Below are 71,782 nucleotides of genomic sequence, written 5' to 3'. Positions count from 1 at the left end.
ATGGGAGAAAGAGGGTGACTGAGAGAGGCAGTAGAGCGTTCTCTCTCTCTCTCCTGTGGAGGACGGAGGGATGGGAGGAAGAGGGTGACTGAGAGAGGCAGTAGAGCGTTCTCTCTCTCTCTCCTGTGGAGGACGGAGGGATGGGAGGAAGAGGGTGACTGAGAGAGGCAGTAGAGCGTTCCCTCTGTCTCTCCTGGGGAGGACGGAGGGATGGGAGGAAGAGGGTGACTGAGAGAGGCAGTAGAGCGTTCTCTCTCTCTCCTGTGGAGGACGGAGGGATGGGAGGAAGAGGGTGACTGAGAGAGGCAGTAGAGCGTTCTCTCTCTCTCTCCTGGGGAGGACGGAGGGATGGGAGGAAGAGGGTGACTGAGAGAGGCAGTAGAGCGTTCTCTCTCTCTCCTGTGGAGGACGGAGGGATGGGAGGAAGAGGGTGACTGAGAGAGGCAGTAGAGCGTTCTCTCTCTCTCTCCTGTGGAGGACGGAGGGATGGGAGGAAGAGGGTGACTGAGAGAGGCAGTAGAGCGTTCTCTCTCTCTCCTGTGGAGGACGGAGGGATGGGAGGAAGAGGGTGACTGAGAGAGGCAGTAGAGCGTTCTCTCTCTCTCCTGTGGAGGACGGAGGGATGGGAGGAAGAGGGTGACTGAGAGAGGCAGTAGAGCGTTCTCTCTCTCTCCTGTGGAGGACGGAGGGATGGGAGAAAGAGGGTGACTGAGAGAGGCAGTAGAGCGTTCTCTCTCTCTCTCCTGGGGAGGACGGAGGGATGGGAGGAAGAGGGTGACTGAGAGAGGCAGTAGAGCGTTCTCTCTCTCTCTCCTGTGGAGGACGGAGGGATGGGAGGAAGAGGGTGACTGAGAGAGGCAGTAGAGCGTTCTCTCTCTCTCTCCTGTGGAGGACGGAGGGATGGGAGGAAGAGGGTGACTGAGAGAGGCAGTAGAGCGCTCTCTCTCTCTCTCCTGTGGAGGACGGAGGGATGGGAGGAAGAGGGTGACTGAGAGAGGCAGTAGAGCGTTCTCTCTCTCTCTCCTGTGGAGGACGGAGGGATGGGAGGAAGAGGGTGACTGAGAGAGGCAGTAGAGCGTTCTCTCTCTCTCTCCTGTGGAGGACGGAGGGATGGGAGGAAGAGGGTGACTGAGAGAGGCAGTAGAGCGTTCTCTCTCTCTCTCCTGTGGAGGACGGAGGGATGGGAGGAAGAGGGTGACTGAGAGAGGCAGTAGAGCGTTCCCTCTCTCTCTCCTGTGGAGGACGGAGGGATGGGAGAAAGAGGGTGACTGAGAGAGGCAGTAGAGCGTTCTCTCTCTCTCTCCTGTGGAGGACGGAGGGATGGGAGGAAGAGGGTGACTGAGAGAGGCAGTAGAGCGTTCTCTCTCTCTCTCCTGTGGAGGACGGAGGGATGGGAGGAAGAGGGTGACTGAGAGAGGCAGTAGAGCGTTCTCTCTCTCTCTCCTGTGGAGGACGGAGGGATGGGAGAAAGAGGGTGACTGAGAGAGGCAGTAGAGCGTTCTCTCTCTCTCTCCTGGGGAGGACGGAGGGATGGGAGGAAGAGGGTGACTGAGAGAGGCAGTAGAGCGTTCCCTCTGTCTCTCCTGGGGAGGACGGAGGGATGGGAGGAAGAGGGTGACTGAGAGAGGCAGTAGAGCGTTCTCTCTCTCTCTCCTGGGGAGGACGGAGGGATGGGAGGAAGAGGGTGACTGAGAGAGGCAGTAGAGCGTTCTCTCTCTCTCTCCTGTGGAGGACGGAGGGATGGGAGGAAGAGGGTGACTGAGAGAGGCAGTAGAGCGTTCTCTCTCTCTCTCCTGTGGAGGACGGAGGGATGGGAGGAAGAGGGTGACTGAGAGAGGCAGTAGAGCGTTCTCTCTCTCTCTCCTGTGGAGGACGGAGGGATGGGAGGAAGAGGGTGACTGAGAGAGGCAGTAGAGCGTTCTCTCTCTCTCTCCTGTGGAGGACGGAGGGATGGGAGGAAGAGGGTGACTGAGAGAGGCAGTAGAGCGTTCCCTCTCTCTCTCCTGGGGAGGACGGAGGGATGGGAGAAAGAGGGTGACTGAGAGAGGCAGTAGAGCGTTCTCTCTCTCTCTCCTGTGGAGGACGGAGGGATGGGAGAAAGAGGGTGACTGAGAGAGGCAGTAGAGCGTTCTCTCTCTCCTGGGGAGGACGGAGGGATGGGAGGAAGAGGGTGACTGAGAGAGGCAGTAGAGCGTTCCCTCTGTCTCTCCTGGGGAGGACGGAGGGATGGGAGGAAGAGGGTGACTGAGAGAGGCAGTAGAGCGTTCTCTCTCTCTCTCCTGGGGAGGACAGAGGGATGGGAGGAAGAGGGTGACTGAGAGAGGCAGTAGAGCGTTCTCTCTCTCTCTCCTGTGGAGGACGGAGGGATGGGAGGAAGAGGGTGACTGAGAGAGGCAGTAGAGCGTTCTCTCTCTCTCTCCTGTGGAGGACGGAGGGATGGGAGGAAGAGGGTGACTGAGAGAGGCAGTAGAGCGTTCTCTCTCTCTCTCCTGTGGAGGACGGAGGGATGGGAGGAAGAGGGTGACTGAGAGAGGCAGTAGAGCGTTCTCTCTCTCTCTCCTGTGGAGGACGGAGGGATGGGAGGAAGAGGGTGACTGAGAGAGGCAGTAGAGCGTTCTCTCTCTCTCTCCTGTGGAGGACGGAGGGATGGGAGGAAGAGGGTGACTGAGAGAGGCAGTAGAGCGTTCCCTCTCTCTCTCCTGTGGAGGACGGAGGGATGGGAGAAAGAGGGTGACTGAGAGAGGCAGTAGAGCGTTCTCTCTCTCTCTCCTGTGGAGGACGGAGGGATGGGAGAAAGAGGGTGACTGAGAGAGGCAGTAGAGCGTTCTCTCTCTCTCTCCTGTGGAGGACGGAGGGATGGGAGGAAGAGGGTGACTGAGAGAGGCAGTAGAGCGTTCTCTCTCTCTCCTGTGGAGGACGGAGGGATGGGAGGAAGAGGGTGACTGAGAGAGGCAGTAGAGCGTTCTCTCTCTCTCTCCTGTGGAGGACGGAGGGATGGGAGGAAGAGGGTGACTGAGAGAGGCAGTAGAGCGTTCTCTCTCTCTCCTGTGGAGGACGGAGGGATGGGAGGAAGAGGGTGACTGAGAGAGGCAGTAGAGCGTTCTCTCTCTCTCCTGTGGAGGACGGAGGGATGGGAGGAAGAGGGTGACTGAGAGAGGCAGTAGAGCGTTCTCTCTCTCTCTCCTGTGGAGGACGGAGGGATGGGAGGAAGAGGGTGACTGAGAGAGGCAGTAGAGCGTTCCCTCTCTCTCTCCTGTGGAGGACGGAGGGATGGGAGAAAGAGGGTGACTGAGAGAGGCAGTAGAGCGTTCTCTCTCTCTCTCCTGTGGAGGACGGAGGGATGGGAGAAAGAGGGAGACTGAGAGAGGCAGTAGAGCGTTCTCTCTCTCTCTCCTGTGGAGGACGGAGGGATGGGAGGAAGAGGGTGACTGAGAGAGGCAGTAGAGCGTTCTCTCTCTCTCTCCTGTGGAGGACGGAGGGATGGGAGGAAGAGGGTGACTGAGAGAGGCAGTAGAGCGTTCCCTCTGTCTCTCCTGGGGAGGACGGAGGGATGGGAGGAAGAGGGTGACTGAGAGAGGCAGTAGAGCGTTCTCTCTCTCTCCTGTGGAGGACGGAGGGATGGGAGGAAGAGGGTGACTGAGAGAGGCAGTAGAGCGTTCTCTCTCTCTCTCCTGGGGAGGACGGAGGGATGGGAGGAAGAGGGTGACTGAGAGAGGCAGTAGAGCGTTCTCTCTCTCTCCTGTGGAGGACGGAGGGATGGGAGGAAGAGGGTGACTGAGAGAGGCAGTAGAGCGTTCTCTCTCTCTCTCCTGTGGAGGACGGAGGGATGGGAGGAAGAGGGTGACTGAGAGAGGCAGTAGAGCGTTCTCTCTCTCTCTCCTGTGGAGGACGGAGGGATGGGAGGAAGAGGGTGACAGAGAGGCAGTAGAGCGTTCTCTCTCTCTCCTGTGGAGGACGGAGGGATGGGAGGAAGAGGGTGACTGAGAGAGGCAGTAGAGCGTTCTCTCTCTCTCCTGTGGAGGACGGAGGGATGGGAGGAAGAGGGTGACTGAGAGAGGCAGTAGAGCGTTCTCTCTCTCTCTCCTGTGGAGGACGGAGGGATGGGAGGAAGAGGGTGACTGAGAGAGGCAGTAGAGCGTTCTCTCTCTCTCCTGTGGAGGACGGAGGGATGGGAGGAAGAGGGTGACTGAGAGAGGCAGTAGAGCGTTCTCTCTCTCTCCTGTGGAGGACGGAGGGATGGGAGAAAGAGGGTGACTGAGAGAGGCAGTAGAGCGTTCTCTCTCTCTCTCCTGGGGAGGACGGAGGGATGGGAGGAAGAGGGTGACTGAGAGAGGCAGTAGAGCGTTCCCTCTGTCTCTCCTGGGGAGGACGGAGGGATGGGAGGAAGAGGGTGACTGAGAGAGGCAGTAGAGCGTTCTCTCTCTCTCTCCTGGGGAGGACAGAGGGATGGGAGGAAGAGGGTGACTGAGAGAGGCAGTAGAGCGTTCTCTCTCTCTCTCCTGGGGAGGACAGAGGGATGGGAGGAAGAGGGTGACTGAGAGAGGCAGTGAGCTAATTGGGTCCTTATCTCCCCCTACGACTCCCCCTGTCTAATCCTGGTGGGCTGTGCGGTGCGCTGCAGTTGTATGTGTGAGTACGGCTGGTTAGTCAAACACAACCAGGACATAATTGGGAAGAGGAGGAAGACTTCACACCAAACTTATCAGTGGCCTGTAGAAACACTCTGTCTGCCATATTCTTTTGTGTTTCTCTCCATCGCTCCCTCCCTCGTTCCCACCGGTACACTCAGCCTTTCCTCTGTCACAAGAGAATATCCCCCCTTTCATTCAGTGGCAAGCATTCCAGTCCTCTCCCTCAATTTCACCAATCCCCCCTTCTCTCCCTTCCAACTAACATTTTGGGGATTTTCTCTATTTCCATAACCATTGTTTCTGCTCTGCCCATGCAGGGTCTCTTTCTGCTGTCTCTCTCTCGCTTTCACTTTCTCTTTCTCTCTCTCTCGCTCTCTCGCTCTCTCTCTCCTTTCTTCTCTCTGACTGTGCTGTGGGCTGTTTGCAGATGGACGTGGTCTATACGTTCCAGACGGGTCAGGCTCCGGTCCCGGGGGCATTGAGACGCCAGCCCTCAGTGGTCAGCCAGCACAACGATGCCAAAACAGTCTCTAGCCCCACCCACGTAGGGCTTTCCTCTTCCTCCCTGTCTGCCAACTCTACCGGGGCCCCGCCCCTTCCTACTCCTGCCGTCGCTGCTTCCTCCTCTACTGCAGGCAGTGAGTGAGTGGTCGCCATGGCGTCCCGTTAACAACAAGCTGTCTTTTCTGCCGCCTCCTCCTTCTCCAATCCGAATGCTGAAGGATGCATGACTGACTGACTGTTTGTTTGAATGATTGGCCATCATTACCCCAACCACAGCCTGCCGATGCCTGCTGACCACCTTCTCTTAACTAAGTCTCTCGCTTTTTCTCTACCTCTCTATCTCATATTCTTGATTTCTCTCTCTCTTCTACTCTTTCACTCATTAACCCTCTCTCTCTCCCTCTATTGCACTCGTTTACTCACCCCTTGCTACTACACAGAAAAAACATCCTGCTTCCTCGGTTCACTTTGCATCTCTCCTACGGCTTCTCCCATTGCATTGTGGGGTTGGAGTTCTCCAAACTCCTAATATGATCTGCATGTATTAACCATGGTGAGACATCTCAGTGAGGCCAGATCAACCTAAAGGAATAGGCAGGAAATAAACAGCCAAATCCATGTGATTCCTGACTCCAGGCGAGGCTAATCTCACAGGGTATAATCTAAAATAGTTAAATCCATGTGATTCCTGACTCCAGGCGAGGCCAATCTCACAGGGTATAATCTAAAATAGTTAAATCCATGTGATTCCTGACTCCAGGCGAGGCTAATCTCACAGGGTATAATCTAAAATAGTTAAATCCATGTGATTACTGACTCCAGGCGAGGCTAATCTCACAGGGTATAATCTAAAATAGTTAAATCCATGTGATTCCTGACTCCAGGCGAGGCTAATCTCACAGGGTATAATCTAAAATAGTTAAATCCATGTGATTACTGACTCCAGGCGAGGCTAATCTCACAGGGTATAATCTAAAATAGTTAAATCCATGTGATTCCTGACTCCAGGCGAGGCCAATCTCACAGGGTATAATCTAAAATAGTTAAATCCATGTGATTACTGACTCCAGGCGAGGCTAATCTCACAGGGTATAATCTAAAATAGTTAAATCCATGTGATTACTGACTCCAGGCGAGGCTAATCTCACAGGGTATAATCTAAAATAGTTAAATCCATGTGATTACTGACTCCAGGCGAGGCTAATCTCACAGGGTATAATCTAAAATAGTTAAATCCATGTGATTCCTGACTCCAGGCGAGGCTAATCTCACAGGGTATAATCTAAAATAGTTAAATCCATGTGATTACTGACTCCAGGCGAGGCTAATCTCACAGGGTATAATCTAAAATAGTTAAATCCATGTGATTCCTGACTCCAGGCGAGGCTAATCTCACAGGGTATAATCTAAAATAGTTAAATCCATGTGATTCCTGACTCCAGGCGAGGCTAATCTCACAGGGTATAATCTAAAATAGTTAAATCCATGTGATTACTGACTCCAGGCGAGGCTAATCTCACAGGGTATAATCTAAAATAGTTAAATCCATGTGATTCCTGACTCCAGGCGAGGCTAATCTCACAGGGTATAATCTAAAATAGTTAAATCCATGTGATTCCTGACTCCAGGCGAGGCTAATCTCACAGGGTATAATCTAAAATAGTTAAATCCATGTGATTCCTGACTCCAGGCGAGGCTAATCTCACAGGGTATAATCTAAAATAGTTAAATCCATGTGATTACTGACTCCAGGCGAGGCTAATCTCACAGGGTATAATCTAAAATAGTTAAATCCATGTGATTCCTGACTCCAGGCGAGGCTAATCTCACAGGGTATAATCTAAAATAGTTAAATCCATGTGATTCCTGACTCCAGGCGAGGCTAATCTCACAGGGTATAATCTAAAATAGTTAAATCCATGTGATTCCTGACTCCAGGCGAGGCTAATCTCACAGGGTATAATCTAAAATAGTTAAATCCATGTGATTCCTGACTCCAGGCGAGGCCAATCTCACTGGGTATAATCTAAAATAGTTAAATCCATGTGATTCCTGACTCCAGGCGAGGCTAATCTCACAGGGTATAATCTAAAATAGTTAAATCCATATGATTCCTGACTCCAGGCGAGGCTAATCTCACAGGGTATAATCTAAAATAGTTAAATCCATGTGATTCCTGACTCCAGGCGAGGCTAATCTCACACGGTGTCATATCTAAAATAGTTAAATCCATGTGATTACTGACTCCAGGTAAGGCTAATCTCACAGGGTATAATCTAAAATAGTTAAATCCATGTGATTCCTGACTCCAGGCGAGGCTAATCTCACACGGTGTCATATCTAAAATAGTTAAATCCATGTGATTCCTGACTCCAGGCGAGGCTAATCTGTCACACCCTGACCATAGAGAGCCATTGTTTCTCTGGTATAGTAGATCAGGGCGTGAATAGGGGGTGATCTAGTATTTCTATGTCTATGTTGTTTTTAGTTTCTTTTTCTATGTTGGTGTTTTGTATGATTCCCAATTAGAGGCAGCTGGTAATCGTTGTCTCTAATTGGGGATCATATTTAAGTCGTTATTTTTCCCACCTGTGTTTGTGGGATATTATTTTGTGTTTTGTGCATGTGCACCACTTTGTCACGTTTCGTTGTTTCTTTGTTTTATTTTGCTTAAATTTCACTTAGAAATAAAGATGTGGAACTCATCCTCCGCTGCGCCTTGGTCCGTCTCTACACACAACCGTGACATAATCTCACAGGGTATAATCTAAAATAGTTAAATCAATGTGAATTCTGACTCCAGGCGAGGCTAATCTCACACAGGGTAATATCTAAAACAGTTCAATCCTGCGGACAGGCTCTAATCTGAGACGCTGTTAGGAGGCAGGGCCCAGGAGGTCTCACAAGGGTTAATAGTGAAGGGTTAATAGTGAAGGGTTAGTTGTGTTTTCTAGTGACATCACTCTCCATTTCCTGAGCTGCTTCTGCACATGTCTGTCTGTCTGTCTGTCTGTCTGTCTGGGGCAGGCGGGCGGCAGGTTCGTGTGCGTGGTGTTAGTATTTGTCAGTCTTCTTTTCTTCTTCCAGTGGCTACATACTATGACTTCAGAAAGCATGTCTTTCTTACCTTCTCTCCAACTGGCACTAAGGACACATAAGGAATCTTAAAGATCTAGTCACAGTTCATTGGCTGATAGCTCAGCCATCTCCATGTCCATCTCCAGCCCTGAGAAAACATGTGTGGGAAAGGAGAGAGTTGGTGAATGTATGACTGTGTGAGTGATTCTGTGACTAGAAGTGATGTAGTCATCTGTATTATTAGTGTATAGAGAGTCCATTAGTTCTGGTGATGGTGACGGACTGCAGTCGTAAGAGAGATGAGCTCAGTAGTGTGAGAGGAGAAGGTTGGGGGGATGGGGGTGTGACCTTGCCCTTTGCTAAGGGGAGGGATTGAGAGGAGAGAAATGGGGGAGAGGGGTGTCGTTCCTTGCATCACGACACCGCACTGCCTCTCCTTCCAAACAGAGACACACATGCCTTCTGCCCAGTCCTGAGAGACACACACAAACAGACATAAACAAGAGGGTTTAGAAACTCAGAAGCACACACAAAAATACACACACACTCTCTCACAGATTCATACCACTTTTTGCCCATCCCTCAGAGAGCTGCAAGGAGATGTGAATGCTGCAGCTACTCCCTTCTCTCTCCTTCGCCTTTTCTCTCATTCTCTCCCTCTCCCCCCATTTTCTCTCATTCTCTCCCTCTCCTTCACCTTTTCTCTCATTCTCTCCCTCTCTCCTCCCATTTTCTCTCATTCTCTCCCTCTCCTTCTCATTTTCTCTCATTCTCTCCCTCTCTCCTCCCATTTTCTCTCATTCTCTCCCTCTCCTTCTCATTTTCTCTCATTCTCTCCCTCTCCCCTCCCATTTTCTCTCATCCTCTCCTTCTCCTTTTCACTCATTCTCTCCCGCTCTCCTCCCATTTTCTCTCATTCCATCCCTCTCTCCTTCTCCTTTTCTCTCATTCTCTCCCTCTCTCCTCCCATTTTCTCTCATTCTCTCCCTCTCCCTCTCCCCTCCCATTTTCTCTCATTCCATCCCTCTCTCCTTCTCCTTTTCTCTCATTCTCTCCCTCTCTCCTCCCATTTTCTCTCATTCTCTCCCTCTCCCTTTCACCTCCCATTTTCTCTCATTATCTCCCTCTCCTCCCATTTTCTCTCATTCTCTCCCTCTCCATCCCCTTTTCTCTCATTCTTTCCCTCTCTCCTTCCCCTTTTCTCTCATTCTATCCCTCTCTCCTTCTCCCATTTTCTCTCATTCTCTCCCTTTCTCCTTCCCCTTTTCTCTCATTCTCTCCCTCTCTCCTCCCATTTTCTCTCATTCTCTCCCTTTCTCCTTCCCCTTTTTTCTCATTCTCTCCCTCTCTCCTCCCATTTTCTCTCATTCTCTCCCTTTCTCCTTCCCCTTTTCTCTCATTCTCTCCCTCTCTCCTCCCATTTTCTCTCATTCTCTCCCTTTCTCCTTCTCCTTTTCACTCATTCTCTCCCCCTCTCCTCCCATTTTCTCTCCCTCTCTTCTCCCCTTTTCTCTCATTCTCTCCCTCTCTCCTTCCCCTTTTCTCTCATTCTCTCCCTCTCTTCCTATTTTCTCTCATTCTCTCCCTCCTTCCCCTTTTCTCTCATTCTCTCCCTCTCTCCTTCCCTCTTCTCTCATTCTCTCCTTCTCCTCACATTTTCTCTCATTCCCTCCCTCTCTCCTTCCCTCTTCTCTCATTCCCCCTTTCTCTCATTTTTTCATACATCCAGTCCTCATGCTAAAGTTGCCCCCTAACTCAAATGTATGGATGATGCACCCTCTATCTTGCTTCTCTACTTCACATGCACCTCTCGTTCTCCCTTGCGCTCTTTCTCGTTCTTTTTTTCTTTCTCTCGTCGCCCCTTTTCTTTTTATCTTTATCAGAAGTGTCCTTTTATCCTATCCTCCCTCATTCCTGTCTCTTCTCCCTCTCTCTCAATCCTCTCTCTGTCCCTCCCTCTCACTCCTTTCTCTCATTCCTTTCTCATTCTCTCCTTTCTCTCTGCCTCCCCCTGTCTCCTCCCCCTGTCTCTCTTTCTCAGTCCCTCAATCTCCTTCCTCCCTCTCACTCCTACCTCTCAAATCCTCCCCCTCTCTGTCCCCGTCTCTCAGTCCCTTTCTCTCCTCCCTATCTGTCTCTCTCTCCTCCCTCTCTCTGTCCCTTTCTCTCCTCCCTCTCTCTCAGTCCCTTTCTCTCCTCCCTCTCTCTCAGTCCCTTTCTCTCCTCCCTCTCTCTCAGTCCCTTTCTCTCCTCCCTCTCTCTCAGTCCCTTTCTCTCCTCCCTCTCTCTCAATCCCTTTCTCTCCTCCCTCTCTCTCAGTCCCTTTCTCTCCTCCCTCTCTCTCAGTCCCTTTCTCTCCTCCCTCTCGCTCAGTCCCTTTCTCTCCTCCCTCTCGCTCAGTCCCTTTCTCTCCTCCCTCTCGCTCAGTCCCTCTCTCTCCTCCCTATCTGCCTCTATCTCCTCCCTCTCTCTCAGTCCCTTTCTCTCCTCCCTCTCTCTCAGCCCCTTTCTCTCCTCCCTCTCTCTCAGCCCCTTTCTCTCCTCCCTCTCTCTCAGCCCCTTTCTCTCCTCCCTCTCTCTCTGTCCCGCTGTTCAGGGAGGACTTATCCCTCAGTATGTTCTATTTTTTAAGGCTTGGCAAGCGACCCCAGTGCTGACTTATTCCTCCATGACAGTATGCTCTCTCACTAAAAGAGATTTATGGAGAAAAAAGATAGCCATATTTCTCCCACAGTTTTTTATGTAAAAAGGTTTATGGATGCCTGCGGTACATTGGTGTATCTTGGCATCCGCTTAAACACTCACATGAGAGGAACACAGAGATCAGATGGATATGAGAGGACTTTGAGAGATAGAAAAACACACAAAAATACGCACACACATACCGACATTTACATTACGCACATACAAACACACATACACAGACAGACACAAGAAGACTTAGAAACACAGAGCAGTACACACACAAAAATACACAAGCACACACACGCACACACACACACACATATATGAGGACTTAAAACCCTGGGCTTAAAGAGGCGGAGTTGCAGAGTCATTCGTCACACACTGAAGTTACCAATTTGTAAGTCGCTCTGGATAAGAGCGTCTGCTAAATGACTTAAATGTAAATGTAAATGTAAGTTCTAGTGGACAGGAAGAGGTGGTGCAGGCAACGGATTTACAGAGCTGACTAAAGTCTGAGAAAACTCTGAATAGGATTAAAAAAAGAAAAGACGATTAGGACTGAAGAATATGGAAAATATATAACTATAGAAATAAGTCATTAACCTCTTTACATACATTGTTTTTAATTTAACCTTCTTTTTTGGGGGGGCTTTAACTAGGCAAGTCAGTTAACCTGTCTAGGACTAGGGTGCCGCTAGCGGCACACCCCCCCCCCACCCCCACTGAAAGGCAGAGCCGCGAAATTCAAAAAAAAATTTTTTTTTTAATATTTAACTTTCACACATTAAAGTCCAATACCGCTAATGAAAGACACAGATCTTGTGAATCCAGCCAACATGTCCGATTTTTAAAATGTTTTACAGGGAAGACACAATATGTAAAGATGTAAATCTATTACCTAAAAACACATTAGCATAATCCACCATCTTTTATTTGTCCACCAACACCAGTAGCTATCACCAATTCGGCTAAACTAAGATATTTATAGCCCCTAACCAAGAAAAAAACTCATCAGATGACAGTCTGATAACATATTTATGGTATGGGATAGGTTTTGTTAGAAAAATGTGCATATTTCAGGTAGATGGCATAGGTTACAATTGCACCCACCGTCACAAATGGACTAGAATAATTACAATGAGCAACGTGTTTACCTAACTACTAATCATCAAACATTTCGTAAAAATACACAGCATACACTAATCGAAAGACACAGATCCTGTGAATACAGACAATATTTCAGATTTTCTAAGTGTCTTACAGCGAAAACACAATAAATCGTTATATTAGCATAGCACATGTGCAAACATTACCCCAGCATTGATTCTAGCCAAAGAGAGCGATAACGTAAACATCGCCAAAATATATTATTTTTTTCACTAACCTTCTCAGAATTCTTCAGATGACACCCCTGTAACATCACATTACAACATACATATACAGTTTGTTCGAAAATGTGCATATTTAGCCACCAAAATCATGGTTAGACAATGGGAAAAGTAGCCCAGCTGGTGAGAAAATGTCCGTGCGCCATATTAGACAGTGATCTACTCGTATACATAAATACTCATAAACGTGACTAAAAAATATAGGGTGGACAGCGATTGATAGACAATTTAATTCTTAATACAATCGCGGAATTACATTTTTTAAATTATCCTTACTTTTCAATACAGTTTGCGCCAAGCGAAGCTACGTCAAAAAAGATGGCGTCCTAAGCCACTAACATTTTTCGACAGAAACACGATTTATCATAATAAAAATGTCCTACTTTGAGCTGTTCTTCCATCAGTATCTTGGGCAAAGGATCCTTTCTTGGGTCTAATCGTCTTTTGGTGGAAAGCTGTCCTCTTGCCATGTGGAAATGCCAACTGCGTTCGGCATGAATTGGAAGCGTGCCCAGCGATTCACAGCGTTTCAGAAATAAATGTCCCAAAATCGCACTAAACGGATATAAATTGCTATAAAACGCTTTAAATTAACTACCTTATGATGTTTTTAACTCCTATAACGAGTAGAAACATGACCTGAGAAAGATTACTCGCCACACTAATGCTTGGAACAAGTGCGGGTCGGTGGCCGGCGCGCGCAAGACGCAGCTGCAAAAGAGTTACTAGCTACAAGGTTTTTTTATTTATAGTGGCTGTGATTGCGCAATCGACCCCATTCAAATCGTCATCACGTAAAGGCATCCAAGGGAAGACGTAAGCAGTGTCCGTATACTCATAGGAATAACATTGGCCTTAAAACTGACTCCAGAACAGTGGCCAAAATTTCTGAAATCTGACTCCATGTCAGGGAAATTGCTGTAGAATGGGTTCTGTTCCACTTAGAGACAAAATTTCAACTCCTATAGAAACTATAGACTGTTTTCTATCCAATAATAATAATAATATGCATATTGTACGATCAAGAATTTTGTAGGAAGCCGTTTCAAAAATTACACGATTACCATAAATAGTGACAACAGCGCCCCCAGCCTTAACAGGTTTAAGAACAAATTCTTATTTAGAATGATGGCCTTCCAAGAGGCAAAAGGCCTCCTGCGGGGAAGGGCGCTGAGATCAAAAATAAATATATAGGACAACACACACATCATGACAAGAGACACCACAACACTACATAAAGAGAGAGTTAAGACAGCAACACAGCATGGAAGCAACACATGACAAATCAGCATGGGAGCAACACAACATTGTATCAGCACAAACATGGTACAAAGTGGACTTAAAATTGCTTAAGGACTAAACTGTTTTGTCGAGATGTCACCTTTAACCTCTGACCCCTATCCCCAGTATATGTGCACAGTTAGAGAATGAGGTCGTTTAACGTGATCACCTCTTTTTTTCACCCATGACCTTTTCTCCTTTCACTCCCTTTTCTGATTCAACAACTGCAGCCCCTGATTCCCACCCTTTACCTCTTTTTCTACTTTCCATCTTTCACTCTCTGTTTTCCAGAGGTGAGACCAAGTCATTGTTTTACAAGTCACAAGTAAGCTTCAAGTCTAAGCACTCAAGTCCCAAGTCAAGACAGGCAAGTCCGAGTCAAGTCTCAAGTCCTAAACTTTGAGTTTCGAGTCCTAAACAAGTCATAATGTGGTCTTCACCAAATGTAATACCATTTCATATTTTTAACAAGGGTAAGAGTTGGTATATTACATTTACGCAAATCATGAATGCTTTTATATATATATATATATATATTTATTACTTTCCAAATAGACATTATATTTCTATGGAAATACATGGGTAGCCATGAAAAAGACCCCCGTTATGGGGCGCAATCGGGCGATGTACACAATTTCCCAACCTTCTCTCTCTCACACACACACTCTGTACACACTCTCTCTGTGTGGTTAAAGTAGGCTAACGTATGTCAATGGTTTTAGGAACAGCAGTAACATCAGGCAGGATTTAGGCGACCAACCTGCCTAGCCAGTTGTAGCTCAATCTTGGGTGCAATGATCACGTTCCCACACTGACTGACTGTGTGGAGGCTCATTGATTTAACGTTACGTTAGCCTACATGATACACCAGTAAAGTAATAAAATATATAGCTGTCGGCTATATTAGCCACGATTTACCGTTCTTTGTGCAGCTTCAAATGTCAAACAAAGTTGGAAGTTGTTGCGCCTCCATCTGTCATTTTCTTCCCGCATTTTTCGCAAGTTGCAATCTGTTTTTTGTTGACTACAGCGTAGTCTTTCTATCCGAAAATAATCATTTGGGCTATCATCTTTCCAAGGGCTCCGACTGAATTCACCCACCTACGTTCCTCTGTACTGCCACGCGTAACTTTTTCTCAGCTGGCACAATTTGATTGGCTGCTGTCCGATTCAAACTGTAATCCGTTAACTTCTCTGGGATAGGTGGGACGGTAACGTCCCACTTGGCCAAAATCCAGAAAAAATGTAGAGCGCCAAATTCAAATATACACTGCTCAAAAAAATAAAGGGAACACTAAAATAACACATCCTAGATCTGAATGAATGAAATATTCTTATTAAATACTTTTTTCTTTACATAGTTGAATGTGCTGACAACAAAATCACACAAAAATGATCAATGGAAATCAAATTTATCAACCCATGGAGGTCTGGATTTGGAGTCACACTCAAAATTAAAGTGGAAAACCACACTACAGGCTGATCCAACTTTGATGTAATGTCCTTAAAACAAGTCAAAATGAGGCTCAGTAGTGTGTGTGGCCTCCACGTGCCTCTATGACCTCCCTACAACGCCTGGCTCCTGATGAGGTGGCGGATGGTCTCCTGAGGGATCTCCTCCCAGACCTGGACTAAAGCATCTGCCAACTCCTGGACAGTCTGTGGTGCAACGTGGCGTTGGTGGATGGAGCGAGACATGTTGTCACAGATGTGCTCAATTGGATTCAGGTCTGGGGAACGGGCGGGCCAGTCCATAGCATCAATGCCTTCCTCTTGCAGGAACTGCTGACACACTCCAGCCAAATGAGGTCTAGCATTGTCTTGCATTAGGAGGAACCCAGGGCCAACCGAAACAGCATATGGTCTCACAAGGGGTCTGAGGATCTCATCTCGGTACCTAATGGCAGTCAGGCTACCTCTGGCGAGCACATGGAGGGCTGTGCGGCCCCCCAAAGAAATGCCACCCCACACCATGACTGACCCACCGCCAAACCGGTCATGCAGGAGGATGTTGCAGGCAGTAGAACGTTCTCCACGGCGTCTCCAGACTCTGTCACGTTTGTCACGTGCTCAGTGTGAACCTGCTTTCATCTGTGAAGAGCACAGGGCGCCAGTGGCGAATTTGCCAATCTTGGTGTTCTCTTGCAAATGCCAAACGTCCTGCACGGTGTTGGGCTGTAAGCACAACCCCCACCTGTGGACGTCGGGCTCTCATACCACGCTCATGCAGTCTGTTTCTGACCATTTGAGCAGACACATGCACATTTGTGGCCTGCTGGAGGTTATTTTGCAGGGCTCTGGCAGTGCTCCTCCTGCTCCTCCTTGCACAAAGGTGGAGGTAGCGGTTCTGCTGCTGGGTTGTTGCCCTCCTACGGCCTCCTCCACGTCTCCTGATGTACTGGCCTGTCTCCTGGTAGCGCCTCCATGCTCTGGACACTACGCTGACAGACACAGCAAACCTTCTTGCCACAGCTCGCATTGATGTGCCATCCTGGATGAGCTGCACTACCTGAGCCACTTGTGTGGGTTGTAGACTCCGTCTCATGCTACCACTAGAGTGAAAGCACCGCCAGCATTCAAAAGTGACCAAAACATCAGCCAGGAAGCATAGGAACTGAGAAGTGGTCTGTGGTCACCACCTGCAGAACCACTCCTTTATTGGGGGTGTCTTGCTAATTGCCTATAATTTCCACCTGTTGTCCTATCCATTTGCACAACAGCATGTGAAATTTATTGTCAATCAGTGTTGCTTCCTAAGTGGACAGTTTGATTTCAAAGAAGTGTGATTGACTTGGAGTTACATTGTGTTGTTTAAGTGTTCCTTTTATTTTTTTGAGCAGTGTATTACTATAAAAATCAATCTTTCATGAAATCACACATGAAAGACATCAAATTAAAGCTACACATGTTGTGAATCCAGCCAACATGTCTGATTTCAAAAAGGATTTACGGGGAAAGCACACCAAACAATTATTTTAGCTCAGTACATAGCCACAGAAAAACACAGCCATTTTCCCAGCAAAAGAGAGTAGTCACAAAAAGCAGAAATAGAGATAAAGTTAATCACTAACCTTTGATGATCTTCATCATATGACACTCATAGGACATCATGTTACACAATACATTTATGTTTTGTTCGATAATGTGCATATATATGTCCACAAATCTCGGTTTACATTGGCGCTATGTTCAGAAATGCCTCCAAAATACTCATCATAAACTTTGATGAAAGATACATGTTTTACACAGAATTGAAGATACACTTGTTCTTAATGCAACCGCTGTGTCAGAATTTTAAAAAACTTTACATAAAAAGCACACCATGCAATAATCTGAGACGGCGCTCGGATTTAACAACATTTCTCCGCCATGTTGGAGTCAACAGAAATACGAAATTACATCATAAATATTCCCTTACCTTTGATTATGTTCATCAGAATGCACTCCCAGGAATCCTAGTTCCACAATAAATCGTTGTTTTGTTCGATAATGTCCATTACTTATGTCCAATTAGCTACTTTTGCTAGCATGTGTAGTACACGTGTCCAAACGCTCGCGCAGATGCAGGCAAACGTCGGACGAAAACTTCCAAAAGTTATATTACAAGTCGAATAAACTGGTCAAACTTAGGAGAGAATCAATCTTAAGGATGTTTTTATCATTTATATCCAATAAGGTTTCAACCGGAGAATTCTTTTCAATCTCTATAAGTAATGGAACGCATGGCGATATCATGAGGAATGCGCATGACCTAGAACTGGTAATCTGCCAGACCACTGACTCAAACACCTCCCATCCGGTCCCACATCACACTATAGCCTTCATTCAGCGTTATACAGACTGTTGACATCTAGTGGAAGGCATAGGAAGTGCAAACAGATCCATATATTACAGGGAATTGAATAGGCGATGAGTTTAACAATAACCAGTCTCAGAATTCTCACTTCCTGTTTGGATTTTTTTCTCAGGTTTTTGCCTGCCATATGAGTTCTGTTATACTCACAGACATCATTCAAACCGTTTTAGAAACTTCAGAGTGTTTTATATCCAATAGTAATAATAATATGCATATATTAGTATCTGGGACAGAGTAGTAGGCAGTTCACTATGGGCACTCAATTCATCCAAAAGTGAAAATGCTGCCCCCTATATCAAAGAAGTTAAATGAAGAGTTGATGCACTGCACACTTTTTTAATAGCATCATTTTTTATATTTGGGCTTGGAGAGGGTATCAAGTCAGTTCGAGTCAAAAGGTTCAAGTCCAAGTTAAGTCACGAGTCATTGGTGTTAAAGTCGAGTTGCAAGTCATCCTATTTGTGACTCGAGTCCACAGCTCTGCTGTTTTCTCTCATACTGTTTCTCTCATGTTTCACTCCTTTATCTCTCGCTCAGAACCTTTGTTGCTTCTCTCTCTGCTGTATATTTCCATCCTATCCCAATCATCTGTCTGTCTTTCCTCTCCTCTGTGTCCCTCTCTTCTCCTCTCAGGACTCTCGCCATTCTGACTACAGGGTAACAACAGACCAAAGGAGTGAATCGGACCAGTAGTTGTGTGTGTGTGTGTGTGTGTGTGTGTGTGTGTGTGTGTGTGTGTGTGTGTGTGTGTGTGTGTGTGTGTGTGTGTGTGTGTGTGTGTGTGTGTGTGTGTGTGTGTGTGTGTGTGTGTGTGTGTGTGTGTGTGTGTGTGTGTGTTTCCTCCTGGCATGGAAATACTTTTGTTCGACATCACAATGCTCTCTGAAACACGCACGCACACACACACACACACGGCCAGAGAAGCCTGCCTGGAATAAGAAGGATAAACACAGAGGCTGATTGGATAGGCTACATACAGCCCACCAAATTTGAACCCTTTTCCCTTTTTGGTGATCCTCTCTCTCTCACTTACTCACTCTCTCACTTACTCGCTCTCTCACTTACTCACTCTCTCCTTTACTCATTCTCTCACTTACTCACTCTCTCACTTACTCACTCTCTCACTTACTCACTCTCTCCTTTACTCACTATCTCAGTTACTCACTCTCTCAGTTACTCACTCTCTCACTTACTCACTCTCTATTACTCACTCTCTCACTTACTCACTCTCTGTTACTCACTATCTCAGTTACTCACTCCCTCACTTACTCACTCTCTCAGTTACTCACTCTCTCACTTACTCACTCTCTCACTTACTCACTCTCTCACTTACTCACTCTCTCACTTACTCACTCTCTCACTTACTCACTCCCTCACTTACTCACTCTCTCACTTACTCACTCTCTGTTACTCACTCTCTCAGTTACTCACTCGCTCAGTTACTCACTCTCTCAGTTACTCACTCTTTCAGTCACTCACTCACTCACTCTCTGTTACTCACTCTCTCAATTACTCACTCTCTCGGTTACTCACTCTCTCAGTTACTCACTCTCTCACTTACTCACTCTCTCACTTACACACGCTCTCACTTACTCACTCTCTCAGTTACTCACTCTCTGTTACTCACTCTCTCACTTACTCACTCTCTCACTTACTCACTCTCTCACTTACTCACTCTCTCCGTTACTCACTCTCTCCGTTACTCACTCTCTCCGTTACTCACTCTCTCCGTTACTCACTCTCTCAGTTACTCACTCTCTCAGTTACTCACTCTCTCAGTTACTCACTCTCTCACTTACTCATTCACTCACTCTCTCACTTACTCACTCTCTGTCACTCACTCACTTACTCACTCTCTCACTTACTCACTTTCTCAGTTACTCACGCTCTCAGTGACTCACTCTCTAAGTGACTCACTTACTCACTCTCTCGCTTACTCACTCTCTCGCTTACTCACTCTCTCACTTACTCACTCTCTCACTTACTCACTCTCTCACTTACTCACTCTCTCACACAAACACACACACATAGTCCCTCTGCCAGCCAGCAGTGCTCATTTTCACACCTCTGATGTATGGGTGTCTGCACAGTCATCTCTCTCACTCTGACACTCTGTGTTCTCCTCACAGGCCTGTAGGAGAACGCCTGTCAGCTCCTCTTAACTACCCTTGCCTGCCTGGCTGACACACCACACACACACTGCGTCCTACCCCTTCCTGCATAGCTGACAGGCCTGGGCTGTAAATGTTCTACACATTCATCAGAGTAGCTGTGTTGGTCTAACATGATGCATCAGTCTGTAGTTTAGTAGATGGTGTGGTGGGAGGTTGGATACAGAGTAGTAGTTAGAGAGAAAATAATATCCACTCACCTTGTGCTGGAGTTCACATTCCTTTTCCTGAATTGTAGAAAGTGTTGAGTACCAGCTTTACGTGTGTGTGTGTGTGTGTGTGGGTGTGAGTGTTAGTGAGTGAGCGGGTGTGTTTGTGAGTGAGCGGGTGTGAGTGTTAGTGAGTGAGCGGGTGTGTTTGTGAGTGAGAAGGTGTGTGTCTACTGTACATGTATGAAGTGCATGGTTGTTTTATTGCAGCATCAACCGTTCATCCTTTTCCCTCTTCACCACTTTACATTTCTAATCTTCCGTCCTCTGCCTTCCTCCCTCTCATCCTCTGTCCCTTTCCACACTCCTGCCTTTCCTACAAAATGTCCCCGAACTGGACTCATCTTTGGTCGCCAACCAAACAGCCCAACAGACAACATCCAACCCTCCATCCCTATCTTCATTATAGAACATTGAGATGCTGCCAGCTAGCTGTGTGTAGGCTGGTGATTAGAACCTGCAGCTTGTTGCCTCAGATAGCATGATGTACTTTATGTGTCAGTGTGTTTGGGGGGTGTGCTGTAGAATTAAGTAGCTGTGTGGTTTTTGTCCCGTTGCTTGCTCAGTATCCGTACACCGTCATTATCATGTGTTCCCACCTCATATGTTGGTATTTATTTTCCCGGTTTGTTTGCATATTGTACTGTATTTTAGTGTTAATGCTTTTTAGTGTATTTGTTTTGCAGTGCTCATGTATTTTCTACTCACCCTCGTGTCATACTGTATGTTGTAGTTGACTGTGTATTTTTGATTTGGGGGTTTTGTGGCTCCTGTGTGTCTTCCTTTTGCCTGCTGTTTGATTTGATGATCGGGCAAGTGATCAAGACTGCCATCCCAGAATACTTCACTTCTCAACTCTCACTGACCACCCTTTGTACCCCCTAGCAGATTACCCATAATCTCCTGCCTGCCTGCTTGCCTACCTCCTCTCATCACCATCAACACAGGAAGACTGAGCCAGGACCCTCATACTAACTGCTATTTTATTTCTCTCTCTCTCTCTGCACTGCCCCTCTTTCTCCATCCCTCAATCTCTATCCCCCCTGCCCCCACCTTTCTCTCTCTAACAGATTAAGGTGGTAAATGCGTTCCGTAGCTCTCTTTACCCGGGGCTAGAGAACCGAGAATCAAAAAATTCCATCCATAACTTCATGGCCCACCCTGAGTTTGTTCCCCTGTCTGAGGAAGAGGCGCGGATCCCTGACATCGATGAGAGCAGCAGTGATGAGGTGGAGCTCCAGCATATGCCCAGCTCCTTCTCTGGGGGGGCAGAAGCTCCAGACATCAGCCAGGAGGCCTCCTGCTGATCACCTCCTCTCTTCTCCTCTCTTCCGTTCTGCTCTGTCCATCCCCCCTGTCGGCCGGCTGGTTACCCTCCTGCACTTCCTCTCTTCCACCACCAGGAGGACAAGCGGTACGCCACTCATCTCACAGAGGGTAGACCCAGAGCAGGCAAGGGGTCCCAGTGTCTCCCCCTCTTCACCTTACCCTCTTCACCTACTCCTCTTCCTCCGCCTCCTGTTCCCTCCACTTCCTGAATCCTACACCTACCTCTCACCTGCCCCACCCACACACCCCACCTTGCCATTCCCATGGGCTGGCACTGACTGTGGTGTGTATACCCTTTAAGTATGTGCAGCAGAGTGACATATAGACCATCAAATCACATCGCGCCCCAAACTCATGGGTGGGAGGGGCCATGTGGGGTCCACCAGTCTGCTCTGTCGAAGGCTGTAGCCTGTCCTGCTGTCCATGTTTGGAGTTTTAATATCTTTTTTTTTTGTCCTGTAACATTTCATTGTTTTATTTTAACCTCAGATAGCTCAGAACTGAAACACAACATGTTTATCCTCTTGTACGTGCTAATTACACCCTGCATACACTAACTGACACAGAACTTTTAGAGTATATCTATGTGTACATACAGTATATATGCTTTATAGGCTCTTCAGCACAGCTCCAAGCTGATTTGATGATCAGATGGACATGGGCCATGTGATTTAACAGCTTTCAGCTACTAAGTTTTTGCCACTCCATTTCTCAATCTGTGTTTTAACTGTACAGTGTGTATGCATTGGATCTGTTTTGAAGCAAGATGTACTAATGGGTTATGCAGTTCAATCCAGGAACCCATGTCTTCATTCATTCTGATAAACTACATATTTTCAAGGATGAAGGTTCAACCGTCTAAACATCTCTCACTTTAGTTTGGTTCTTCTGGGTCCATTTGACATGATTTTATTATGATTTCTCCTGTTTTTATGGAAGGAAAGTACAAAGGATGCTAGTCTATATTAACAGAAAAGAGAACTATCTTAAAACAACACATTCAAAGAAAAGCTAGCAGCAGGCTAGAGCCAGAGGGAACCCCCTCTCTGTGGAGTGGGATCATAGCAAGACCATGTGGAAAAAAAGGGAGGGGGATCTCCCTCATCGGATAACATCATCCCATCCAATCAGGGTTCTGGTTTTCCCTAGCCCGTTGAGAGGAAGTTGACAGCTTACGATACTGCCTCAATATGGAGTAAGAATAAGAACGTCCGTTTCTCCCTCTCTCGTATGCGTAATGTGTTTGATCCATGTTTCAGCCGTGTTAAACATAATGGGAATTTAGAGATTGTTTTGGGAGTCGTTATTTGTCGGGGTTAGAACCTACCTTTTCCTGTGTTTAAGACAGAAATGGGTAGTTGTTTTTTCTTTAGTCTGTCACTCCTTTTTTCCACACATAAAAAAACAGAACACGAACACATGCTGATCTGTACCTTAACAAGGCAAATGTACAACTCTTTTTTCACTGTTGACGAAAGGGCGTTGGGCTTGTTCCTGTTAGCTACAGCTTGACCGTGTGTGTCATTATCAAGTGTCACTGTGTCTGCTTCAGAGTGACAAAGGACTATCGATCTCTCCCACAATGCCTCTGGGAGATGCAACCATTAGAGGCTGGCCTGCTAGCATAAGGACACAACACATCCCCACATGTCCTCTAGGGTCAACCCACCTACCAACCAACCCACCAACCACAGATAATGGCCTAACAACAAGAGGAATACTCTAACAACAAGAGGAATACTCTAAGAAGAAGAGGAATACTCTAAGAAGAAGAGGACGATACAACCAGAGATGTTGAGACAACCTGAGAGCTCCTGTATTGTGTGGTGTATGTCGTTGTTTTAAATGATGGTACAGAGAGTTTCAACTTGGGCTGACTCCCACTCCGACCACCAACTCTGTGACAGAGAGTGTGAAGCCCTCAACAGGATATGTGCTATCGATGTACTACTGCCATATTTTCAACCTTATTTTCATATCTAGGTTACTTACTACGATAGAACCCTCTGATGATACACCTTTTCTACTTACTCAGAGACATATTTTATAGGTTGTTGTTGTTGTTTCGTACCCCATCGTTATTGAGGTTTCATTTCTATTCCACTCTGACCCCAAAATTGATGGATGCAAAACAACGTGTCACTGCCAATATATGTGTCATGGACTACAACGATGTTTACAGAACATAGTCTGCCTGCTGCCGTAAGCCTGCTGCCGTAAGCCTGCTGCCGTAAGCCTGCTGCCGTAAGCCTGCTGCCGTAAGCCTGCTGCCGTAAGCCTGCTCGCGCTGCGCCTCCCTCTTCTGGCTGGTCTCCTTGCTTAGTACATCATTATTGGGAAGCTTTCTTGCATGATTTTCATATAAACTAAATGTTTTGTTCATTTTTTACAATTCTTCTGTATTTTTATATTTAGTATTTTTTAATATTTTGGAATATATATGTATAGGCTGAAGTGTTTTGGTGACAGTACAGTCCATGAAGGAGATGAATCAACAGCAGAATATGTTTCTATATACAGTATATTTATGCCACATTTGTAACCCATGGTTGGTTGTCCGATGCTGGGGCTAAGGAAGCTAAAAATAAACTGTTTACTCACTGTAGGCCATGCGATTGGACATACTCTTTCAGCAATCTAGCCTTACCACCTCTTTCCCTTCACTATATACAGTCTTAAAGAGACAGTAGCTTAAATTCTGCTATTTCTCTCAGTAACTTAAATCAAATGAGGTCCCAATGAAAGCGAGTCAAATAGAACATGGTAGTAAACAGAACATTGAAGTAATGTTAAATTAATTTGGAGTATATATGATTTTTAATCTCTATATAAATATATTTATTACATGGGGTCTGTTCTTTCAGACTAATATGACTGGGAGTTTAATTTATTTTTTGAGAGGATCGGTGCACTTAGACAACTGGGTAGTGACTTTAGTCGACTTGTCGAAAATAGGGCATAAATGTCGATTTCATCCAAATCAAGCGTTAACCTTTTTTATTCTAATGACTTAGGAAACTGTTTAGAGTAGAACTGTTAAACCGGTAGTGACATCACTTCCTCTTCCTGTTTGTGTCCGTAAACAGAAACAAGATGCTTTTGCTGTTGTGTCCGTTACATGCTGACCAAACCGGCTCTACACGTGCGTCATCGTGCGCATATTGATTTTGTCTATCCCTACCAGACATGTTCATGACACTTAGGTTAAAATACCAAAACCAACTTTTAATTAGCTATATTAATTTGGGGAAAGGTCGAAACACAGATGAAACATTTGCTGTTGCTAGCTAATTTGTCTAGGAGATAAACATTGGGTTGCTGTTTAGTTATTTTTTTAAATTGATCTCTCCTTGTTCATCTTTCTTCTGTGGATTTTATATGGCTGTGTGGACCTTGTTCATCTTTCAGTCACTCACGTGGGTATATGCTTGTAAAAACCAATGAGTAGATGGTAAGGCGGAACTTACAGTGCATTAAGCGTCTAAAATAGAAGCAAGTTCTATTTTAGTGCCTGGCTATGCAGACGCCCGTTGATGCGCATAAGCAGTTTGGATTAAATGATTGAATAACATGTATGTGGACATTTACTTTCCAACACTCGCGCACACAAGTGGACAGTTTGGTCAGCATGTTAGACAGACAGACTCATTTTCGGGACACATTTTGGGGACTCGTTTTCAATGGTAAATCTTTATTTTCTTCTGAGATAATCTATTTGGAAGACTGCACTTCTACATTGAATATACTGTGTAAATATTGCCATGGGATGATTTTGAACTTTGAACTCTAGGTAATGAAAAGGGGACAGTCAGTCAGTGATCACCTAGCATAGCTTTAAGAATGTTCTGCCAAAGTCTTGTTTTGTACAATTGTTGTTGTTTTTTAATACTTTTTCTTTTTGACCAGATTGTTTTAAACTATTATTGTCAGGTGAATGTATTTCCATACTTTCCATCTCCCCAAAATAGCAAATGTTGTTGCATGTAAATGTGGACAGAGAATGCAAAGAACTTGAAGCGTCGCTAAGATTGTCCTTCTTCTATTGCCATGGTTGTGCTGTTTTGATCTCTTATTGAACTGGTTGCCCTTCCATTCTACAGGTGAACAGATACTCCATCCGCTAGAAACACCCCAATCTTTTTGTTTGTTTGCTGTTTTGTTATTAACCTTGGCACAACTGTACTACAGAAGCAGACCAACAGGTCTGTATGTCTGAGGTGGATGGAGAACTAAAGAACAGCCAGACAGTCCTTACAAAGTTTGGTTTCTCTGTTGGACAAGCCCATTGCTGCTTCTGACCAATCTGTAAGACCTTTCCTCTTATTGCACATGTCTCAGTTATGACTCATGTATGACAAAATGAACATGCTAAGGCATTGTGCAATAACTGTTGACTGTAAAGGACTGCATTGCTTCTCCAAAGCGTTGTCTTTCTTAGATAGCTTTCTTTTCTTTGGGTTTGGGGGATTTCTTCTGGGGCAGCTTCTCCACAGTTGTAAATAAATAAAAAATGGAAAACTGGAATATCACATTTTAAAGTCATAACCCTTTTATTTGACATAGGCAATGTTTACCCGAACCAGTTCTTGTGTTTTAATACATTTTCACTTGCATCTAATTGCGAAAAGACAGAAAAAAAACTTTCTGTAATTTATATGATACACAGTAATAGACACTGGTGTTATTTTTGTATAAACATAATATCATCTGTGTGGCATGCATGACGTATAAACAATTTGGTGGTTTAAAGCAATATGTCCAACCTGGTAGGATTGGTACTTTCGTGTTCTGTGTAGCCTAAACCACGCTGTACTAGAGAGAAAAAAATTGCCATTTGGAAAAAAGCTAGCTGTTCAATGTTCTGCATGTTTAAGTATGGAATGAGACATCCCAAATGTTTACCTGCTTCCAAAACAAAACTCTCACATTTTGACTGAGTTGCTGTCCCAGTGAAACACACTGAGAGGATGCTGCCTTGAAAATATAGGATGGGGTGGAGGAGAGGAGAGGAGAGCTGGGATGGGGTGGAGGAGAGATGGGGTGGAGGAGGGATGGGGTGGGGTGGAGGAGAGGAGAGATGGGATGGGGTGGAGGAGAGATGTGGTGCAGGAGGGATGGGGTGGGGTGGAGGAGAGATGGGTGGGGTGGAGGAGGGATGGGGTGGGGTGGAGGAGGGATGGGGTGGAGGAGAGGAGAGATGGGATGGGGTGGGGTGGAGGAGAGATGGGATGGGGTGGGGTGGAGGAGGGATGAGGTGGGGTGGAGGAGAGATGGGGTGGGGTGGAGGAGGGATGGGGTGGGGTGGAGGAGAGATGGGGTGGGGTGGAGGAGGGATGAGGTGGGGTGGAGGAGAGATGGGTGGGGTGGAGGAGAGGAGAGATGGGATGGGGTGGAGGAGTGATGAGGTGGGGTGGGGTGGGGTGGAGGAGAGGAGAGATGGGATGGGTTGGAGGAGCGATGGGGTGGGGTGGGGTGGAGGAGAGATGGGATGGGGTGGGTGGATGAATGGGGTGGATGGATGGGTGGATGTGTGAATGGGACTCCAATTCAATTTCACAAAGATCAGTTCAATGAAATGCTTTCTCTGTACGTACTGTAACATGTCCCTGTTGAGTACTTCATCACTAGTGTGGAATGATTACTACCTGGATATTAACTAAGGTACTTGTTGACTGTGTCATTGTTCATTCATAAGGGACTAACAGCAACCACGCAGTCTACCATCTGACTTTACCCCATCTCACCATAGCAGACGGATGTGAAAACCAGCTCAACAAAAGCTTCATACATTAACTATATAACACCAATTTGTAATTTAACCATGAATATTGTTTATTTTTTATTTTTTGGTTTTTAGAAATAACAATCCTTATCACTAGTCCCATGCTGAATCTCTTTCAGCACCGACTGAGAAGTAATGATGATGCTATGCTGTTCATTGTTTATTCCATCATCCAGCCAAAGCCATGGAGAATCACTCTTTAACAAGGTAGGCATTCTTTACTCAGCTCATCATTTCACAAGTATCACATCAATCGATTTCCTCATTACTCTCCCTCTCTCATTCCATCTCCCTCCATCCAAGGACTGAGCTTGTCTGCTGTTGTGCCAAACTGCAGTCAACCTCTTCTAGCAGCAGCATCTCAGATGTGTGAGATTCTTTACTGGTTTATTCAACAGTTCTATCCCTTATGGTAGTTCCTTCTAGTTGATGCTTTAAGGCTCGTACACATCCATTTTTCTGCCTCTCTTTTTCCCACTCTTTCGATCTCGCTAGTTGCATTCTATAGAGGACCGGATAAGGCTATGCTCTGTCTGTGAGACCTGTGTGTACAGTATGTCTCTGTGGGTCTTGTTGCCACATGCAGATTCCCAATGTCTAAAGTCCTACATCTGCCCAGACTCGCTTCGATTAACAAGGCTCAGATCACATTGTGTGTGCATCTGTGTGTGGTCACCCAGTGCTATGGGGGAGAGTAGAAAAATGTTTCACAGGCCGCATGTCTCTTGTCTAGTTAAAAACACATTGACAACTTGCTCTTCTATCAGAGAAGGATTCCATATCAGTAACACAGAATGGCATTCTGCTGTTGTCAACAGCAGTCTAGCTTGTCTCGTCTCCTTTATGGGTTGCTGCTGGTCTAGATGAGAAAGATATAAAAGAGAGTTTACCATCACCAGTTACTGTGACTCTATGTACATCACAGGTGTGCCTCAGCTTAAGCACTTGGTTGGTGTCTTTCTTCATAGCTATGTTGTTGAAACCAGCAAGTTCTATTTTTTATTTAACCCTTATTTTATCAGGAGACTGAAAACTTATTCTCATTTACAGCAACAACCTGGGGAATAGTTACAGGGGGATGAATGAGCCAATTGTAAGTTGGGGATGATTAGGTGACTGATAGTATGAGGGCCAGATTGGGAATATAACCAGGACACCGGGGTTAACACCCCTACTCTTACAATAAGTGCCATGGGATCTTTAGTGACCACAGAGAAGCAGGACCCCGTTTAGCATCCCATCTGAAAGACTGTACCCTACACAGGGAAATGTATTTTAGACCAGAGGAAAGAGTGCCTCCTACTGGCCCTCCAACACCACTTCCAGCAGCATCTGGTCTCCCATTCAGGGACCGACCAGGACCAACCCTGCTTAGCTTCAGAAGTAAGCCAGCAAGAGCGATATGAGGGCAGCTGATTGGTTTTTCTAAGCATTTTGGAGTGACCGTAGGTCATTCTGGAGATCCATCGCTCATTCTGGTTGGCTTGGTATGAACATAATTGTATAAACTTTTCAAATAGCACAGTCTTGTTATGTTTAATTGAGCTGTGTTAACACTGACAGCTTTTCATTTTTTTAGCTCATTTCTCTCATGGTGAGATGTTGTTTCATCGCCATGACCTGCAACGATGTTAATGCAATCATGACTAATTCTGACAGGCACTCAAAATGGTTTGGTGTTACAAGTGAAATGTAGTTTTGGTTTCATGGTCGTGTCCCCACAGAGCTGAGGTACTGAAACGGGCAAGCCTGTTTATTTGATTGACGTAAGAGAAACAACAGCAAAATCAGGGGAGGAATGAAATTGGCTGAAATTGTTGTGTGTGTGTGTGTGTGTGTGTGTGTGTGTGTGTGTGTGTGTGTGTGTGTGTGTGTGTGTGTGTGTGTGTGTGTGTGTGTGTGTGTGTGTGTGTGTGTGTGTGTGTGTGTGTGTGTGTGTGTGCGCACGCATAATAGTAAATGTGCAAATGTGAGGGTTTGTATTGAGTCTCATTCTCTGTGGGTACAGTAACTGTCTGTTTTCTTCTAGAAGGGCCTTTGAGCAGCGTCTCCTCAGTTTGTGTCTCACCTGACGGACACACAACACACACATTCATTCTCTGTCCTCTCCCACCATCTCCTCTTTAGTAAATAAGATTCATTATCATGCCAAAATGTCAGACCTGTTTGCTTCAAACTATGCAGCAGAATTCTCATATTAGAATATGGTTGATTCATTTCCTCAATTCTCCTCTCAACACACTCTCTCTCCTTCTCTCGCTCACTCTCTCTTTCTCTGTTTATGTGTGCTTGTCTGTCTCAATGGATCCAGTTGTTTCCCATATTTGAGTTCTTTCTACTAACTAAACAGAAGTGTATAATGTATGTATGTATGTGTGTACACGATGTGCAAGCACCCTGAATTGTTCTTTACTCTGTTGTAATAATGATCATGTTGAATGCCTTGGTCTTTATGTCCTGTAGTTTGAATTTAACAGAACAAAAAATGATAATCAAGCAAGAAAGTTATTATAAATATATATATATAAATATATACAAATCTATATACATAAAATAAAGCCATTGGGATTTGAAATACATTTGTTTCAGGGTGATTCTTTGTGTGATGGTTCGTTGTAATGCATTTGTTTCAGGGGGATTATTTGTGTGATGGTTCGTTGTAATACATTTGTTTCAGGGTGATTCTTTGTGTGATGGTTCGTTGTCTTGTGATTCAAGTCAAATGATCCTGTGTTCAACCACAATTCCACTGAACATATATTTTTGTAAAGTCTATGATACAGTATCACATGATCCTTCCTCTCCAAATCATTCAGATTACCTTTTAGGCCTTCTGATTTTGGAAGAAAGAGGTCTATGAACCCAATTTTCCAAGAATAGAGATGCCTCTCCAAGAGTGTAAGAAAGAGACATTTATTTATCCTCCTTGTCTATTCTCTTCATGTTCATCAACCTCTTTTCATTTTGGATCTCTCATTGTCGGAAATATAATTTTCTTAATTTCTATGTCAAGGTCAGAAAGGCTTTCATTATGATTTAATAAGTGGTCCAACAGCGCTAATGTGGCTAACATTTGTATTACAGCCATCAATCAGCGTGGCTGCAGTGTAACGTTAGTGTAACGTTTTTTATTTTATTTTTATTTTACCGTTATTTTACCAGGTAAGTTGACTGAGAACACGTTCTCATTTGCAGCAACGACCTGGGGAATAGTTACAGGGGAGAGGAGGGGGATGAATGGTTGGTTGATGGTTTTGAGGGCCAGATTGGGAATTTAGCCAGGACACCGGGGTTAACACCCCTACTCTTACGATAAGTGCCATGGGATCTTTAATGACCTCAGAGAGTCAGGACACCCGTTTAACGTCCCATCCGAAAGACGGCACCCTATACAGGACAGTGTCCCCAATCACTGCCCTGGGGCATTGGGATATTTTTTTTTAGACCAGAGGAAAGAGTGCCTCCTACTGGCCCTCCAACACCACTTCCAGCAGCATCTGGTCTCCCATCCAGGGACTGACCAGGACCAACCCTGCTTAGCTTCAGAAGCAAGCCAGCAGTGGTATACGTTAGTGTACAATCCATCAAATTCCCTACTTTATCTATAGAGTCAACGGACTGTAGCCACAAGAACTGTACCATGTTTTGTAGCTGAAAAGGACTGTTGAAATTATAGATCTATTTGCCACATTGATCAGTTGAACTGGTATTTGGGCAACAGTTTGGCCCCAAAACATTTACAACAAAGACATATTGGCATAGTAAAATAAACAATCATATTAAAATCCAATGGTATTCACTAAGTTGATGGTTTCAAATCAAATTGTATTGCTCACATTTAGCAGATGTTATTGAGTGTGAAGCAAAATGCTTGAGTTCCTAGCTCCAGCAGTGCAGCAGTATCTAACAATTCACAACAATACACACAATTCTAAAAGTAAAAGAATGGAATTTAAGAAATATATACATATTTGGATGAGCAATGTTGGAATGGCGTTCACTAAAATACAGTAGAATACAGTATATACATATGAAATTTGTAAAACAATGATTCCATGACTATATACATAGGGTAGCAGCCTCTAAGGTGCAGGGTTGAGTAACCAGGTGGTAGCTGGCTAGTGATGGCTATTTAACAGTCTGATGGCCTTGATAGAAGGTGGTAGCTGGCTAGTGATGGCTATTTAACAGTCTGATGGCTTTGAAGGCCCAGACTGGCCACCCCTCATAGCTTGGTTCCTCTCTAGGTGTCTTCCTAGGTTCTGGCCTTTCTAGGGAGTTTTTCCTAGCCACTGTGCTTCTACACCTGCATTGCTTGCTGTTTGGGGTTTTAGGCTGGGTTTCTGCACAGCACTTTGTGACATCAGCTGATGTAAGAAGGGCTTTATAAATACATTTGATTGATTGATTAAATTTGATTGATAGAAGCTGTTTTTCAGTCTCTCGGTCCCAGCTTTGATGCACCTGTACTGACTTCGCCTTCTGGATGATAGTGGGTTGAACAGGCCGTGGCTCGGGTGGTTGAAGACGTTGAGGATCTTTTTGGCCTTCCTGTGACATCAGGTGCTGTAGGTGTCCTAGAGAGTAGGCAGTGTGTCCCAAGTGATGCGTTGAGCAGACCGCACCACCCTCTGGAGAGCCCTGCAGTAGCGGGCGGCGCAGTTGCGATACCAGGCGGTGATACAGCCCGACAGGAGACAAATTTCTTCAGCCTCCTGAGGTTAAAGAGGCACTGTGTGGGTGGATCGTTTCAGATTGTTAGTGATGTGTACTCCTAGGAACTTGAAGATTTTCACCTTCTCCACTTCTGTCCCGTCGAAGTGGATAGGGGCGTGCACCCTCTGCTGTTTCCTGAAGTCCACAATCAGCTCCTTCGTTTCGTTGACGTTGAGAGAGAGGTTATTTTCCTGGCCCCACTCCGCCAGGGCCCCTCACCTCCTCCCTGTAGGCTGTCTCGTCATTGTTGGTAATCAGGCCTACTACTGTTGTGTCGTCCTCAAACTTGGTGATTCATTCCATCACCCATGACGCAGTGAAGGGTGAACAGGGAACACAGGAGGGGGCTGAGCACATACCCTTGTGGGGCCCCTGTGTTGAGGATCAGCGGGGTGGAGATGTTTTTTCCTACCCTCACCACCTGGGGGTCGCCCGTCAGAAGGTCCAGGACCCAGTTGCACAGGGCGGGGCATCTCAGCCCCCGATTTCACAGGAAGGCCAAAAAGATCATCAAGGACAACAACCACCCGAGCCACTGCTTGTTCACCCCGCTATCATCCAGAAGGCGAGGTCGGTACATGTGCATCAAAGGCCATCAGACTGTTAAACAAGTGACTGCTGCCAACATACTGACTCAAATCTCTCAAATCGCTAGCCACTTTAATAATTAAAAATTTGATGTAATAAATGTATCACTAGTCACTTTAAACAATGCCACTTTATATAACGTTTACATACCCTACATTATTTATCTCATATGTATATACTGTACTCTATACCATCTACTGCATCTTGCCTATGCCGTTCGGCAATCGCTCATCCATATATTTATATGTACATATTCTTATTCATTCCTTTACACTTGTGTGTAAAGGTAGTTGTTTTGGAATTGTTAGATTACTTGTTAGATGTTACTGCATGGTCGGAACTAGAAGCACAAGCATTTCGCTACACTCGCATTAACATCTGTTAACCATGCGTATGTGACCAATAAAATTTGATTTGATTTGCTCTGATTGGTTAAAGAAACCGTGGTGACAGATATTGTCTTGTTCAGTGAAGCGTAGTAGGTTTGCAATTCAATAAACTGCAATTCAATTAATTGGCTTTGTCTCCTCACCCTGATCTGAAAATACAAGGCTGGTGACAATGTCATTGTGTTGGAACTTTTCATGCCAACATGGTGACCATTGAAATTCTAAGCATCAACCTAAGTTTGCTGAATTCTGTCTATGTAGCGTTACTTTGCAGATACCGCTGCACTGTAGTCATGTACTGAAGGAGATTACAACTAGTCTTTATCTAGTTGGTTGCTGGTCAGAGGTCTTCAACAATGAGAGAATCCAGCATAATAAATGCATTCTGTAACTGCCAATTCTTTCTCTCTCTCTCTCATTCTGCATCTTTCTATCGCTCTCACTCTCTCGATTGCTCTTATTCTCTCACTTGCTCTTATTCTATCCATCTATATCCCTTTCTCTCTTTCTCTCTATCTCTCTCCACCCCTGTTATACACCCACAGACCTTTAACAGCAGGCTGCATTTCTCACCTAGGGAAACCTGGCCCGGAAAGTGTTGTCAAGACGACTGCATTTCCAATGGCAACTCTCTTGGTGTCATGGTAACGGGAGACTTTACTGTGGGAGGTTCATTAGGAGGAGGGGGTTCATGTCAGACCTGAAGAACAGAACAGCTCTAATGCCACCCGATCTGAGGCCACCCACTCTAAGGCCACCCGATCTGAGGCCACCCGCTCTAAGGCCACCCGATCTGAGGCCACTCACTCTAAGGACAAGGCATGTTAACTAGAGGGGAGGTGGGTATGCTAATAGAGGAGTTCAACCTGCTCACTACAACCGCCCACTCACATCTCTTCTGTTTCTTTATGCTTGTGCTATAGTTTGTTGACTGACACTCAAGTTGAATCCGAATGCCCCTCAAAATACCCATAACCCAAAGGATCAAGATGTTACTGAATAGCCTTTGTCTTGTGCTTCACAAACCCGTTAAATAAGTTGATTTTAGTGTGCAATGGAATAACACAAGCACCAATATTCTAAGCTGTCATTCATTGGTCTTTCAAAATTGTTTCTTTGAGAAAAATTGTTGGACAATGCTGATCGCTTGGGAAATGGAATTTCCTCACAGTACTTGTGTATTAACCAGACAATGTAGACAGTACCTCAACCTACAGAAGCTATCCCAACCCCAAGTCCTGAGCATCACAGGAATTCAATTATACTGACACAAATAATCTGATAATCATACGTTTTCCCCTATATATTTTTCCCCGTAATATATTAACAATGGCAGAGCATGATTTGTGTCTCACTATTTGAGGAAGGAAAAAAACTGAGTGCCATTTTGTCTTTAGTAGTGACGTTGTGTGTCTATGTGACTGTAGCCTAATTAACGAGGGGTGTGGGTGTATGTGTGAGGTCAGCTAGTGTGTGTGTGTGTCAGGGAGGGAGGGGGATAAAAGGCTAGTGTCACACTCTCTAGGGGCTAATACACTAAGTGACTGAGGAATCGGGGAAGACTATAGCTATATCAGGAACTATGTAAGTACACCTTTACACCTTCTCATCTCCTATAGGTAAACTGTCTGGAGATCTGGATTTGAATTGCCCATGACACTGACTAGATGTTCTTGATTTTCAGGTGTTTGTAATAACCTAGCGTCAGGAATTTGTTAAGTGTGATTTTAGTAACTACATAATAATTACTTTGGTAAGTTATTTTAAATGTGTTAAGTTTTTTTATCATTACAATTCAACCATTATTTACCATGATCTGATATTACCATGTATGATATCCTTTTATCTATTAAAGAAGGGGTTTCCCAAACTGTGGGTACTACAAGGGATACGCAAGCAAACAAACTCTAGGCTGTACTTGCAGAGACTCCAATGCGCAATTACTAAAAGTCATCATGCCTTTTTTGTGTTGTCTGAGTTTTTTGTGTTTTTTTGTGTTTTTTGTGTTGTCTGTTGTCTGTTTGATTGATGATGAACAGATGAATACGTGAATGATGGATAAACATTAGCACACCAGCAATTTAGCTTGCTAGTTTTCAAAAGAATATGCGGAGACACTAGGTATACAGATAAGAAAAACAAAGTGAGTTTTGAGGAATACATTTTTTTCTGTGAATGTTTGATCCCTGCAGAAAATGCTGGTATCCTTAAAGCCTTTGCAGTTGGTCGCTGTCATGGTTCTCATCGTCTTCACAGTCAGTCGCTGTCATGGTTCTCATCGTCCTGTCAGTCAGTCGCTGTCAGAAGAATGAAAGGTACGTGACTGGTTCCTCTAAAGCAGGGGTATCAATCATTCTACGGAGGGCAGAGTGTCTGCGGGTTTCTGTTTTTCCTTTCAATTAAGACCTAGACAACCATGTGAGGGGAGTACTAATTAACAACTTTACATAATCAATCAATTACAAAGGGTGGAGTGAAAACCTGCAGACACTCCGTCTTCTGTAGAATGAGTTTGACACATGTGCTCTAAAGCACAGGGATTCAACTCTTACAAGGTCAGGGGCCTGCTGGTTTTATGTTCTACCTGATAATGAATTGCAACCATCTGGTGTTTCAGGGAAACAATGAAAAAATGCAGTGGAACTGGCGTCGAGGTCCAGAGTTGAGTTTGAGGGCTCTAAAGGTTTCTTCCTCTATTTTTAACAACTTTTGAACATACTAGAGGTTGTTGAAGTCTCTTATGTGTTGCTAGCAAACTATACCCTACAGCTCTCTCCTCGAAGTCTAATCTCCTTTATCATATTTCTATCACACTGTTATCTGAACACATTACTGTATTCCTCTCTTCCCTCCTCCTATCGCTGCCTCCCTCTACCCCTGCCCTCCCCTCCTTTCCTCTAACTTCTCTCCACCCCTCCCCTGTCCCCTCCTATTCTCTCTTGCAGGCGAGCAATGACAGAGCACCAGCTGATGCAGGACCATGCAGAGCCTGAAGAGACTCATCTGGTTGTCCAGCCCAGACCCGCTCCTCCTTCCTGCTGTCCCCCGCCGCCCTCAACCCCATCCCGGGCTACACCCCGGGCCTCTCCCCTGCCCTCAACCCCATCCCGGGCTACACCCCGGGCCTCTCCCCTACCCTCAACCCCATCCCGGGCTACACCCCGGGCCTCTCCCCTGCCCTCAACCCTGTCCCGGGCCTCTCCCCTGCCCTCAACCCCATCCCGGGCTACACCCCGGGCCTCTCCCCTGCCCTCAACCCCATCCCGGGCTACACCCCGGGCCTCTCCCGTGCCCTCAACCCCATCCCGGGCTACACCCCGGGCCTCTCCCCTGCCCTCAACCCCATCCCGGGCTACACCCCGGGCCTCTCCCCTACCCTCAACCCCATCCCGGGCTACACCCCGGGCCTCTCCCCTGCCCTCAACCCCATCCCGGGCTACACCCCGGGTCTCTCCCCTACCCTCAACCCCATCCCGGGCTACACCCCGGGCCTCTCCCCTGCCCTCAACCCTGTCCCGGGCCTCTCCCCTACCCTCAACCCCATCCCGGGCTACACCCCGGGCCTCTCCCCTGCCCTCAACCCCATCCCGGGCTACACCCCGGGCCTCTCCCCTGCCGCCCTCAACCCCATCCCGGGCTACACCCCGGGCCTCTCCCCTGCCCTCAACCCCATCCCGGGCTACACCCCGGGCCTCTCCCCTACCCTCAACTTTATCCCGGGCTACACCCGGGGCCTCTCCCCTGCCCTCAACCCCATCCCGGGCTACACCCCGGGCCTCTCCCCTGCCCTCAACCCTGTCCCGGGCCTCTCCCCTGCCCTCAACCCCATCCCGGGTTACACCCCGGGCCTCTCCCCTGCCCTCAGCCAGCCTTGCTGGCTATCAGTCTGGGGAGACCAGCCACAAGCACAAGAGGTCAGTGGAGAGACTTCTAGCCCCCTGAATGTTGCCCTTGAAGAAGCAAACATTAGTGCAGATATGAAAAATTATATTTGTGCAGATACAGTAGGAAACATCCTTCGAGGACACAGAAGGAGAAGGACGAATATTATAACTTCAATTGTAATAAAAATAATAGATAATTTATACTTGAATTATAACCCAGGAGTGCATCATTGCAAAGCCTTTATCTTGACATTGACAATTCATCCACAGATGAACCAGCAAACACGTGTCCTGTGAGGACTCCAGAACGGAGAGTGGAAGCTGGGATAGAGAGTTCCATATGGTCTGGAGCTGGCTTCATAAAGGGATGTAGAGCAGGATAGCTTGACGCACAAGCACACAAACTGCTCACATCACTGACGATGCTGGGATAGTGGAGGTGGCAGGTGATGGGTGAATTCTAGAGCGAGTGAAGGAGAGAGAATATTGACATCAACAGCAACTCAAAATGTATTGACATCGCCTCATCAGAAAGATAAGAAGAATACTACACATCTCATGGTTTGCTGACTAACCTAAAGGGAACTCCAACTAACCTTTATGGCTCTATTCAATCCGTATCGCGGAAGTACAGCGTTACAGCTCCATTGAAATTTAAAGGCAATATTTCCACGTTAGCGGAGACTGCATTCCCAGTAAATTCTGCATTTCGCTACACTCACAATAACATCTGCTAACCATGTGTATGTGACCAATAAGATTTGATTTGCATATGTCGGCTCAATCGGAAATGACCTTTACATTTCTATTGTGTTATCTGTAACGCTGCAGCGACACAGACTGAACAGAGCCCTAAGACTTTCTCTAAGGAGCAGAACCCCATGACTGAAGGTAAGCCTCCAGGCTTCAGCACCATTCCTCCTGAATGTTAGCAGCTGCCCTCATTAACAGCAGTTCATCAGCCAGGGGAATAGCTGTATCTGTTGGTCTGTCTCACTGGGGTCACCCTTGTTAGCTTTATTGCTCTGGCCTATTGGGCTGGCCCCTCACTGGCTTTGCATGAGAACATGTTCCATCTGTGAGATCATCTCTGGGATCAGTCTTGTGACTGCATGTGTCTATGTGTATCCCGGCATACCTGCTTGTCAAGAGTTTGTTTCCAAAACTCTATATCCACCAATTTTTCACATTGTGTTTTTTCAACAGAAATGATTGCTTATGGGTACTTTCATGCTTGTGTAAAATATAACAGTTATTTGTTAGATATTTGTTACACTTCACTGTATAAAAGCTAGCAGTACTACTTATTTATCTGAGAGTGAGCCCGATATATAACATTATGCAAAATAACATGATTATTTGTCTCTATGAAACCATGAAGTAACAGATTTTAAACAGCGTCTGTCATTGAACAATAAACAATAAAAGCTCATTTACCAACATTTCTGAAAATGGTTATCTAGCTTTTTGGAATGAAACTCTTCATGTGTATCTAGCCTGCATAAATGTGCATATGTAGGCCTATCAAATGCATGCATATGTGTGTTCCTCTCCCTTACACTCACTGCGATCACTGCATGATGTCGGCCAGTTTCTCCTGGTAGTACTCATAGTTGTCCTGGCAGTCCTCCCAAGGGGTGAACGTTAGGTCGTTGTTCTCTACAAAAGTGTCCCAGACATAGGTGAAGTCCATGGGCTTCATCATCCTCAGCTTGCACCCCGCTTGAGACAGAGCATTTAGCCCCGCTTGGATCTCTTGCTCCTCCCACTCAAACAGCCGGGCTGAAAATAGGGTCATCTTGATGGTCTTCCTTGCCCGGAGGGCCTCTGCGATCTTAGCCGCGCAGGCCGCACAGGGGCTGGATGACATGTACCTGGGACAGGGGAGGGGGTAAAGATTAATTAGGCACATGTGATGAGGTCATAGAGAGGGTTCTAATCTTTTAATTTAGTGCTGCTAACTTCCTGTGAAACGGGCCACAGCTATCTGTGTAGATACTGTGTGTATGTATGTGTGACTGTGTATTTGACATGTAGTTACCAGGTGACAGTGTATTTGAGAGATACGTACCAGGTGACAGTGTATTTAAGAGATAGTTACCATGCAGGTGACAGTGTACTTGAGAGAGAGTTACCAAGTGACAGTTTATTTGACCGATAGTTACCAGGTGACAGTGTATGTGAGAGATAGTTACAAGGTGACAGTTTATTTGAGCGATAGATACCAGGTGACAGTGTATTTGAGAGATACGCACCAGGTGACAGTGTATTTAACAGCAGGGTCGTAGTCTGGGAGAGTCTGGAGGAAGAAGGCCTGCTCAGCGTGGGCACCTGAGTGTTCATCCTCCAGGTAACCTCTCATCAGACCATCATCAGTTTTCCCCTTGTCCACCAGGTAACACAGGAACGTCTTGTTACGACCTGACGAGTACTCCACATTCTTGAACTGGAACTTGAATGTGAACGGGTCGATGCGGTCCCTGGATGGAGAGGGAATAGGGGGATGGGGTTCATTAACGAATGGGAGAAGGGATCTCTATTGTCAGTACACTATTCAAGGTTATGGAGGTCTGATTGAACATTTTGCCATCCCAAACTTAATTGATTGTGTTATAGTATGTCATATTATTATTATGAAGTGTTTCTTCTAACAATAACAATGTTATATAGTTGTCATTACATTCCTATATCAGACAGACACGTAAACTCCATAGCTTGCATATTAAATATTTTTCAAACCCTCAGGTGGATATTTTTACTGAGACAAGTCAGGTGTACAGTTTCACAACATGACCTATCTGTCTGTTATAACAGCTGTTCACATGTGCCTATCCTTAGATAGCACCCCAGTTACTGTAACATATGTTTCAGTTTTGTTCTCTCCCACAAATATTTACACAATGGAATCTACAACCTGTATTCAGGATGGCTCTAAATACACTCCTGGGGGCATTTTACCCCCTGGATCAGTGACCTCTGTGTCACACCCTGGCCTTAGTATTATTTGTTTTCTTTATTATTTTAGTTAGGTCAGGGTGTGACATGGGGTATGTGTGTGTGTTTGGGGTATTCTATGGTAGAGGGGGTGTTGGTGGTAGTGTATGGGTTTGTGTTGAGTGTATGTATCTAGCTGTGTCTATGGTTGTGTGGAGTTTTCTAGGTAAGTCTATGGTTGCCTGAATGGGTTCTCAATTAGAGACAGCTGGTTTCTGTTGTCTCTAATTGGGAACCATATTTAAGGCGATCATGGGCTTTAGCTGTTTGTGGGTCATTGTATATGTCTAACGTAAGTAGTTTGTGTGTGCACTTGCGTTTTAAGTTTCACGATCGTTTGTTGTTTTTGTTAGTTTGTATAAGTGTTACGTGTTCATCTTCGTCGTTGTAAATGAAAGAAGATGTATTCATATCATGTTGCGCCTTGGTCCTCTCATTCACGTCAAGACGATCGTGACACTCTGTGTAATTTAAAACCAGACAAACAAAGACACACCGAAACAGGGGAGCAGAGGGGGTGGCTGCCTGGCTGGAACAGCAGACAGATGAAAGAGCTGGCAGCAGGGCAGGGCAGGGTAGAGCAAGCAGAAAGACAGAAGTACAGGGCTAATTTTAGTGGACTAGCTCTGTATTATTAGCCCTCTGACTCAATGACCCACTTCAACATGAACCATGGCAAGACCAGGGCAGGCCCAGCAGGCCTTTGTGTGGCCCGCGGCAGCGGCCAAGATCACCCCACTGGTACAGTGCATGGTAAGTACTAATTGCACAGGACAGAGGTACAGTACTACACTATCTAGCTAGAAACACAATTATATTCACAAACCCTGATCTTCACCCCTATTATAGCCCTAACCCTAAGATGAAAACAAGAGCAAATAGCTTATACTTGTGCTCATCAGTTTGGACAATATTGCCACGTTGTCCCTGTCTAGTAATCATCTAGGCAGTTATATTTGGTGATGTGGTCAGATGGTGATAACAGTCACTTGAAACGATAGTTTTAGTGCCTCACCACAAACTAAAAGAAGTGCATCCTCTAGCCTTGTAAAAACGACTTTTACCATATGTTCTTCAAATCTGTCACACCTCTCCAGTTCTTCCTCTCAATAAGGTATGTCCAAGGATTCTGGAAACCTGACCCAGTTCAAATGTTTTGATTATGAGACGGCAATTTTGAAAATGGCAGAGCCGAGTCATGTGTGTGTCTAATGGAGGCTTTCAGTGGATGGCTAGTCAACTGTGAAGTGAATCCTACAGTAATCATTGAGTAATCCACAGGCTCTGTCCACAGAGAAGTAATCCACAGGCTCTGTCCACAGAGAAGTAATCCACAGGCTCTGTCCACAGAGAAGTAATCCACAGGCTCTGTCCACAGAGAAGGGTGTTGTTTATCCCTTTGATTTCGTCAAATATGTGCTATACAGTACATATTGAATTTTGTTGCAGTGTCAACAAATTTACCCCCCAACACAGTGACACCCAAAAGATGACAAAAATCCACCAGATGGTGGGGTGATAAAAACAAAGCCAGAGGGTATTTCCGTACCCTGGGCCGCTCCTATAAACCAAGACTCTCACATCTCATCCACCCTGCACAGAATCCTAAATACAGATCAACTCAGAATGGAAAAATCCCATAAAGCTGTAATTTAACCAAGCCCCTCACTGCTGCAACATGACCCAGTATGCTAACACACCAACACACAGGGGATAACCCAATGACTGTTCAACTTTACAGGCCTCTAATGGTCAACCAATGACTGGGCCGGATGGAATTTGTGGAAGCACATTTAAGCCCCCAGAAGTCCATTGAAATAAATGCCTGTGGAATGGATTTAACCAGATTCTACCAAACATGGAAACATACTCTATTATTGATTAGATAAGCAGACAACACTATGAAGATAATGAAAACTTTCGATGAAACTATCTTGTACAGTTTACCTTAATTTTGTATATAATTTTACTTTATGGTAAAACTCGGTGGCTATGTTCTGCCTGACATTTGGCTACTTATTTTAGAGTGACACTGCTGTCACAATGTTAAGTCGAATGTACAATCACAACAAAACCACTGTGGACGTTCCAGTGTTTCACAGAGTTCTAGTGTTCAACAGAGTTCTACGGTGTTCCACGGCATTCTAAACCCATTTCCTCCTGTCACATTGGAATGATAGTGGATATCTCTCTCCATAATGGGAGAAGCAACCCTCATCATCCCTCTAAAGGTCATTAGGCAACACTTCAGTTCTCTGTCTACTTTGGTAACAACTATGTAATTACTCAGCTATAGATATTAATTGCAGATTATTATACAGTAGGAAACAATACATGAATTGTGATTCCATGTCACTTTGTGCCCCCAACATAAAACATGAGATCAAAGCAGCAGGAGACAGAGACATACAGTACAGACACACATGGTATCTGTTGTCACCCACCCTTCCATGATCTCCCAAGGAGGCAGCTCAATGGGTTCGTACTCTCCATTTGCTTCATTAGCCTCCACCGCCCCGTTAGCCATGGCTTTATTAGCTGTGGCTCCCTCCTCCATTGGGACCTCTCTGTTCCCCTCCACCTTCTCCCCAACCACCAGGACCTTTTCCTCTTTCTTCACTAAACTTGACTTCACCTCCCTCTTCATCTCCGTCTTCACCTCTTTCTTGATCTCCACCGCTGTCTTTGTTGTCCTCTCTTTCTTCCTCACCATCAGTTTGCTGTTGGTAGTAGCACCCTTCTTGTCTGCCATGGTGACTGGTCTGGGAATGGTAGTCCTGTGAGTGTGAGGTGTGTGTGTGTGAGTGAGGTAAATGAGAAGGGGAGGTGGCTAGGGTCTGGGGGTTGAAGCAGAAATAGGGAAAGAAGACAGGAGGGTTACAGAGAGAGAGATAGAGGGGGACAGGGGGTAGCAGAGAGAGAGATAGAGGGGGACAGGGGGTAGCAGAGAGAAAGTGAGAGACAAGGAGTGGGGGTGAGAGAAATAGAGAGGAGTGGTAGCACAGTGAGTGAGGGATGAGGGATACGGGGCAGTGGCAGGGGCAGGGGCAGGCAGAGAGAGAGAGAGAGAGAGTATGGATAAGGGGGACAGGCAGCTGCTGCTCTTACTCCAGCCAGGTCTATTAAAAGACACAAGGGGGAGGGGACCTGACTCACCGCTGATGCCCCTCTGTTGTAGCAGGAGAGAAGGCAGGGAGGGGAGAAGGCAGGGAGTGGGAGGGACTCCAACGGAGCCTTGATATTTATTCAATTTAATTTGTAGTTGTACAAAGAGAGAAGGGGGTGGTTGCATTTTGGGAAGGTAGGGAGGGGGAAGAGAGAAGTGCTTGTTGAGGGGAGGGTAGCTCGTGGAGAAAGCAGACTGATTGATATAAGGTTTGGGGAGGGGGAAGAGGTGGGGGGGGGGGAGAGGGGAGAGGGAGAGCAGAGGGGAAGGAAGGTGCTATAAGATGGAGGGTGCAGATGCTCAGAGTGTTCATGTCAGTGGGTTAATAGATAAACGATACTGGGCTCCTGATTTTCTGAGAGTAGGTTCACACTTTAGGCTTGAGCTCTGGATGGTCTTTTCGTCAAAGGCTCGAAAATAGGGTCACAATGCTATCCAATACCTTGGATCTCAGGTTGAACGTTTACAGTCATAAAAGAGAAGGCCAATGGTGTCTGCGGATCTACATCCAATATGACTGTTAGCTAATAGCATTACCTTCTGACACACTGTGCTTGTAGACCTTCGCTAGTCTACTTTGTCACTGTGCACTTGTAAAACGACATAGAATATGTTGTATACGATATGAGTTTGCCAGTGAAGATAATAAAGGAAACATTGTGACAGTTTACTTTCAATCACCTCCACGGCCTTGGCCCATTGAACATGCTCTATTTTTACCATCCACTGCAGTGAACCGTTCCCAGTATATAGAAACAGTACAGTGTTTAAAGAAACAGATCTGTGACTACAGTAAATCTTCCTCTGGGTAACTCAATGCTGAGGGGGTTTTCCTATCTTCAGCACCACCTGCCGTGCTCCCAGCTTCCTAAAGGGTTCTCTGTGGGTTATCTCTGTGGGTTATCTCTGTGGGTTATCTCTGTGGGTTATCTCTGTGAGTTATCTCTGTGGGTTATCTCTGTGGGTTATCTCTGTGGGTTATCTCTGTGGGTTATCTCTGTGGGTTATCTCTGTGGGTTATACGTGGAAATGCAAAATGCCAAATAGAATTAGCTGGTCAGTCACCATTCAAACATACAGTCAAATAGTAATCGCTGAATATGGACCTGATCATTTATACCAATGACGCTGTGATTATTAAATGATCCTCATATTACATTTTGCTTTGATTTGAGGTTTGGGATTTGAAGGCATTACAGTATTAAAGCTAGAACCCTTAATTGAAACAATCACAAAGCGGCTCCCCTTTCGCTAAGAAGATATGGAATGGGGCTGGGAATATGTAACCACTCAAATTCATATGCAGAGCTATGGGTGGAAGGATTGACCATCCATGATATCAAATGTATAGTTTTAACCATGTTTTGAATTTATATAGTGTATGTTTACATTTACATAGTTTCCAAACACTGGAGTAAAACAAGCTTATATTTGGGGTTCTGATGGGGTACTACTGTTGAACTAAGCTCATGAGGCATTTTTAAGTTATATTCTCCAAGAATCAATGGGAATATATCATTAATTTATAAGTCCACAAATATATGTGGCAGCTAAGGATTCTAATATAAGTGGGTAGTTTGACACTGTCCTGCACTTTCACTGTTGTTCCACCAGAGGGGAGTGTGAGTGTGTGTGTAGTAACAAGAGGAGGACGCTTCATTGACTATCACCATTCTCTCTCTCCCTCTCTCTCTGTCACACACACACACACACACGGTGAGGTCATTGCTGAGGTCCATAGTCTGGTCCCAGATTCTCAGATATGACATCACTGTGTGAACATCAACCAGTTAGGGAAGATGGGCAGAGAGCCCCCCCACCCCCATCCCCTCAGCACAGTTTCTGTTTTCCACTGCTTTCTCTTCTTTGCCCTCTTTCACTCTACTATCTCTCTCGCACGCTTTCTTGCTACCTCTTTCTCCCTCCTCTCCCTCTTCTCTCTCAGCTCTACAGATCCCCTTTGTACTGAGACCACTCTCTGGCCAGGGCGTTTCCTCTGTAACTCATTAGCCTGTGTGGCGGAGGGGGTTGAGGCTGAGCTAAAGGGATATGGGTGGGGGGATGGAAGGGTTAGTGAATGTGTAACTGACATTTTCTCCTCTACCAGACCGTGGCTGCCCAACAACATACCAGTTCCCTAAAACCGATCTCACAATTACTGTTTGACCTGATTCAAGGTTGTTGTTTCACTCATTTTGTAACAAAATGATGCATTAGGATCCCCATTAGATGTTGTGAAAGCAGCAGCTACTCTTCCTGGGGTCCACACAGAACATAAAACATTCCATAATACAGAACTTCATACATTTTAAAATGGCACACACAGCCTACATATCAATACATATTTTTTATTTATCTAGGCAAGTCAGTTATGAACAAATTCTTATTTACAATGACGGCCTAAGAACAGTGGGTTAACTGCCTTGTTCAGACACAGAACAACATATTTAACCTTGTTAGCTCAGGGATTTGATTGCGCAATCTCTTGGTTACTGGCCCAACGCCCTAACCACTAGGCCACCTGCAGCCATAGAGTCGTGACGCGTCATTCAGGGCAGGTGGGGCAGAGCCCCACATAAAAAAAGAGATATATATATATATATATATATATATACAACTTGCCTGTTTTGCATGTTATTTTGGCATTAATATGTGTCACATATCAGTTTGCAAATAATGTTTAAAAAAACATATAATTGAGATAATAAACCCGCATACAAACATGGTCTTTTTTGTTTTCTTGAGTAAGGCATCTCCAAAATGCAGGTGTTTATGTCTAGCTCAGTGCTTTCTGTGGTGGTGAGGCAAGCCAAAAGAAAATACAGAGGGCTGCGTTGTGATTGGCTCAGTGTTCTGTCACTCATGGGGACTCTACATCACCACCAAGTAAAAGGGTAGACATCAACAATTCTAGCCCCTTGGGTGCTGCCATAGAGTTACATTAGAAGTGCCCATCCAAGAAGACTCAAGATCATTGGCCACAGATAAAATGACGTCAAATCATGTTATATGTGCAGTAGCTTTGATTGGACTGATCATGTCAACATCATACTTTCAAAATCTTAGCTAGCAGTCATCATCATGAATCAAGTCGACAATCTACTGGCAAATCCTTTTTAATCCTTATGGTATGAAGAGAAATTATAGATATAATGTGTCGGTGCTCATCGGCCATTAGATATAAACATTGCACAACATGTTGGAAATCGCAAATTCAACAATGAGTGGTTTGGAAGGAATCAGTGAGAGTGGCTGTGTGGTCTCATATCTGGGATTACGGGGCACTTTGTCAATAAAGCATGATTTGTGCCACTCTCAAAACAACTGTTAACTCGAAACTGCGAAAACTTGACTTCAATGAGTTCAAGAAAACTGGGAAGTCAGGAATAAATGAGGTCCGACTGTGAAAATACGTTTTGAATGGTCATCAAACTCGGAATTGTAAATCCAGCCTCTGTCTAGAGCTACGACCTGAAGATCAATGACGTCATCATGATTCAGCCTTGTTTTTTTCAGTTTCCAGTTGTTTTGAAAGCACCATAAATCCAGAAGATGCCAGACTTTGGTGACAAAATTTGCCCACGAAGGACTGCGGCGCCACCTTCCTGGTCACGTGAGCACAACAAGGTGAGTCCAAAGATGTATTGTATGTATTGTATGCTGCATAAATGATAATATGCCAGGGAGATATGTACAGTATACTGTAGTTAAGTAATACTAAGTGTATGTTGTGTAGTAAGACATGAGTAGTCCATGTGCCCCTAATAATTCAGTCTCTTTACCCCTCTTTATTTCGCCTACTGTTATGATTTGGTGGTGCACATGTAGCCTAAAACCTGTTTTAGAGAAATGTAATCATCGAATATTGTAAGCACTTTCATTGTCTGCTTATATGCCCCTTTTATTTATCCGACAGTTCTGACTTGGTGTACAGTGAAAACACCGTAAGAACGGCCCATGTTCTGAATTCTGTCGCTGTACTTTTCATAAGTGCTAAACAAATAGTTATATTGACTACGTCCGTCCTAGCTCACTCTTTAATTTCTTAATCGAAATTACAGAATGCCTCCTCGTCCGCTTATGCCATAGTTTGTACACCTCAATTGTCATTAGAAACCACATTTGCTTAAGCAAGTCAGCCATGTCAGCTATGTTTTTCTAAAAGGAAGTAAATGATGCTGAATGAACTGTTTCGCTGCCAGACAAGGCTCCGCTGATAGCCAGGTGTAGCAGTGGTAAGGTGTTGGGACTGCTGTTAGGACTCTGCTGTTGGTACAGCTTTATGTAGGCCCTAACAGTTTGTGGGCACTGTTTGTCACCATTATAGTGCAATTGATGTATTGTTTAGTGCTGTGTATTGTAGTGACTTTGAGGCATCCCACTTAAAAACAAATCCCCTACCAAGATGTACATGCTAAAATCGACACTGAATACATACATCCCAAAATATAGGTCAAATAGGGGAGAGGTGTTGTGCCGTGAAATGTTGCTTTATCTGTTTTTTAAAACCAGGTCTTTTGTTCATTTGCGGAATATGAGGTGGAAGGAAGTTCCATGCAATAATGGCTCTATAATGCTGTAAGCTTTCTTGAATTTGTTCTGGATTTGGGGGCTGTGAAAAGACCACTGGTGGCATGTCTGATGAGGTAAGTGTGTGTATTAGAGCTGTGTGTAAGTTGACTATGCAAACAATTAGTAATTTTCAACACATTAATGCTTCTTATAAAAATAATAACTCATGTAGTCAGTCTCTCCTCAACTCTTCTTCTTTTTTTTACATGAAGTTTCTATTATTTCAATTCATAGGATTCATACAATACATTTATAGATCTATTTTTGAATCCCCACAACCCCCTACCGGCAATCTGATAGCATGTCAAATAAATAATGAGAAAAAAAAATGTATATTACACTCACGTTGGTAACAATGATTCGGGAGACAGGCGCAGGAATGCGTAATAGGCTTTTTTATTATACCCCAAATTACGACGTGCCGGGTAAGGGCACGGGGACGAAGACGAAGACCAAACAAACACGTAACAAAAACACAGGGTTGAAACCAAAATAAAAGAGCGAGGAGTACCACGAATAAATAACACACGCGCACAATGATTAACACACGGGACGAGACCTGTAATCATCTGGCAATCCACAAGGGCACGCAAACCAAAACACACAGCACAGGTACTCACACGCACCAACGGACATTGTAATAATAATAGACAGCACCATGGTGAACAAAGGGCACATATATACAAAGGGCACATATACACTGCTCAAAAAAATAAAGGGAACACTTAAACAACACAATGTAACTCCAAGTCAATCACACTTCTGTGAAATCAAACTGTCCACTTAGGAAGCAACACTGATTGACAATAAATTTCACATGCTGTTGTGCAAATGGAATAGACAAAAGGTGGAAATTATAGGCAATTAGCAAGACACCCCCAAAAAAGGAGTGATTCTGCAGGTGGTGACCACAGACCCCTTCTCAGTTCCTATGCTTCCTGGCTGATGTTTTGGTCACTTTTGAATGCTGGCGGTGCTTTCACTCTAGTGGTAGCATGAGACGGAGTCTACAACCCACACAAGTGGCTCAGGTAGTGCAGTTCATCCAGGATGGCACATCAATGCGAGCTGTGGCAAAAAGGTTTGCTGTGTCTGTCAGCGTAGTTTCCAGAGCATGGAGGCGCTACCAGGAGACAGGCCAGTACATCAGGAGACGTGGAGGAGGCCGTAGGAGGGCAACAACCCAGCAGCAGGACCGCTACCTCCGCCTTTGTGCAAGGAGGTGCACTGCCAGAGCCCTGCAAAATGACCTCCAGCAGGCCACAAATGTGCATGTGTCAGCATATGGTCTCACAAGGGGTCTGAGGATCTCGTCTCGGTACCTATTGGCAGTCAGGCTACCTCTGGCTAGCACATGGAGGGCTGTGCGGCCCCACAAAGAAATGCCACAGCACCATGACTGACCCATCGCCAAACCGGTCATGCTGGAGGATGTTGCAGGCAGCAGAACGTTCTCCATGGCGTCTCCAGACTCTGTCACGTCTGTCACATGTGCTCATGTACTCAGTGTGAACCTGCTTTCATCTGTGAAGAGCACAGGGCGCCAGTGGCGCATTTGCCAATCTTGGTGTTCTCTGGCAAATGCCAAACGTCCTGCACGGTGTTGGGCTGTAAGCACAACCCCCACCTGTGGACGTCGGGCCCTCATACCACCCTCATGGAGTCTGTTTCTGACCGTTTGAGCAGACACATGCACATTTGTGGCCTGCTGGAGGTCATTTTGCAGGGCGCTGGCAGTGCACCTCCTTGCACAAAGGCGGAGGTAGCGGTCCTGCTGCTGGGTTGTTGCCCTCCTACGGCCTCCTCCACGTCTCCTGATGTACTGGCCTGTCTCCTGGTAGCGCCTCCATGCTCTGGACACTACGCTGACAGACACAGCAAACCTTTTTGCCACAGCTCGCATTGATGTGCCATCCTGGATGAACTGCACTACCTGAGCCACTTGTGTGGGTTGTAGACTCCGTCTCATGCTACCACTAGAGTGAGAGCACCGCCAGCATTCAAAAGTGACCAAAACATCAGCCAGGAAGCATAGGACCTGAGAAGTGGTCTGTGGTCACCACCTGCAGAATCACTCCTTTTTTGGGGGTGTCTTGCTAATTGCCTATAATTTCCACCTGTTTTCTATTCCATTTGCACAACAGCATGTGAAATTTATTGTCAATCAGTGTTGCTTCCTAAGTGGACAGTTTGATTTCACAGAAGTGTGATTGACTTGGAGTTACATTGTGTTGTTTAAGTGTTCCCTTTAATTTTTTGAGCAGTGTATATATTACATAGTAAATCTACTGAACAATACATCATATAGCCTCAGAAATAGTGACAAATTATTGAAACACATTCAGGAATGTAAATGCCCATTGGTTAAGAGTTCATAGATGTCCGCTGCTCCAGAGACGACAACTTGGCCCTGTGGATTCTGACCGTGGAGAGCTCCATAACTACAATTTCCTTAAATGTGAGGAGCCATTGTTGCAATGGTAACTGATGAGGTGGAATCCACCAATGTACAATCATTTTCTTAGCATCTGTAGTTCCTGCCAACCACACTCTCCATTGGCGTACTGACAAGTGCAAATCAGAGTCAGATTAAATTCTGCCATTAGATTCAAAAGTGATGTTGCTTTGTGATAAGTACAGAGATGACATCGTTGATTTTCCTCCAGAATTCAACCACCCCCGGGCATTTCCACAGCACATGCTGAAAAGTACCAAGGTCCCCTATGGTGCAGAACTCACATAATGGTGATGGACTAATACCATGGGATGTTAGAGGTTCTATGGCAAAAATAAATAAAAAACATTGGTGATTGGGGTTTCTATATGATCCAGGTATATGTTTGCATACTCTCTCCCAATTTATTTGTCTCTCAGCAAGTGTAAAATCCTTTTTCCATACAGTGGATAGGGTTAATGGTTTTTGTGCTAGAATTAATTGACAATAGATAAAGTATAAATACCCTTCTTAGACCAAGAATCTGATTTAAATGTTTATTTACCTGCTAATAATTATTATTTGAGTGCCATATTGGAGAGTATGAATGCCATTTAAGATTAGGTCTCATATGTTTTTCTGTAGCTTTCCACACATTTACTGAGTCTGCTATAATGGGTCCAAACAATAAGGCACATTTTTTAGGAGTCAATCCAGAAAATAATAAATATTGTAATCTAATTGGTGAAACTATTGACTCTTCTTCAGCACGCCAAGGAACAGAAGCCTCTGGGTGTAACCAGGTCTTCAGGAAATTCATATGGAATAATAGGTGATACAATTTTAGATTTGGAACTGCAAGTCCACCTGATGCTTCTGTTCTCCGGAGTGTTGCATATTTAATCTGTTGTGTCTTTTCTCCCCCAAATGAACTTCTTCATGACAGAGTCAAGTTTAGACCAATAGTCTATAGTAGGAGGCAGTGGTAACATGGAACTCATAAAATTGATACGAGGGGATGACATTCATTTTAATAATTGAGATTCTAGCATGCAAAGAAGTGGACATAGTGTGCCATCTTTTTATGTCTTTATGTATCTTTTGAAAGGTTTCTCAGTAGTTATTCCTGCAACTATTGTGAAATAGAGGGGGATATGGTAATGTCGGTGATTTGTTTCTTCACTTGGATCATGGGTGGTAGTTGCACGCTTCCCATAGCTGAGTTAAGAGGTAGTAGAGCAGAACAGATGTCTCACGTTTTGAGGGATTGGCATGCTGACTGCAAGAATGTCCACCAGAGCTGTTGTCAGAAAATATGTTAATTTCTCTACCATAAGCTGCCTCCAACGTCGTTTTAAAGAGTTTGGCAGTACGTCCAACCGGCCTCACAACCACAGACCACATATAACCACACCAGCCCAGGACCTCCACATTCGAATTCTTCATCTGCGGGATCGTCTGAGACGAGCCACACGGACAGCTGATGAAAGTGAGGAGTATTTATGTCTGTAACAAACCCCTTTTTGGTGGACCTATGCCCTTCAAGGCCCACCCATGGCTGCACCCCTGCCCAGTCATGTGAAATCCATAGATTACGACCTAATGAATTTATTTAAATTGACTGATTTCCTTATATGAACTGTAACTCAGTAACATCTTTGAAATTGTTCAGTAATTAATCAAATCAAAGTCAGGTTTAGACCTTACAGTCAAGTCGTGCCGCTCTGTTCTTGGCCAGCTGCATCTTAACAAGGTCTTTCTTTGCAGCACTTGACCACATGGCTGGACAATAATCAAGATAAAACTAGGGCCTGCAGGCAGGTCGTCGAAATTGGTTGTCTATCCATGTCCTGAGGACGTCGCGAAATGCCTTCAAAACCAGCCACTAGGAGCATTGTGGATGGGGTTGTTGGATAGGCTTAATCACATGACTCATGACTGTTTTTTAATTTGGGGTTTTGTCCCTATCCCAAACCTTCACCCGTATCTTAACCATTTGGAATGAGTGCCTAAATGTAATGTTTTAACCCGATCACAAACCTTAACCCTCACCTTAACCATTCGCAATGAGTGCCTAAACTTATTTGACATTTGGAGAGACTTTGAAATTTAACATTTGGAGAATGTGGATGAACGTCTAATTCTTCAGTAAGACTATGAGACCTTACACACACACACACCCACACCCAACCCAGCCTCACTAGCAGTGACAGTAGCAGTGAGTAATGGCGAGGTAAGAAAAAGGAGACTGACAACAAGTGATGGAATTTATCCGGTTGACACCACACCAGTGAGCCTTCAAGGCATGAAACTACAAGTCATGAAAGCCTATGTCTCTACACCAACCAGTCCAACAACATTCCTGCCGACAGCCCGGTTTTCCATTTTGCCATGGATAGGAAAGGAAGGCGAGGGGCCTAATAGGCGTTATGACATTTTGGGGAAATTATGGTCGAGGTTATCAGGTGAGATCACTAAAGAAGGCAAAGCCGTTACAAAACAACACCTGTCCGGTTATAACCATAGACTCTTAACTAGAAGATCTCTGATGATTTATTGATTCTATAAACTCTGATAAAACTCGAATAAAGCCATTGTATACTGACAACATGCCGATACTGTGACGGGAAATGCTATTTATAGTCTCTTATCTGTTTACTCAGTAAGGCAATGATAATATTTATCCTTTAAAGTCAAAGCCTTACATCACTCAAACCTTGTACTTTAAGACCCCTTTCCAAGGAAAATAAATGATGCACATGCATTATGTAGAACTTAAACCATTATCACCCTTTGAATGATATGAGCTAAGATACTCAGGCCTCAGTCTTTGCTCTGAAGAATCCCATCCATGCATTGACTTTGTCAGACACTAGGAGGTGACAGTGAACCACAACAACCCACAGTCCCCTGCCGACTGCACTGAAAACCACAACACCAAACACACACCTTAACCAGGCTCTACAGCACACAATCAAATGATTACATCTATTTGCGGAATGGTTTATTGTCCCACTAATTGCAGACAGGATCCAGGGTCCATTCAGCCTAAAGTCAAACAACTCAACTGTCTCTGCTCTGTGCCCAATTTTCGGTTAAGTTTTCTTTTTGTTTTTATTTGCCTTGTAATTTTTTTGTTGGTGGGTGGGGCGTTACAGGAACAATAGTAATTTCAATTTACACACTTAGTTTATACCACAAGTAACCATAGGCTGACACTCAAAAAAAATATATACATACAGTGCATTCGGAAAGTATTCAGACTCCTTGACTTTTTCCACATTTTGTTACGTTACAGCCTTATTCTAAAATTGTTAAAAACTTCTTTGTGATAGGGGGCAGCATTTTCACTTTTGGATGAATAGCGTGCCCAGAGGGAACTGCCTCCTACTCAGTCCCAGATGCTAATATATGCAAATTATTATTAGTATTGGATAGGAAACACTCTAAAGTTTCTAAAACTGTTTGAATGATGTCTGTGAGTATAACAGAACTCATATGGCAGGCAAAAACCCGAGAAAAAATCCAAACAGGAAGTGGGAAATCGGAGGTTTGTAGTTTTTTTACTCAGCCCCTATCGAATTCACAGTGGGATATGGGTTATATTGCACTTCCTAAGGCTTCCACTAGATGTCAACCATCTTTAGAATGTTGTTTCAGGCTTCTACAGTGAAGGGCGGCCGGATGGGAGCTGTTTGACTAAGGGGTCTGCCAGCAGCCTCGTTCTCAGTCACACGCATTTCACATGAGAGGTATCTCTCGTTCCATTGCTTTTCTACAGACAATTGAATTCTCCGGTTGAAACATTACTGAACATTTAAGATAAAAACATCCTAAAGATTGATTCTATACTTAGTTTGACAAGTTTCTTTGACCTGTAATATAACTTTTTGAACTTTTCGTCCGACTGGACCTGAACGCGCTTTTGGATTTGTTTACCAAATGCCCTAACAAAATAAGCTATTTTGACATAAATGGACATAAATTATGGACATTATCGAACAAAACAAACATTTATTGTGGAACTGCGATTCCTGGGAGTGCATTCTGATGAAGATCATCAAAGGTAAGTGAATATTTATAATGGCATTTCAGACTAATGTTGACGGTGCAACATGGCGGATATTTCTTTTGGCTGGTTTGGGCTCTGAGCGCCGTTCTCAGATTATGCTTTTTCCGTAACGTTTTTTTGAAATCTGACACAGCGGTTGCATTAAGAAGAAGTTTATCTAAAGTTCCATGCATAACACTTGAATTTTCATCAACATTTATAATGAGTATTTCTGTGAATTCATGTGGCTCTCTGCAAAATCATAGCATGTTTTTGAACTACTGAACATAACACACCAATGTAAAATTAGATTTTTGGATATAAATATGCACTTTATCGAACAGAAAATACATGTATTGTGTAACATGAAGTCCTATGAGTGTCATCTGATGAAGATCATCAAAGGTTAGTGATGAATTTTATCTCTATTTGTGCTTTTTGTGACTCCTCTCTTTGGCGGGAAAAATGGCTGGGTTTTTCTGTGACTTGGTGGTTGACCTAACATAATCATTTGTGGAGCTTTCGCTGTAAAGCATTTTTGAAATCAGACTGTGTCTGGATTAATGAGAATTGTATCTTTAAAATGGTGCCTAATACTTGTATGTTTGAGAAATTTGATTTATGAGATTTCTGTTGATTTGTATTTGGCACCCTGCAATTTCATTGGCTGTTGCCTGTTGGCGGAACCCCAGTCCTAGACACGTTAAATAAAACAAATCCTCATCAATCTACACACAATACCCCATGATGACAAACCAAGTGTCTTTATTGAGAGATAAGGAGCTTTGGTTTCTGATGAAGCTTAGGTCCACTGTTCACACAGCCGTTCACAAAGGTTCATTTGGAAGGGGTGTAAATACAGTAGTAATTTCGCAATTGTAAAAAAAAAAAAGGTAAAGACGCCCCCCAGTGCTCTCACTATCGCCCCCTATCTTTGATAAAAAAAACTGATTAAACTATTTCCAAAAATTCTGTTGTTCCGTCTCAAAACGTACTTACCCAAACTGATACATCCAGACCAAAGTTTGTTTAAAAACAATTATCCTCAAATAACCTTCCAATTCTGCTATCTTATTTAATTGTGATTTATTCAGCACAGATGCAAATGCAGTTGCAGTGTTTTTAATAAAACATTTAATGGTGTCACCATAAAATCTGAAGATCATCAACTTTTTGATAGTCATTATGAATTCATTCAATTCATTTTCAAATTGTTAACAGAAAGTAGGATTTTGTAGTAAGGAAACATTACAGTGCCATATTGAGGCTCTTTTAGTAGATTCTAAAATGTGTATCTGGCAGTAATACGCATGATGATAATAGTACGAAATCGATTCGGGAAAATTCTTTGTGCCTTTTTTAATAGAAAGTGTACTCTTACAGTTATGAGCTTGCCAGGCATCAATAAGGTTGTAATCAGAGAGCATACTGTATGTTGGAGTGCCTTGGTTGCCTGTGGATTGTAGATGGTCTTGTTAAAATTGTCATGCATGTGAAGAATGGCATTCATGTCTGTCCCAATAACCATTTGGAATTCAGTTAATTCTAACAATGTGCTGTTAAGAAAAATCTAAAAACTTAGGATCATATGAATTTGGAGCATACACATTAACTAAGGCAACTTTCTTTCCATTATGGATACATTTAAGGAAAGTGATTCTGACTTCTTGGTCTTCTCCTTTACCAAAGATGGTGATTTTGAGTTTCTTATGTATCATTATGATTACACCTTAGGTTCAGCTCTCTTTGATCCAGATGCAGTTTCATCTAATGACACATTGACCGGGAGCCAGTTATTAATTAGGCTACACCGTGCCTCTCCCCCTTAGTTCCATGTCTCCGTAGCTTCCAGTTAGAATGTACTCAAGATGCTGCACCCCAACATATTACACCTGTATAACCAGAAAATCCTATAGGATTAAGGTCATGTTTCAAGAAACAGAAACAGACTAGACTACTAAATTAATTTGGCTTGAGTTTCTGAGGTAGATGGCATCACCTGAGGATTGCTTCTGGGTTAGCTTGTATAGCAGTGATCCCAGTACTAAGTATTGTAGGGCTTAGAGTGAGCAGCAACAGAGTGTAAGCGAACTGACACAGTTTGCCTACTCAGCCTTACTGGCCTAGTCTACAACACATCTCTGCCACCACCCACTACGACCTCTGCAAACAAAGCCAATCACAAAAAAATGACCCTGCACTATTATCCTACAACTGCACATTTGCCTGTTTGCACTCTCTGCCACTTTGCACCCTGCCACGGACTGGCTCTTAACGCATATACGCCCCCCATTGCACATCATTCTGTAAAATTGTTTTGCTTATACACCTTTTACATGCATCATTTAAAGTGTAGTTTATAGTGTTTACACTGTAGTCTGTCGTATTTTAGATTACAGTGTTTATAGTGTACGTTGACTGTAAATTCTTGTCTATATACTCTGTCTGTACATATTGTGTATGTCATTATATTGTGTATATTCTGTTTATTGTGGCAGAATTATTTCACCAGGTTATACAGTATTCCTGGTAACTGTGAATGCACTTGGTGAATAAAAGTGATTATGGCAACTGAACCTGCGTTATGGTAACCGTATTGAGTGAGTGACTTGCAGTGATAGGTCCTGCCGTTGGGTAAACGTGTGGAGCTGGCTGAACCAGTCCACTCGGCCAAACTGAAACAGGAGATAATGTTACTGAGAGGACTGTGAAAGCTTCAGAGTCAGTGTCAACAGTAAATAATGGAACAAATTACTTAATTCCTTAGAGATAAACAAAGAGGTGACAGCGATGGTGGCTATTACATAATAAAACAAACTAGATCAACCATGACTGTTGATTAATTAGGAATGTTTACAGTGACATCATCCTGTAGTTCTGTTCTTAGACTCACAACAGCCCCCTCACTCTCACCACCACCACCCCATCCTCTCGTCCTCTCTCTCACCCATTCAACTCCCACTCCATTCCACCCCATCCTCTCGTCCTCTCTCTCACCCATTCAACTCCCACTCCATTCCACCCCATCCTCTCGTCCTCTCTCCCACCCGTTCAACTCCCACTCCATTCCACCCCATCATCTCGTCCTCTCTCTCACCCGTTCAACTCCCACTCCATTCCACCCCATCCTCTCATCCTCTCTCACCCGTTCAACTCCCACTCCATTCCACCCCATCATCTCGTCCTCTCTCTCACCCGTTCAACTCCCACTCCATTCCACCCCATCCTCTCGTCCTCTCTCTCACCCGTTCAACTCCCACTCTATTCCACCCCATCCTATCGTCCTCTCTCTCACCCGTTCAACTCCCACTCCATTCCACCCCATCCTCTCGTCCTCTCTCTCACCCGTTCAACTCCCACTCCATTCCACCCCATCCTCTCGTCCTCTCTCTCACCCGTTCAACTCCCACTCCATTCCACCCCATCCTCTCGTCCTCTCTCTCACCCGTTCAACTCCCACTCCATTCCACCCCGTCCTCTCTCTCACCCGTTCAACTCCCACTCCATTCCACCCCATCCTCTCGTCCTCTCTCTCACCCGTTCAACTCCCACTCCATTCCACCACATCCTCTCGTCCTCTCTCTCACCCGTTCAACTCCCACTCTATTCCACCCCATCTGCTCATCCTCTCTCACCCCTTCAACTCTCCCTCCATTTTACCCCATTCTTCTGTCTTGCCTTTCCATTCAACACACCCACCAATGCTCCTGAGCTTCACCATGGAGAGAAGGGAGGGGGCTAAGAGAAAGTATAGCGGGAGGGTAGGTTTCTTTTGTTTTTCACAGTTCTCGGAGAGAGGGAGGGTGAGAGAAGAGGAGGGAGAGTGGGGTGAGAGAGGGGGGTGTGAGCCATGGTTTAAAAGGAGCATGGAATTCCCCCTCTGAGTTAGCGCTCACCTGGCCCCTCCCACATGTCTTTCTAGAGTATAAAGCATTTCACCTGTATATCCAGCGGCAGGTGTATCTATGAAACTAGAGCGAGAGAAATAAAAGGAGAGAGACAAGGTAGAGAAGGAGATAAACCGTGGAGTATATTGACAAACTCTTGGAGTGGATCACAAACACTGGACTCTAAAACAAACAGTGGATTATTATTGATCTAACACATTCTCATCGCTGCCTGTCGGTTGCGTCAGAATCAGGTACGTGCAGAAGTGGAGGTGCTCTTTGGGGAGTGATGGGGTGGTTGCTTGTGTCTGAGGTCACATGAACCTTTGCAGCATGTTTTGAAGAAACCTCCAATTGATTGATCCAATTTATGTTGACATATCTGTAAAATATTGGGGAAAGTCAGTTTATATTAATCCACAGCAGAGGAAAGAAAACAAAGACTAGTGTGTATTCACACACAGCCAAAGATGTTGCATTCATGACCCACTTCAAACAGTGAATACAATAAGGCATGGGTGAAAAGTTTTACTGTCACATCAATTTCCAAATGTTTAATGTTGATCATCCTTCTACATGCATCAAATGGCTCACTCAATTGTCTCCTGGTTACAGCAACTATACTACAAACCATCTTAATATAATTATTATATTTGTTAATTAATCTATATCCACAAACAGCATCCTGACTGTACATGAATGAGTTTGTCTCCTGGTTGCAGAGAGCCCATGTCGTCTGCCAGTGAGCTGTGTAGGATCCTGACCAACGACAACTTGACCATGTACCAGACTGGAAGCTCCGAGCCGCTGCAGCCCAGCCTCACCACCGTGTCTCTGCCCGCCACAGGAGACCTGCTGCAGCTCTCAGACCTCTCCACATGCAGCTCGAGCATACTGGGTGAGAACACAGTCTTATTTATACTTATTTTGTATTTTATTAAATGTTTTATTATACAACAAAAACATAAGTCTCAATATACTGAAAAATTATGCATTGCACCAGATTTAGCTAACTACAAATGTTCATCTGCAGTCACCTGGGCGCTAAAGGTATCTTATACCAATGCCTCTTTATAATCACTTAGCAGGTGAAAACATTATGATATCTATAGAGGGGAAAAAATACACCTAAACTGATTGACAGAAAAGGAGGATGTGTAATTTTCTCTGCTTTGTTATCAGCATGTGGGACAATTTAGTCCTTGATATGTACTTTTGTGTTGATCACCTGGGAAACCACAGTGTGGATGTGTGTAATCGATTCTGTGGGGATCTTTATTCAGTCAGGAGTTTTAGCGGTTCTTTAGTTTTGGTCACCTTGTTGGCTGGTGAAGTCTGTGGATATTTCGCATTGTCTCCCCCTGGAAGAGACATGTCTGTTGACTGAGCCTGGCAGACACTCAGTCAAAGACCATAGTAAAACCTATGTCCTTTAGCCAAACTCCCAGACAGACAGGGGATTGGCTGAACCTTGCAATGACCTAATTTAGAAGGCTGTTAAATCATTAACTGGGACAATGTTTTGTCTTAAATTGAGGAATGTTTTTCATCTTTCAGATGCCTCAAGCTTTATTTTACTTGCCCTGGCCTAGCCAGTGATAAGTTGTGATTTGAACTGTTTAGGTAGTTGAGGTAGTGTTTTACGACACAGGGCAGACATAAACTAGAGACAGGCGTTCTGACTCCCTTAAACCACAAACTCAGGTTTCACAGATCAGGAGCTGGGTTCTTGTGTGGTTTGGCACTTCATTGAAAGGCTCCAGTTAGTCAGTATCTTGTGGTTAAACTGGGTGGTTAGATTGACAAGGTTTCTTATGGCTCATTGACAGATTGTTGAATCTCAAAAGAGGGATGGTGATTTTACAAGAACAGCATCATGCCTAACACACATGACACACACACACACTCACTCCACAAATCTAACACCCCTTCCTCCTCTGTATCCCCCTCTAGTTCAATGGTATGACCAGAACCCTCAGTACTGGAGCAAGCAGAACGTGTTGGAGTGGATCAGCTTCTATGTGGAAGGCAATAAGTTTGATGCCAGCACACTGAGCCTATCCTGCTGCTTCATGGACGGATCCACGCTCTGCCAACTGACCAGAGATCAGCTGTTAAACATGTTTGGAATGTCCCTCGGGGCTCAGCTCTACCAAAGCCTGATGGAACTCAAGGCCAAATACGGTAAGGATCTGACAGAAGTGAATTGAATAAACATTATTGATGATCCTCAAAACGACAACAGAATCATGCATTTGGTAATGATTCAGTAATTTCATTTATTTTTGTGGTCCAGATCTAAATGAGACCTGTAAGCTCCTGGACAACTTCCTGCATGAGTTTCTAGACTTTCCTCTGCTCAGCACAGTAGAAGTAAATGAAGGTAAACACATCCTCTTGTCTCTTCTTCACACTTCCTATCTCAGACTGACAAACCAAAGCCTTGAGTGTCAAATGGACACATTTGCTTACGTTGTGATGTTACTGTTACAGTTGTGAAGGAGACCAGCTACAACGACTTCTCACACGTCTTCAAGAACTTCAACTTCAATAACATGAAGCCGCTCAGCGACCACGGATACGAGTCCGACAGCATGCACAGCTCCTCGTCAGGTGAGTGGTGTCCCCCTTTTCTCTTCTTCTCATTTGTCATCTCTCCACCCGTCCTCACTCCTCTCATCTCTGTTCCCCCAATTCTTCTCACATCACTGAATCAGTATGTGATTGGTCTGGCCTGTATCACTGAGCCCAAGGCCTAATTCATCGATCAAGGCAGGATGAAGGAGCGGCCATATTGAAAGTGTATTCCCTCCTCTCTCCCTGCCCCCAGGTGGAATGTTCAGCTTTCAGAACCCCAGCTCTCCAGAATCCAGGAGCAGTGAGTCCGACCCAGAGTTCTCTTACCCTCAGATAGCCAGTGAGTACAACTTTTCCTAAGTGGACTTAACAATCTTGAACTTCCGGTGGTGGTTGAGTATGATGGGTGAGCCTTTAAAGTGCATGTCTCTTCAAAAGCCAGTCTGTTATTCTAAACTTCTGAACCATTGTGTTTGACAGAAACGCACATAAAGACAGAGAGGGGAGAGATGGTGAAGAGGGGCAGAGGAAGACCTCCCAAACACAGCCACGATCCCAGACACTACCAGACCTCCAAGAAGAGCAAACATGGTGAGTGGCTCCTATCATTCTAACATACACACACACACACACACACACACACACACACACACACACACACACACACACACACACATACACACACACATCAATGTCAACAACTGTTTTCAATGGTGCTCTGTAGAAGCATGGTTTTATCAGTAATGTGATTAGCATACATTTTGCATCGGGTACTGAAAACAGCCACAGTCAAAACATCACAGGTGTTTTTAGGTCATAGTCTGTTAACCACGTGCACGCACGAACACACACACACACACACACACACACACACACACACACACACACACACACACACACACACACACACACACACACATGCTGTGCACACGCGCACATACAGTATGCACATACACACGCTTGCACACACACATACAAACATAAACACACCTGCTCTACCTCATCCTTGCTTGCTTTAGCACACACACACCTGTGCTGTTCACACACACCTAACTCTTCCTCTCCCCTGTCCCCCGATAGCGCCCCGTGGGACCCACCTGTGGGAGTTCATTAGGGACATCCTGATCCACCCAGAGCTGAACCAGAACCAGGGACTGATGAAGTGGGAGGACCGCAGTGAGGGCGTCTTCAAGTTCCTCAAGTCTGAGGCTGTGGCCCAGCTGTGGGGGCAAAAGAAGAAGAACAGCAGCATGACATACGAGAAGCTCAGCCGCGCCATGAGGTAGGAAACCATGGTGATATAGCAGTACCGTCATGGCAACTAACCATGGAAACCCCAATCCTAGCAACCATGTTTGGCTTTGGGGGCTAGCAAACTTAATAGAGTCAACCAGTTGAGGATGGAGTTAGAAGATTGATAGAACAATGATAAAATGTCTGTGATAAACCATTGTCTTGTCATGAGACTAACCAGTGGCTCTCCTTCATGCCTCCCTCTTATAGATACTACTACAAGAGAGAGATCCTGGATAGGGTGGACGGTAGACGGCTGGTCTATAAGTTTGGGAAGAACTCCACCGGCTGGAAGGTGGAAGAGACCGGGCTGCATGGCATGTGAGACACAAGAGTGGCGGGGGTGTTAACTGGACAGAGCAGTCCCTTCTGTCCTATTGTACTGTAGATAGGACGACCCACTCTCTGGTCGACAGCCCTATACCTGAAATAATATAAAGACACTAACTTCTCTTCTTCCAGGGGAGGTGTTGCAGAAAAGCCAGTGTTTTTGGCTCCAGTAGGTTTTATGAACCAGTATTGATATTTTACTGTAACTAGTATGTTTGTATGTTTAACTGTGTATCTGGATTTTGGGTCAGGAATTGTTGTGGACACCGCTTTGGGCCTCCAAGATGGTACGTCTGTTTTCAGTTATATTCTCCCTGGGATAGATAACGAGAAAAAGGCATTCATGATTGCATTTATATAAACACTTTATATTGTGTGGGAATAACTCACCTTATGTGTCACTATGACAACCACCTGGGTGTATGGGCATTATAGTTTTTACTGTGGCAATTTCAGCACAAGGCACATATATTGCTTGTTTATTTATATGTTTTATATTTACTGAGGGACAGTAGCACTTAACTATAATTGTTCATGTCTAATTGCAAGATGGCTGGTTGCAAAACTTGTGACTTCTAAAATGAGCCATTGTTTAGAATACAATCAAATAACATTTTAATTGTCACAAGAAGTGTAGACTTGCAGTGAAATGCTTACTTACAGGTCCATTTCCAACAATGTGGAGTTAAAGATAAAGATGATATTGTTTTAAAATATGTTAAAAACAGAAGAGCCTCATGTTGTGTTTTAACCTTGGTATTAAAGGGCTTGTGTTTAATGATAAACCTGATATGGAGACAACTGGAGGACAAAAAAAGAGAGAGAGAAGAGAGAGAGAGAGAGGAGTAACAAAATGAAGGGATACTCATTATAAACTATTGGTGACATGAAGTGTATTTCGCTGTTTCAGCATGAATGTTGTCTATAAAGTATATGTCCTTTATAGCCATATAAATCTTCATGTACCTCACCAGGCCAGACCGACATCAAAACACTATGTATTAATAATCAGTTTAAAACAAATCAATGACTCATCTCCTGTTCTGTATAATTGTTTATTATGTTATTCAGCTGATCTTTTCTTCTAGATCACTCAATATCATGTGTATGAGAATTACATCTCAGATTGTATTGTTTCTGATATATTTACACCCATGTATGTACAGAATATTGTTTTATTTTCTATTTAAGAGTCTTTTTACGGAAATAAACTATGTTTGAAATAATGTAAATGTCTGTGTGTGTTTAGTAGAAATTGACTATGTTTTTGTGTCTGAAAACAAAAGCCATATAACACACTAATTGAGCTCAAATGTCCTTTGAATTAACTTATTGCAATCCACTCTGTGTAAAAGCATAAGCTAAATTACTAAAATGTGAATGGAAATATACACTACATGACCAAAAGTATGTGCTCGTCAAATATTTTATTCCAAAATCATTGGCATTAATATGGAGTTGTTCCCCGCTTTGCTGCTATAACAGCCTCCACTCTTCTGGGAAGACTTTCCACTACATGTTTGAACATTGCTGCAGGGACTTGCTTCCTTTCAGCCACAAGAGCATTAGTGAGGTCGACACTGATGTTGGGCGATTAGGCCTGGCTCACAGTCAGTGTTCCAATTCATCCCAAAAGGTGTTCGATGGGGTTCAGGTCAGGTCACTGTGCAGGCCAGTCAAGTTCTTCCACACCGATCTCGACAAACCATTTCTGTATGGACCTCGTTTTGTGCACTGGGGTATTGTTATGCTGAAATAGGAAAGGGCCTTCCCCAAACTGTTGCCACAAAGTTGGAAGCACAGAATCGAATAGAATGTCATTGTATGCTGTAGTGTTAAGATTTCCCTTCACTGGAACTAAGGGGCCTGAACTATGATAAACAGCCCCAGACTATTATTCCTCCTCCACCAAACTTTGCAGTTGGCACTATGCATTAGGACAGGTAGCGTTCTCCTGGCATCCGCCAAACCCAGATTTGTCCGTCGGACTGCCAGATGGTGAAGCGTGACAGAGAACGCGTTTCCACTGCTCCAGAATCCAATGACGGGGAGCTTTACACCACTCCAGTCAACGTTTGGCATTGTGCATGTTGATCTTAGGCTTGTGTGCGGCTGCTCGGCCATGGAAACCCATTTCATGAAGCTCCTGACGGGCAGTTATTGTGCCGTTCTTGCTCCTTGACATTTACACTTCACAATAACAGCACTTACAGTTGACCGGGGCAGCTCTAGCAGGGCAGAAATTTGACAGACTGACTTGTTGGAAAGGTGGCATCCTATGACGGTGCCACGTTGAAAGTCACTGAGCTCTTCAGTAAGGTCATTCTACTGCCAATGCTTGTCTATGGAGAATGCATGGCTGTGTGTTCAATTCTATACAGCTGTCAACAACGGTTGTGGCTGAAATAGCAGAATCCACTTATTTGAATGGGTGTCCACAAATGTTTGTATGTATAGTGTATACTAGTGTATATATAGTGTATACTAGTGTATATATAGTGTATACTAGTGTATACTAGTGTATATATAGTGCATACTAGTGTATATATAGTGTATATATAGTGTATATATAGTGTATATATAGTGTATACTAGTGTATATATAGTGTATACTAGTGTATATATAGTGTATACTAGTGTATACTAGTGTATAATAGTGTATATATAGTGTATATATAGTGTATATATAGTTTATATATAGTGTATACTAGTGTATATATAGTGTATACTAGTGTATATATTGTGTATATATAGTGTATATATAGTGTATACTAGTGTATATATAGTGTATATATAGTGTATATATAGTGTATACTAGTATATAGAGTGTATATATAGTGTATATATAGTGTATATAAAGTGTATACTAGTGTATATATAGTGTATATATAGTGTATACTAGTGTATATATAGTGTATATATAGTGTATATATAGTGTATACTAGTGTATATATAGTGTATATATAGTGTATATATAGTGTATGTATAGTGTATACTAGTGTATATATAGTGTATATATAGTGTATATATAGTGTATACTAGTGTATATATAGTGTATATATAGTGTATATATAGTGTATACTAGTGTATATATAGTGTATATATAGTGTATGTATAGTTATACTAGTGTATACTAGAGGACACGCAATTTGGATCCAATTCACTCTTCACATCGGAGTGTCATGGCGGATGAATTTAACAAGGAAACTCAGACTCTTTCAGTCAGTGCCCTCTGTCAGGGTGTAACGAAGACGCAGGGAGTCAGGAGTTTAATAGTGACGAACAATAAAAAACAAGCGAATCAATGCTGCCTGATGAGTAATGATACAGATAAAGGGGAAGTAATCAGGGTAGTGATGAAGTCCAGGTGTGCCTTATGATGGGTGGTTAGTAAACCGGTGTTGTCGAGCGCTGGAGAGGGAGTAGATGTGACACAGGGCCTCGCCTTAATTTCTCATCTGGAGTGTGAATCTGTCAGCAGTGTAGTCACTCTTCTCCTGCCAACCACTATCAGACAAGACAATAAATACAGACTGCATTTTCATATCCAAAGTTATTATGTAACATTGAAACACTATTTTGCACCTGTCTCTCAGTTGCATTTGTCTCTGGTTGACACAGGCGTACACTTATAGTCCTCCTAGAGTAACCATCGTTCTGGCGACAGTAATTACTGATATACCACCATCGTTCTGGCGACAGTAATTACTGATAGACCACCATCGTCCTGGCGACAGTAATTACTGATAGACCACCATCGTCCTGGTGACAGTAATTACTGATATACCACCATCGTCCTGGCGACAGTAATTACTGATATACCACCATCGTCCTGGCGACAGTAATTACTGATAGACCACCATCGTCCTGGCGACAGTAATTACTGATAGACCACCATCGTCCTGGCGACAGTAATTACTGATATACCACCATCGTCCTGGCGACAGTAATTACTGATAGACCACCATCGTCCTGGCGACAGTAATTACTGATAGACCACCATCGTCCTGGCGACAGTAATTACTGATAGACCACCATCGTCCTGGCGACAGTAATTACTGATAGGTATTGTCTGTGTTTTCTTTTTTACATCAACCCTTCTGGTTTGCAACGACACAACAGTGAGCTTGGCTCTTCATTATGATCCATCAGTACATTTACAGACTCAATTTAAATGTATTTTCTGAGAGGACACAGAGGTATGTGACAGCTGGGGCAATTCTCAGACAACGGACCATAACTGCTGATCACACATGCACGCATGTACGTACACACACAGCATTCTGGATTGAATGGAGACTACTCGACTGGCGAATGTGTTGGTTTAAACTCTCTTTTACGCTAACTTGAACTAAATAGAACTTGCAACTGCTGTTGTCATGTTGTAAAAAACACCACCCAACCGTGACAGGGTTTCTGTCTATGAGAGTGAGAGTGTGTGTCACATGTTTAAGGGCACGCGATCCGTGTGGAGTGGATGTGGTGCGATGCATGTGGACAGTGGTGGGGCCTGTTTGAGTTGTTGTGTTGCGTTGCCTTGTAATGTTTTTAAGGCCAGACACCAGACTATAGATGTGTGGTACTTTTCACAAAGGCTCCATTGTTGCCGAGCGACAGTTGCTGTTGAGTTAGGGGTCAATTGCTGCCTCGTGATTTACACCTCAGTCGGATCCTCACTCCCTCACCTGAAATATTCACACACACACACTCAAGAAAGACAAACTATACTCTGGCAGGAGATTTCTGGGCATTCCATTTGTGTTGCCTACCGTCCGGTAGATTTTCACTCCAACCCTAGTCTAGCGCACCTGATTCTAATAATTAGCTGGTTGATAAGCTGATTTAGGTTTGTTCCTGTCCAAATCAAGGTCATGCCATCTTCAGGCCTGACTTACTGAATAATTGCATCTATTACCATCTAGAAACAATGGAACATCCAACATTAACTTCATTCATTTGTGGTCCATTGTTTCATTAAGGTCACAGTTTAAAGTGTACAGAAATCAGTGATGTGGTTTTCCCCATGTAGAAAACAATACTAAAATGCCTTTCAACTTTAACAAATAAGGATTTAAAAGATCTCAATAATTCCCTCATCGCTAATGTCAAGGATAATTGAATTCATCAACAGCAGCTTGTGTACTTAAACAGTCCAGGCACACACAAGCACACATTCCCACACCTTAGTGTGGTGACAAAGGGTATCTGCACCTCCCTGCTAGATAAACATACCTGTTCAACAGGTGTATTTGGCTGCCTTTCAAAATGTGACTCCAGCACGTAGCTTACTGGAACTCTTCAGTCTGCTGCCAGGAAAATCATGGAGAGAGGGTGGGGGCACAGCTTTCATGTGTGTGTGTGTGTGTGTGTGTGTGTGTGTGTGTGTGTGTGTGTGTGTGTGTGTGTGTGTGTGTGTGTGTGTGTGTGTGTGTGTGTGTGTGTGTGTGAGAAAAACTTGCAACTGATTTCCATAATGATTTTCCATGTTGCTACAACCCTTATTATAACGGCAAAATGAAACAGTTGTTCACCAAAAAATATTGTTCACATACTGGTGTTATTTAACACTGTAAATTAAAGGAATGGGTGGTTTTGGGAGGATTTTTCCTTCGCTCGGCAACAATGGAGCCTTTGTGAAAAGTACCACACATCTATAGTCTGGTGTCTGGCCTTTGAAGCATTACAAGGCAACGCAACACAACAACTCAAACAGGCCCCACCACTGTCCACATGCATCGCACCACATCCACACGGATCGCGTGCCCTTAAACATGTGACACACACTCTCACTCTCATAGACAGAAACCCTGTCACGGTTGGGTGGTGTTTTTTACACCATGACAACAACAGTTGAGAGAGAGCGAGAGAGCGCGAGAGAGCGCGAGAGAGCGCGAGAGAGCGCGAGAGAGCGCGAGAGAGCGCGAGAGAGAGCGAGAGAGCGAGAGAGCGCGAGAGAGAGCGAGAGAGAGCGAGAGAGAGCGAGAGAGAGCGAGAGAGAGAGCGAGAGAGAGAGAGAGAGAGAGAGAGAGCGAGAGAGAGAGCGAGAGAGAGAGAGAGAGAGAGAGAGAGAGAGAGAGAGAGAGAGAGAGAGAGAGAGAGAGAGAGAGAGAGAGAGAGAGAGAGAGATTATTGGTTGGTGGTCAGTCAACTATGGCCTTTTAAAAGTCACTCATTAAACAAATGTCAGTAACTTTCATTTTCTCCAAAAGACTCACACACAAACACATACAGTACACACACACACGGGCCACTGATTAACCAGTTCAAGATAAGTTCAAGATAACATTCTTCCAGTGAAGTGAGAAAATGTGTGAAAATGAAGTTAGTTTTTTGTTTGCTTTTTGTTTCACACAGTAACATATTTCTTCCTGCAACATAACATGAATAAACATTGTTGTATTGATTAATTTGCATAATACACTGTTCAAGTAAAGATCTGACCCATACTGTATGAACTTGAATGCGTGCCTTACAATCAAATGCCGACCGTATTACCTCCCAAGAGAATTCTCTTCGGTTATAGTCACAGATATTCCCCATCAAGCCGATACCACAACGGCCCTCAAGAACTACATTGGACTTTTTGAAAACTGGAAACCACATATCATGAGGCTGCATTTATTGTAGCTGGGGATTTTAACAAAGCAAATTTGAGGAAAACGCTACCGAGGTTCTATCAACACATTGCACTTCAGAAACTCTTGCCCATTGTTACTCTCCCTTCCGGGATGGCTACAAAGCCCTCCCCCACCCTCTCTTTGGCAAATCAGATCATGACTCCATTCTGCTCCTCCTGTCCTATAGGCAGAAACTCAAACAAGAAAGTATCCGTGCTAAGGTCTATTCACCGCTGGTCTGATCAATCGGAGACCATGCTTCAAGATTCGTTTGATCACGTGGACTGGGATATGTTCCGGGTTGCCTCTGAGAATAACATTGATGTATACACGGACATGCTGACTGAGTTCATCAGGAAGTACACAAAACCAATAACATGTAAAACGAACTCAGAAATCCCTAATAGTTGGATTCTTAATAAAATATCCTAGACAAACTCCAGTACAAGTAAGCTACTCAGTAAACATAGTCTCTGTGACTTGTAAATCGCTTTTACCTCAGCTAGCATCAAGCAAACATAGTCTCTCCCTCTTTGTAAATCAAGTTCTTCTCTCACTCAGATCGACAAAAAAAAAACACAAAACCTTTCCTAACGTGGTAATACCTTGACAAATGTGTTAAATAGCATGTTATTACATATTCTTTCGATATTAGAACGTTTGGAAGTTCTGTTACATACCTGTAATACTAAAAAGAATGGACACATGTTTACGTCTGCAAAATTCTGTCGCTTTCTTTAGTCTGAAGAATGACGCGTGCGCTTCACCAGAGCTTGCTGTTTCTCCTATTACCACAGTGCAACAGCACCATGTATTGGCCTGATGGACTACTAATGCTAAAGCATGTACAATATACAATTTAGATTAATTAAGACAAATAGATAAACAAAGTGGTTGAAAAAAAATGGAATAAAAGGGTGTCTGTTTTTAGTGACTTTGTTTTCAACCCATTACACATGCATCAATATCCAGTTAAGCTATAGTCAGTCTTTGTCTGTCTGTCTGTCTGTCTGTTTTGTTAATGTTCCCGCATGAGAAGGGCACCATTGAAAAGATCATCATGAACTTTATGTTACATCAGCCAATATAGTAAGTTAAAATTAGCCTATTTTTGGTATGTGTATACTTCACAAACATCACAAGCCGGCTCATAGCCTGTGACAAATGAGAGGACACGAACAACAGGTATAGGCCAATTCAAAAGTGTTCTTTATTATTAAGCAAACTATTAACTTAAACTAAGAAATAGGAATGAGGTGTGGATGTATCATAATGTAAGGTGTATGTAAAGTGCATGGGTGCATGAATATGTGTGTGTGAACATGACTGAGTGGAAACTATGCAAAACTAAAAAGGAACAAACAAATCATGAGCATACCTGGAGGAGCAGAGAGAGAGAGAGAGCAAGAGTGATTAGTGACAGCTTTATACCCTGAGCCCAGGTGGCTCCAATCACTAACGACCCTCCTCTGCCTGCAGGAGGAACCGCCCCCTGCACTGCAGAGGAGGAGCCGTGACACTTTCATGCTCACTGAAAGGCAGATGTAGGCTATACTTGATTACAAATTTATCTCTCTCTCTCTCTCTCATTCACACACACCCACAGGACCATTCACACAGTTCAGTCACTCAGCCCTACCCAGTGGACATGATGCTTTCAAGGTCCTGCACAACCGCCTCCTACGACACCCTGGTGAAAAGCAATAAGCCTGGCCCCGTGACTGTAAATCAAAATACCTGTCTAACACTGCTGTACCATACTGTTCTGAAACAATATGACTCTAGAACAGTTATACACTATTTTAAATGAAATGCTCAGCAGTGATTATTGATCTCTTTCTCTATATATCTATATATCTCTCTCTCATCCTCACAGCTGACTCACAGATGGTATGTAGGCTGGTTGATGGCACCTACAGGCCTGTTTGAGGGGACAACTGGACAGAACATATCAGAATGCTTAGACCTCAGCTGAGACCCTCCTCTGCTTCCCCGTCCTTCAAGGTAAGCTTTTCATTACACTTCCTTTTAGGCATGTTGCTCTCAAGGTTTGTCTCTCCATTTCTCTCATGTCCTGTGGTATTACCTATAGATGACTGCTTGACACTTTCAATTTTTTTGCCTGTGTATGGATTTCTACATCAGTCTATTTGCATGTTACCTGTGTGTTTAACTACTGTGTCCCTCTCGCAGAATTTGTATGATACCTCAACTGCCCAATGCTCTCTTTCTCTGTTTCTCTCCAGGATTAGGGATTAGGGGACATTGCTTTGCTGTTGGCACCCCCTTATTCAAAATTTAGCTCACTATTGTTCAACTGCTCTTTGATTAATTCGGTTTAATTCAATGTTTACATTTGCTTCAAGTGTGTTTTTTACTGAAAGTTGACAGATGGCACTTGTATGGAGACTACTGTAGCTCTGTTGGCATAACTTTTATAAATAACTTGAACACCTTTTGGAAACAGAAGAGGAATGATGGTCCATCCAAATCTTCTTGGCTCCTGGACTCTGTCTGTGTATTTCAAAGCTGCCTTGAGACAATGACTTATCAGTGACCCAAGCCCTGATCAGATAATCCCTACCATTGTATCGCTAAATCGTCGTAGTGCTGCTGCAAATGTACATTGTCCAAGTGGTGTTGGCAGTCATAATGTAAGTAACCTAATTTATGTCCATCTAACTCCCCTGAATGCCTCTTTCAATCCTACAGCTACCTCTGATATGCCTCCCAGTGAAGCAATAAAAACAATCAAAACCCCCAGATAAGTGCTATAAATAGCCCACATTAACATATGTAGCCTAAGAAACAAGGTTCATAAAATCTATAACTTGCTAGTAACAGATAACATTCATATACTGTCTATCTCTAAACGTCACATTGATAATACCTTTGATGATACAGTGGTAGCAATATATGGTTTCAACATCTTCAGAAGAGAATGCCAATGGTGGAGGTGTTGCCTTTTATGTTCAGTCATATTCCTGTAAAGCTGCCATAAAAAAGCCAGACTACGGTTTGCAACTGCACATGGGGACAAAGATTGTACTTTTTGGAGAAATGTCCTCTGGTCTGATGACACAAAAATAAAACTTTGGCCATAATGACCATCATTATGTTTGGAGGAAAAGGGGGGAAGCTTGCAAGCCAAAGAACACCATCCCAACTGTGACGCACGGGGGTGGTTCATAGCGTAAAACCTGAATTTACTAGTCTGGCTAACACCTACTCTCGAAGTCCTCTTAATTTCAGAGCCTGGAATGACTGTTTTGATGTTGTCGGCATGATGTGTTGATAATGAAGGGGCTGTGCTTTTACTGGTTGGTTCTCCTCAGTGTACTTAAACACCCACAGGCACTGCCATACACAGT

The 71,782-nt window shown here is 44.2% G+C and overlaps 4 protein-coding genes across 5 annotated transcripts in view; 3 read left to right on the top strand and 1 right to left on the bottom strand.

Annotated features, from left to right (window-relative positions):
• LOC129816011 (plasma membrane calcium-transporting ATPase 1-like) overlaps positions 1-25,663 on the top strand; it is a 188,618-nt gene extending 162,955 nt beyond the window's left edge. Inside the window, exon 21 of the mRNA XM_055870207.1 lies at positions 20,874-25,663. Within this exon, the coding sequence (XP_055726182.1) occupies positions 20,874-21,110 (237 nt within the window). The 3' untranslated portion in view covers positions 21,111-25,663. The remainder of the gene's footprint in view (positions 1-20,873) is intronic.
• Positions 25,664-34,875: 9,212 nt separating this feature from the next.
• LOC129816010 (tetra-peptide repeat homeobox protein 1-like) lies at positions 34,876-37,933 on the top strand. The gene is made up of 3 exons (XM_055870206.1): positions 34,876-34,922; positions 35,603-36,521; positions 36,762-37,933. The coding sequence occupies exons 1-3, from the start codon at positions 34,876-34,878 to the stop codon at positions 36,786-36,788; spliced, it is 993 nt and encodes a 330-aa protein (XP_055726181.1). The 3' UTR covers positions 36,789-37,933.
• LOC129815250 (C->U-editing enzyme APOBEC-2-like) lies at positions 36,578-42,527 on the bottom strand. 2 transcript variants are annotated; one of them, XM_055868865.1, is made up of 4 exons: positions 41,930-42,527; positions 38,747-38,971; positions 38,051-38,365; positions 36,578-36,951 (listed from the first exon to the last, which is right to left on the bottom strand). In XM_055868865.1, the coding sequence occupies exons 1-3, from the start codon at positions 42,235-42,237 to the stop codon at positions 38,062-38,064; spliced, it is 837 nt and encodes a 278-aa protein (XP_055724840.1). In that variant the 5' UTR covers positions 42,238-42,527; the 3' UTR covers positions 36,578-36,951; positions 38,051-38,061. The 2 variants fall into 2 exon arrangements, with proteins under 2 accessions (XP_055724840.1, XP_055724839.1); XM_055868864.1 differs by having other exon boundaries at positions 38,057-38,365.
• Positions 42,528-57,658: 15,131 nt separating this feature from the next.
• Positions 57,659-63,021, top strand: LOC129815249 (ETS-related transcription factor Elf-3-like). The gene is made up of 9 exons (XM_055868862.1): positions 57,659-57,849; positions 58,318-58,493; positions 59,549-59,779; positions 59,892-59,978; positions 60,089-60,208; positions 60,426-60,512; positions 60,653-60,763; positions 61,253-61,454; positions 61,676-63,021. Exons 2-9 carry the CDS (start codon positions 58,325-58,327, stop codon positions 61,788-61,790), a joined length of 1,122 nt encoding a protein of 373 aa, XP_055724837.1. The 5' UTR covers positions 57,659-57,849; positions 58,318-58,324; the 3' UTR covers positions 61,791-63,021.
• Positions 63,022-71,782: the final 8,761 nt, after the last annotated feature.

Source organism: Salvelinus fontinalis, chromosome 18 (genome assembly GCF_029448725.1).
Source record: "Salvelinus fontinalis isolate EN_2023a chromosome 18, ASM2944872v1, whole genome shotgun sequence".
Taxonomy (NCBI): Eukaryota; Metazoa; Chordata; class Actinopteri; order Salmoniformes; family Salmonidae; genus Salvelinus; species Salvelinus fontinalis.
Note: the sequence above shows the minus strand (reverse complement) of the source record. Positions and strands in the feature narration are given on the sequence as shown.

Coding starts and splice junctions, on each gene's coding strand:
- LOC129816010 (XM_055870206.1), top strand. CDS start 34,876: ATGGTTCTCATCGTCCTGTCAGTCAGTCGCTGTCAGAAGAATGAAAG. Junction 34,923..35,602: donor CGCTGTCAGAAGAATGAAAG/GTACGTGACTGG, acceptor CAGAGCCTGAAG/AGACTCATCTGGTTGTCCAG. Junction 36,522..36,761: donor ACCAGCCACAAGCACAAGAG/GTCAGTGGAGAG, acceptor ATTCATCCACAG/ATGAACCAGCAAACACGTGT.
- LOC129815250 (XM_055868865.1), bottom strand. CDS start 42,237: ATGGCAGACAAGAAGGGTGCTACTACCAACAGCAAACTGATGGTGAGG. Junction 38,972..41,929: donor CCTTGGGAGATCATGGAAGG/GTGGGTGACAAC, acceptor CTCTCCATCCAG/GGACCGCATCGACCCGTTCA. Junction 38,366..38,746: donor GTTAAATACACTGTCACCTG/GTGCGTATCTCT, acceptor CCCCTGTCCCAG/GTACATGTCATCCAGCCCCT.
- LOC129815249 (XM_055868862.1), top strand. CDS start 58,325: ATGTCGTCTGCCAGTGAGCTGTGTAGGATCCTGACCAACGACAACTTG. Junction 58,494..59,548: donor ATGCAGCTCGAGCATACTGG/GTGAGAACACAG, acceptor ATCCCCCTCTAG/TTCAATGGTATGACCAGAAC. Junction 60,764..61,252: donor CTCCAAGAAGAGCAAACATG/GTGAGTGGCTCC, acceptor GTCCCCCGATAG/CGCCCCGTGGGACCCACCTG.